Consider the following 67,709-nt stretch of genomic DNA (forward strand, 5'->3'; position numbering starts at 1 on the left):
ATTAGCCAAAGATATAACTTTTTTGACAACATGATAACTTATTTTGTTCTTAACTTTTGTTTAGATAGCTTTGTTTTTACTACCTTGTGTAGTTGTATAGTAATTGTACTAACTTTATATTGTGTTATAGTTCTAATAAAGAGCTCAACTAGTAAGGAGCAAATAAATATTAATTAGACAATTTCAAATTGAGATTTTTATTCAACACGGTGTTTCATGCAAACGCAACGATCACGATAAAGTAAAATAGACAAAGCAATATATACTACTATTAGGTGCTACTCAACACTAATCAACACTAATTATATTCTTATTACAACTGATTAAATCAAATAAGCTTGCTAAATTGACAAAAATATTCCAAAATCTTTTTGTAATAAAAAACATTTTATAAAAAACAATAATTAAAAAACATTTTGGATTCTTTTTGTCAATTTAGCAAGCTCATTTAATTTAATCAGTTGTAATAAGAATATAGCTAGTGTTGATTAGTGTTTTTTAGTAGCACCTAATAGTAGTATATATTGCTTTGTCTATCTTACTTTATAGAGTTTTTAATCGTGATTATTGCGTTTGCATGAAACACCGTGTTGAATAAAACTCTCAATCTGAAATTGTCTAATTAGTGTAGTTGTATCAATTTAAGTTTTACATAATTTTAAAGAGTTTAACGTATCATTTTACGTTTGAAAAACTTTTTAGTAAAGTTTAAAAAGTTTAATGTGTTTATTAATTCAGTTAAAATTAAGAACACAGTTAATTTAACTTAACTAAATAAACATTAATTAATTTTTAGCAAAAATACTCTTATATTTTATTTTTTTATTTATATTTAAGGTCTATTTTTTTTTGATTTTTTAATTATATAAGTTTTACTGAATGCAGTTTACTACTATAGTAAGTAAAAACTTAAAAATAGATGTTTAATAAATTTTGTCAACAAGTTTGATGTACTACTTATTTACTTGAAAATGAAAATAGTATAATTCTTAATTTTGAGCTTTATAATTTTAGTTTCTCTAATAAAATTAAAACACTTATATTAAAAAAATAAAAACAATACGATTAACAGCACCTAGTTTAAATCGAAATAATGGCGTACTTAAATTACAATTTGCTTCAACTGTAATAAAAACAAGAAAGTAAGTTGTCGAGAACACTAAAGCTTAAATTAAAAATGTTATAATTTTAATAACATAATAGATCAAATATTTCACTTATACAAACTACCAACTTGGGTTCAAAGCTTTTGGAGAAGTTGCAGTTTCTGAAGAAGGATTTACTTTTAAAAAATTAAACATTTTAGATAGTGGTTTGTTAGATTTTATGAAGTTTTCAGTTTTTTGTTTAATTTCCTTGTGTAGTAACCGGTTGACCGTAAACAAAGAGTTTTCAGTATTTTTTTGAAGCTGTAGTAATTCAGAGTTTTTCATTTTTAAATATTTCTTATCCATTGAAGTAGAAGTTAAATCTTTTTGATTTAGCTCATTTACTAAAAAATATTTAATATCATTTAAGTATAAACTTATGAGAAAAGAGTTGTTAAGAAATTATTTTAATGAAAATAGAAAAACACTAATGGTTATAAAAGCTGTCTTAATCTTCTTATTTAACTTTAGTTTTATTAAAATTATACTTATTTGATATTTATTTTTTTTATACGACGTTGTATTCGTATGTGAAATAAAACTTTTGTAGTTGTATTTTACTTAGTATTATGACTTTTGACTTTAAAATTTAACTACAAGTTGTAATAGAGTTTAATTTAAAAAAATCTTTGATCAATAAGGACTGAATTAAAACTTTATAGTTCGAATTTTTAAAATGATCTTTTTACCTAGTTCGTTTTCTTTTTATTTTTAATTGTTATACATTTAAGTAGATCTTTTACTAGTTATAATATATATTTACTTTGCGTAATTCAATTAGTTTCATTTTGTAAAATAATTTGATTTTGTCTAATGGAAAAACTTAAACTAAAAGTATGTTCTTAGCTTTCAAAATTAAAAACTGAGTTTGAAAAATATATGTTAGCATATGGTACTTATATTTTAAAATATTCATAATAAAAACGTTTTTATCAATTAAAAAAAGTTTTTATTATAATTTACTTACCAGCAGATGCAAGCCCCAACAATTTTCTTTTATTCTCTTCGACAGAATTATAATCTTCAAGTAAAATTTTGTTAATCACTGACAGAGTTTTTTCTAATTCTTCTTTTTTTGCTATTAACTCATCTCTTTTTGTGATTGTCTGATCTCTCTTTGAAATGATTTCATCTCTTTTTGTGATTGTCTCATTTTTTTTTCTTAATTCCATTTGAAGATTTAAAAAATCTTTTTTTGTTTGTGCTAAACAAATTGTAATAAAATTACGTAAATGTTAATATTTGAATTTGAACTACTTTTCTACTAGAAAACTTTTAAATTTAAAATGCATAGTTGATATATAATGTCAACAGTGTAAAAACAAAATAAAAACGTGTTATAATCTTAAAAATATAACCAGAACTAAGAAACTGTATACTTTAATGTTTTTTAAATTATTCTATATTGTTTTATCAAACAAAGGTCTACATTATTTGCTTAAGTTAACTTAAGTTGGGTAAAACACAACTTGACTACAAAAAATGATGGAATAGTTAAATTAAAATAATCCTTTTTTATTTGTGTTATAATAAAATAAAACAAAGACTTAAGGTTAAATTTCAAAGCTGCATGTAGTCATAGTCAAAAACTAAATACTTATTTGAAAAGTACATATATAAATAAAAAATAATATGTGACCATAAAAACCTTTAATTTACTCTACCTTATATCATAACTTTTCGCTAACCTAAAAGTTTTAACCTTAAGTTCTTTATAAAAACTAACTTTATAAGTAATATAGAACTTGTTTTTAGTTGGCTATTAGTTCAAAACTAGTAAAACATTTTTGTCGATTATCAACAAAATTTTATTAATATCAGGGTTTCCCAAATTTATTTTCTCGATCGCCACCTAGTATAGTTAAACAAATAACCCCCTTTTTATTACACATCGCCTCTCTATTGTGTAAAATAATCTCCTATTTACTTAGTTGCCCCCTTACTAATTGTTGATCTTTGATACCCAAAATGGCCCGCAAAGTAGTACTTTTGGGAAACCCTAGTTTAGATGAAAGCTATTTAAATACAAGTGAAACTAACATCTACTAATTCATTTTATTAACATTTACTTAAATAGTCATATTAACTATTTAAGTAAACGTTATTTAAACTTTAGTTTTGTTTTATCATACAACAACAGGTTATACTTCAACTTTTTAGAATAAATTTTAATCTGAATACAAATCAAACTAACAGTTACTAGTTCCCGCTTCGTTATTCATGTTCAAAGTAGAAATGGAAGCATGATCTGTAGCTACAACAGAACCAGTTATTAAATTGAACTCTTTTCTAACATTTTTCTTCTTAATCACAACAACTCTGAAATAGTTTTTAATTTATTTTTAGGCAAGGCTGCTTGTTTAGTTTTTTATGATCTCACCTATCAAAACTTTGAAAATAGTTTGATAATTAAATATTCAATTTGAAACATATGTATAACAGTGTTCGTTACAATGCACTAAATTGCACATGCACTTATTAAAAAAAAGATAAATTAAATGTTTTCCGATGTTTTAAATTTACTTAAAACAATAATTGGTTTTTATAATAATAAAAACAAACAAAATTGCTACAATTATACAATAAAACATTTAGGGTTGCCTTAGTTCAGAACTTCTCATGTGTTTACAACTATGACAAGTCCATACTTGGGGCCACTATGGCAGCTATATAGAGTATAGAAGAGAAGATAAATAGTTTATATTTAGAACGGGGACAGTTCAAATATTTATGAGATTCATTTATGCACGAAGACAGTTTTGCGCGAAGAAAATTATGCACGAAGGGTCATTTTCGAAAAAGGGTAAGAAATAGATTAATAGATTGAAAAGTATATACTAATAAACAAAAAAAATACCGACCAAAGTTAAGGGTTAGGGGTAACAGTTATAACAAAAAAAAATCATAATATATAAGAAAAATTAAATATATATAATAATATAAAAAGCCGACTAACAGTGAGCATTAGGAATAACAGGAAAGTAAAAAAATATATATGCATGAATAAATTAAAAAATAAAATAAAAATAAAATAAAAAAGTTACCGACCAAGGGAACATAAGAGTATCAGTGATAATTGAAAAATAGGAAAAAGAAAAATTATTAAAAAAAGTAAAAAAATACTAAGGAAAAAAAGAAAAATTTTATTGAATAAGGTTTTGAAATACCAGTGATAGTAAAAATAAAAAAAAGTTAAGTAAATTAATAAAAACAGTTTTATAAAAACTTCAACCCGTGCAAAAATGACATCACGTGAAAAAGTGACCTTTCATGCAAAATTTTCATCTCGTGCATTTTTGACCAATTTAAAACACAAGATTACCCATTTTTCATGCAATGTTTTAAACTGAACCGCAGTAACAACAATGCATTAAAACTAAATGTGTGTATTTCTAATTTCTAACACATTTTAACTAAGACTCACTGCGCATAGTAATGTATAAAAGCTACGTAATTTTATAGCTTCTTACTTATGTTGGTATCACTTTAAATTAATTTTAATTTCAAAAAATGGTTTGTAAACTATTGTATAATTCAAAAACTTTTAAACAAGTTAAAAAAAATTTTTTTGTAATAAAGTATTCTTAGTTAGTTAAACGTGATAAACTATGTTGTACTAAGTATAAATTATACCTTATAAACCGTGATAGTTTGTTTATAAATATACTTAATGTACAATAATAATACGATTTTTCTTTAAAATACTTTGATACTTTAAATTAAGACGTAGTACAGCTACTTATACGAAGTAATTTTTTTTTTGTCAATAAAGTTTTACGTAGAAAATCAAGTCTTATTTTGTAAACTGTTAAGTTTTGTTTGTTAAGTTTTATAAATAGATTTTCAATAACGGTTAATTACAAAGGAAATAAAAATCTTATGAAAATAATTAATATTGATACAAAATTGATAAAACTAAACACTTATCTAATAGCAAACCAATAAAAATTATTCGTGTTTGCGGCTTTAATTTGACTTGTTCTTAAATTAAAGGTTGTTTGATGATTTTAAATGTTTTGATGGAAAATTTTTAAAGTATTTTGTTTGAATTTAAAACAAAACCCACTCTGCTTAGTTTAGACAGTACACCGTAAAATGTATGTATTTTACATTAACAATAATTATAAACTTAAATATAGTGTTATATTTTCCGATACTTAAGCAGAAAAGAAACTGCTATAATTGAATATAAAATATTAACATTGTTTCTCCGATTGTTTTAGATTTTGTAAACAAAAGAAAAACAAACTTCAGAAATAAAAAAATTTTGTAAACAAAAATTTAAATGAGTTTAATGAATTGGAAAAAAATAGTTTATTAAGAAATATAAAATGTATTTTTATTTTGTTATTACTTAAAGCTTATTATTACGCTTTGTTTAAATTGTAAAACTGAACTATTTACTAAGACTTTTTGTAGTCGTAAAAAAATTAAGAGTTATAATAACTAAGAAGTTAGCAAAAATAAGTTTTTAAAATATTCATACAAAAAAATCAAAACCTTAATTATAAACTAGTAGAAATTTTGTAACATAAATATACTTTATGCATTAATTTAAGGTTGTTTGAATTCTGTAATAATATTGTAATACTTTAACACACTTTGTTGGTATATATCTTTTTTTTAACTATCATTTAACATAAGACATAACATAAGTAAGAAATATCATTTAAATAAAAGACTGTAAAGTTTTTCGTTGAAACTCAATTTTACAAATAACTGATAGCAAAAAACTTATAACAAAATATTTACTTGTTATCATTTGAAGTTTGTTGAGTTTCAGAAATTTCAGTAACTTCATTTTCAGATTCACTGGATGTTGTATCTGAAGCTTCTAGTTTCTCGAATATTTTAAAATGATTACTGCTGGCCATTTTTATCAAATTTTCGACAACTTATAAAAGTTATTAAAGATCTAACAATATTACACAATAATTGATAATTTTATAACACTTTTTCAGCTTTTTAAACTTTACTTGACTTGAAGTTTTTATGTGTTAACATTTTGAAGAGAAAACCAACTAGTTTAATTTGAACCAGAGTTGATTTACAGTTTAATCGGCAAACAACTGTAATAATTAGATTGGTAAATATTTATATATTTTTTATTTTAATTTCGCTTGTAAGTAATTAAAATTTCATAGTTACGGATGACAAAACAAAATTATAAATACATAATTTATTTTAGTTTTTTTAAGTTAAATAAGAATATTCTAAAGTTTTATTTTCGTTCTTAACAAATAAAGCATTTTAGAAATTGACTGAGCCTATTCGTTTTTTAAAAAACAAAAACACTGAAACTTATGGTAATGAAAAAACTTAACATTATAAATTCTGCAAATGAAAAGTAAAAACAAAGCTGCCTAAAACCAACTAAAGAACAAAAGAAAATCTATATTGAAAGGTAAGTTGTAAAGTTTAATATTTAACTTTTATATTAAGCGGTCGTAACTTATAACAATTGTTCAATAGATAATAAAATGTTTTTTATGTGATTGTTTTCTATAGATTTTTGTTTGCTGTTAAATTCTAATCGTTTTTAGGGAAACATTAAGATTTGTACTGGTACAGATTGTTGAACACAAATTTAAACTTTTATATTTATTCTTCAAATTTATTTTTTTTCATTTTTTTTATTTATGCAATAAAAATGAAACTTTAAACTTAAAAAAGTTGTTTGTAAGAACATGATATAATAAAATACTTTACTTATAATAGTAAGTTTATACTTTTTACATACACATCAATGTTACGTCTACTTGTCAGCTACCAAGTTTGTAATTTATCTATGTTTGGCTGAATACCTTGAGATCCAGATACTTGAAACTCTTTAAATAAAAAAACTAAATACATTTTTGTTTACAACTCATTGTTAAGCGATACTTTGTAAATATAAACCCTAAATTATTAAATATTGTTACCCTCAAACTAACAGAGTTATTTTTAAACTACTAACTACCAAAAAGTATTAAAAACAATCCTTAACTATAACCCCTGAAAAAATTGTACTTTAAATTCATAAGTTAATTCATAAAAAAACGGTTCAAAACTATATAACATTTAAACTATAAAAAAATTCCAAACAACCGAGCTTTAATTCGAAAGATATCTAGATACTTGTTTTTATTTATTGTAAAATATTTAATGATATGTGTAATAATTCTGAACTTTAAAATTTGTTCAACTTACTTATATATGTTTTTACAATCATACAATTTTTTTACTATTATCAATATACAACCAAACTGAGGTTATAGCTTGTTTAAAGTAAACAATTACATTATATTATTATAATTACATATAATAGTTTTATTTTCTACATCGTTTTCTACAAACCTAAATATGAAATTATTGATATTAATTTTTTTTGTGGCAAAACGGTTTAATACATTAAAAGTTTAAAGATTTAGTCGAAATATTTTATGTATTTTTTTAACAATAAATAAAAAATAAATATGATAACCAAAAAATAGTAGTTAGGTTTTTTTTTTACAAGTCTGAGTAACAGTCAGAAAATATTAAACTTTTAGTCTTAAAAACATCTTAAATAATTTATCTTGAATTTTGTTTATGGTTTTACATTTACCAAATTAAGTTACAACAAAGGTATTTTCTAACATTGATAAACTTTTACAACAAGAAATTATTGATTTGAGGCATAACTTTTTTTTTCAAATAATAAATAAATAACTTTATACTTTTTACTTATCTAGTCAAGGCCGCATTTCTAAATGTGGAAAAAGAAATAAATTAAAAACAAAATCAAAAACAAACCCATGTCAACTGAGCCGTCACACAAGCAATCATTCAAAATAAGCTTGTTAATTAATTTATTCGCTAGTTGGCGCTTAGTTAGATTTCTAAGTACATTTTTTATATTTCATTATACTCAAAGTTTTTAAGAGGAACATAAAATAAACTTGTTGTATTCATAGATTTAGCTGGTCCGTGATATCTACTATGATAAAGTAGCTTGTTTTTGTTTACTACGCTTTCTACATACTAAGTTAAAAGGATGCAACCATTTGTACATTCAAATCGCAAAACAGTCTTTTTGCTAACTCTTGAATTGTTAACTCTTTAAAACTCTTGATTGCTTATCTTAATATAATCTTTCAACCTCTGTTAACTTAATTAGTCTAACAATTCTGTTGTTAAACATAAAAAAAAATATAGGACACTTAAAGTTAGAAAAAGTTTTTTCCTTACTTTGATTTCTGTAGATCCCGTTCAAAATATACAAATCATAACAATAAAATATATGCTTTTGATATAGTTGTTTTATTGTTCTCATAAGTTTTTTGTGCCTGTTCTATTTCGTTTTATCTTTTTTAGAATTTTTTTCTGTTTGCATATTTTGTATCAACTAATAAATTGCGAGCATTTCGATTATTTTTAATGAGTTAATTAGTTTTAAATAAAAACATTGTAGTTAAGAACAACAAAGTTTTTTATCATAAAACCTAAATTTTAATCAATATTCAGTAGAATTGTAATTGATGAAAAACGCTATCCTCATTTGAGCAAAGGAAAAAACAAATTTGCCCACTACTTTTTAATTTTATCATACTAATGTAAGATTAAGTTGATATCATGCATTTAAAAAATTAATACTTTTTGTAGTTTTAAAAAAAATTTAAGTTACAAAAAATACTGTTTGTTATTAAAAAAAAAACTGTTCAAAATTAAACTTAGTCTGTTGTATAATTAAATTAAGTTTATTTAATTATGCAAATCAGTGTATTTCAATTTTGCACATATTTTTTTAATTGTGCTGTTAATATATCTTTAGTTTTACAAATTAAAAATGTAATAGATATAACTATTTTTTCATAATACTAACAAATATAATCAATTTAGATACAATAAGATTGTTACTATTAAAAGAATTATATTAAAACTCATCTAGTGTGCACAAAACTTAATTGACTTACTGTGCACAGATTTTAATGTTTTAAAAAACTACTTCTAATTAAACCCATTGATATCTGTCTTTTTTCTAAACATTTTTGATTTGACAATTTTTTTATTAGATTACATTGTTATGGTATAAACCTGTAACTTTTTCCCTATATTGTGTAAAGAATTAGTATTATAAGCCAAAATAGCATATATAATGCTTATACTAAACAGTCAAAAGTTTTTGGTAAAGACAATTAATATAAAACTTATTATTTAGCAACTAAACTATTTTTTTTATTTTAAACATAAAATTTGCAAATATATATAAAAAACAGCAAGTTTTAAAAAAGTAAATTTTGTTTATTTACCTAAAATGAAAAAGCTGTTACGTCTATTTACTACAAAGTGTTAGAAGATACGAACAAAACATGTTTAAATACTTTTGATTAAAAAAAATTACCACCTAAATTTCCATGAATTTATTTATAGTTCAAAACCTGATATTACTATAGCAGCACTAAAAAAAAGATGAAAAACATTTAAGATAAATTTAACTTTTTTGTTTTTATTCAATTACTCCTCAATTTAAATGTAAAGAAAAAATTGTCACCCGCGAAAAACGAAAAGGACGAAAAAATATATTATTATTATTGCAAAAAAGTTAATAAGAAAAAAAAGGTTTTTCTATACAAAAAACGAGAAAAAGTTAATTATTCTGGTTATTTTGAACAAAAAACAACTCTGATAAAAACACCAAAAATGCAATAAAAACACAATGTCTAAAGTAAAAATAAAGCGTAAAAAATTAATAGAAAAAATAAACTTTTCACCGAGAAAACGAACTTGTTAATAAATAAAACGTTTGATAGATATAAAGTATATAAAATAACCCTGAAAAAGATATATCAAAAAAAAAAGGTATAAAGCTTTTGACTAAAGCATACTTAAAAGGAATGAGCTTACTATATAAATATACATTAAAATTATACTAACACATACTTCTATATTTAACAAACAAAAAAAGTTTTAATAATAATAATAATATATATATATATATATAGAATTAACTAAAAGGTTTTAAAAGTTTTGATGATTTTTTGAGAAACAATAAAAGGTTTTTGGGATGACATCTAAAAGACATTGAAATGATTTTAGAAATAAAAAAGATATATAAATATATCTCTTTGAAAAACTTTTCTTTCAAAAAGTCATAAAAAAGTTACGAATTTATACAAAATTTAGAAAATAGTTTTAAACATTTTTTTATATAAAAACGTTTAAGTTTTTACTTTGATAAATGAATTTTTACACTAAATAAAATATTTTTTAATTTTTTTGGATTAAAAACACAATAACTTAGTTCACTTTAGAGCCTGTTAAATTCATTTATCAAAAATAGAGACAAAATAGTTAATAATTCTTATACACTTTTCGCTTTAATAAAAACATATCAACAAAAATAAAATTCAAAAAACAAAAGTGTTCTACCTTTAAAGCAGTAAAAAGCTAACAAATTCATTAAGACACATTTAAAAGATTTAATATTTACAAGAAAATTTTTCAAACAAAAGTTAATTTAGCTTTTACTTTAAAGGCACTCAACTAGAATGTATATACAAGATTACTTTTACAAATTATTTTAATCTTTTCAAAACTTAGATTAAAATAATAAATTAGTGTTTATTCCTCTTTAAAAGTTTTTTTCATGCAAAAATATCATTCGAAATGTCAATTTTTACAAAAGCGTATTTTCATGAAATTATTTAAAACTTGTTATTTTTACATCGATGTATTTAACATCAAATTCCAGCAAATTTATTTCAAATTAAATTTTCTCACATTCTTGGTCAGTGGAATCAAAACTTCCAATCTTTTGCCCTGATTGTCGTGAAAAGTACGTCTGTAAAAAATATATTTATTAAACTATATAAAAAATAAAATAAATATATAACAAATAAATGTAAAAATTTTGTAATAATATATAAATTTTAAAATAAAAAATACATTATCTAAATATATCAATATGTTTCCTTAGTCTTGAAAAAAAATAACTAAAATTTGTAGACAAATTTGTAGTAAATTGTTTCGATTTATGTTTTATTTGATTAAGTGAAATTGAAACTGGTCAACTTTTAGAGGTGAACAACTATTTAACAAAAAAACTGAAATACATTCTGGCAAACAAATTTACTTGTGGAGATACATAAAAGTTTTTTTGATATAAATAACCCTACTCCATAAAATAGTTAAAATAAAGAAATCAAAATAATTAAAATACACTTACCTAGCAGCGTTGATTATTTTCTTCTTCCCTCCCCCCTCGACATTTATGATGGTTACCGCTTGCTGCTGCCCTCCAGTGACGTTGATGTTTGAAACAAGATTGCTCTTCTTCAGATCCGCCTGCACCATTTGAGGGGATTCCCTCTTGGTGACCAGCTGCTTGGCAACCAACTGTTGCTTGGCAACAACCGGAAGCTTCGTCCCGCCAAAGTTTCCCACCCCAACCTTCTTCTGCTTGATAACGCGACCTAGTGGATAAAAAAATATTAAAAAATATATATTTTTACTTGCTCAAATCAAAGCCAAAATAATTTACATTTCAAAAGTTTAAAGTTTTATCAAGTTTACCATAAAAATTATCAAACTATTTTTCTTAAAAACTAAAGAAACTAACTATTATTTATGAAAACTGATCAGGAAAAATATTTTTTTTTTAAATAATACAAAAATAAAAACCTTTATAATCATTATTGAAAAACTTGTCCACATCGCAAATCATGGGAGAACCTCCCTCCTGAATCATTTCCTCCTTGACGTCTTCCTGATAAGGAAGAATGACTCCACCTTGGTTCGGATCCTCCTGATTTTCCTGAATAAAGTTCTGATTCGCTGAACTGTTGTCCAGTATTGGAAGCCACCCGGAAACGAAAAACACAAAACTCAAGCACAGCATCTGTAAAGACAAAAAGTAAAAATAGTTAATTTTGTTGTTATGAGCAGAATAAATTAGATTAATAATAGGATAAGTACACATTGCATTATTTATTTTCTATTAGGTGCAATACCTGCAATTATAACGAAAACAATTACAAAATATTGAAGATATAAAACTTCAAACAGGCCATCAAAAAATCTTTTGCTAATTATGACAAAACTATGCCACTGAAAAATTTCGTGTATGACTTCTTAAAAATTAATCTTTATAGGGTAAAAGAACAAACTTTAATTATTATTCAACAAATACTGACCATCATACAGCTAGAAGTTTGTGTGTGCTGACTGTTAACAGACGATTTTGTTGTCAGGAGCTGCTGAAGATTCCTGACTTGCTGCATCAATGACGAGTTGGCTTCTTCGAGATCTTTCACTTTCCTCTTCATGCAGTTCGCTTCTTCTTCCTTTCTGTCCATTCTGTTGATTGTTTTATAAATTATTAACATTTTTAGTTAGACTTTATTATTATTTCTTAGATAAACTTGTTAAACTTGTTTATAAGTAGCTTTTCTACATTGAAATAAATATAATAAATATGTTTTTCGATACATCAAAAAAACTGTATTGATATTCGGCATTTTACTATTATACTACAAAGAGGATAATTATCAGTGTTTCTTATCAGCTTTTTAAAAGTTTTTATTTTCTTGTATAGTTCAGCAAAAACCTTCTTATTTTTTAAAATAAAATCATGTTATGTTTGGAATTGATTTAAGAAAACTAACAAGTGATCATCACAACAAATTCTTAAGTATTAAATATACATCAACAGGATATTAAACTTTAATTGACCTTTAACAAAATATTTAGTTAATATCAAAACTTGAAATTCAATAGGTTTAATTTGAAAGAATATATTTCATTAAACAAATGAATTTGAAATTAGAATAAGATGTGAGAAATATTCTACAAAACTTGTTTTTAAAAACTGTATCAGGTCGTAGTTCACGATTGTAACATTAAAGAAATATTTTGAAAGTCGTTTTGTATAATCGAATTATAATGGAAATCAATGATACAAGTTTTTAAATTAGGTCATACTTTATTACAATGACGTCACATAGTGATAAAATGTTGTAATTTCATACTGTCTGCCATATATAACCTCATATACAGACTTTTATTTTAAATTGTATGTGGGGTAAAGGTTATAAATTAAAGTATGCAATGTGATATTTATTTAGTTTGAAATGTTTATTTTTTATATCTTTATCCAATAGTATAACTTTGATCATGTTTTTAACTAATTTTGTTTGAAATACAAAGAAACTACAAAAAGTGACACTTTTGTAACAAAAGCAAACAAACACTAGAACAATACAACAAAAAAGATGTGTAATTTAATGAAATAAAGAAGTAAGAAACAGTAAACTGAAGTTAAAAACATGAATATTTAATTAGATAAGTAAGCATGATTAATCGATTAAAGAAATTCTTTAGTAAACAACTGGAATATTTTGGAAACATTTCAAAATAAACAATTTTATCAAATTCCTTGACTTAATTATAGTTTACTTCATTTTTAAATTTATTTTAATAATTTTATTATATATAAAAGTTGTCAAGTTTAAATTTCTAATTCACTAGAAAAAAAGTGTAAAAAGTTTTATAAAATATAAAGCTAATATATAAATTAAAAACATATTTATAAAAAATTTACTATTTCTACAAAACATTGTTCTAGAAATTTTTGCCAACTCATATACCACGAACGAGTTCAAGTTATTCAAAATTTATTTATAAACATGGCATATAATTTATTATATTCATCATTGTAGTTCTGAACAAGTGCGAAAAATAATTTCAATAAAAACAAGTCGTGCAAAGAGTAATTTATTTCACGTCAAATTATATTACCAGGTCTAGCATGACTGAAGTTTAATAATAACTCACTTATTTGGTATTTTTAGATAAACTTGGATTTTTTTCTTAATCTCTTATAAGTGCGTCAATGCGAAGTTATTTATAGATTTAAAGATTTTGTTGTGATAGCTTGATTGAACAAAATAACAACTTTTTGTTTTTGTTTTTTAAATTGTTGTGTTTTTGTTTTTATCGAAAACTCTTAATTAATAAGCATAGGAATAAAACAAACTTATTTTTTTAAAGTAATTATTACAAAGTTTCTATAAAAGATTAAGTACTTATTTTATAATTTACACTATTTTTTTAGATTATTTTTTATGTTTACTGCAATAATAATTTCATTCTTTGAAAACAAGTTGGGTATGCTAATTATTAAATTTATATTATTTCAAAGCTAAATTATTTCGTGAAAAACTGTTTGAAACAAACATATTTGTGTTATTCACAAACAACCTACTGTTAATTTTCTCATATATCTAAAATGTGACTTAATCTTCAAGTTGAATGGAGTTTAAATAATAACCAGGCAAACAAAAAAGTTAAACTCCTTAAGAGTAATCCAAAAGCTTGTATAACAAACAATAATGAAAAGTTCGCATAACAAACAATAGTGTTTAACAACTTGTTTAACAATAATGAAAATAAATGATTGATTAGAAGCTTTTTGGAACAACTGACTTGGAACAAAGTGTGATATTTTGGGTGAGAAAAATTGATATTTTCAATTGTAAATTCTGATTTTTATGGTTGATTTAAATCCAATAAATTTTGAACTTTGTTTGGTGTAAAATGGTTGTATAACTTTATTTGTTTTATTTGTTAGCAAGTATACTAGATTAGTATTGATTTATACTTTGGTTGAAACTTTGGTTTTTATTCATCGCTTTTAAAATTAATTCCCGAAATTTTCTTATACTACTTTTTGAAGTATATTTCCTACTTGTTACCCACAAATATTTTGTAATCTGCATAAACCAACATTAAATACAAGTTTGATTTTTAAATTCCAAATAAATTTATCTGTTTCAAGTAAATGTTGCAATGGCTAAAATTCATACATATATAAAAATTTATGCTTAAATAGTTTAAAATGAGTTTAAAATTGAAATTAGTCCTAAAAATTATTTATAGCTTGAAATAAATAATTTTAGTTCGAAGATTATTGTTATTTAATTAGTTTGTATTCAGCTATTTTATTTAAAGAATTAATAGACTTAATAAACGCAGCCGTAGAAAATTATAATTAGGTTGCCTTATTAATAGAATAAAAATAAATTTTGCGTTGGTTGACTTAAATACAGGAAATAATTTAATAAAATATTTTGCTAAGTTAAATAAAAATTAGAGAGTAAAAAAATTATAAATTATTTTTAAAGTACTAAAAGTACCAAATTAGATAAAAATTAAATTTAAAACTTATCAACACTTATTTAACATGACATTTATAAGGAAGAAGTTTTTATAAAATAAGAATAAACTTCCTGAATATATGAGAAATTATTTATTATGTTTCATCAATAAAAACAACTTTAAACAATTCATGATTAATGATATAGAAAAAAGATATGGAAAAAAATCTAATTCAATTTACATTTTTAATGAAGATAAATAAGCAAATATATTGTGCTAAAGTAAAGTCTGCGGCTCGATAATGCAAACAAATAATTAATTTGTAGATTAAAATAAATAATACAAGAAACAACATATTTTCTATGTTACTTATATCTACTGCAGTTTCCCTGCATATTATATAACAAAAGTAAAAGAAGAAAAGATAAGATTTAAAAACTATTAAAAAGATAAAAACTAAAAGTATGCAAATCATATTTAAAAAGCAGAAAGGTATTATTCAAACTCGCTAGAATACTTCTAGATTGAACATGATTAAAATGAGGAGTAAAGTTATTAATCAACATAACAAAATCAGAAAGAAGTTAAACAAAAGTAACAGACTGTTCATAAAAACCAATCAAGAAATCAACAAAAACAATGAGCAGCAGTTTAAAGTCTGGAAGATAACACAAACAAGCTGAACAGAGTAAACAGAATGAATAGAAAACACTAGATGCACAAAATGCATGTACAAACAATTAACACATTTTGTTTGATTAAAATGCAATGTACCAAGCCGGTACTTGAGTTATTGATTGACTAATATTTCCAGAATGTTCCATTTGTTTGCAACATTTTGTGCTTGAAATTCGTTTGGTATTTTTAGAACAAACTTTTAATGTTATACAAACCATTCTAAGTTTTTTTCTATTTATAAAATTCTGTAGATAAATTTACAAACCTCTTAAACAACTCTTAAGAAATTCATAAATTTTTAAAATTAAAATGAGGTCATTAAAGAATTTCTAATATGGCAAAACTCGTCTGGTTTTTGATGTCTATAGTTTTTTTGGTTTTAAAAATTATTTTTAATTAGTTAAGTTGTTTGAGATTTCATTATTTTTTTAGTTTGTGACACTAAAGAGAATACAAAAATATTTAATTAAACTTCAATGTTGCTTTCCAAACAGCTGCATTGTTTACTTATATGTAAAATATTTGGTTAATTTATTTGTTTATTTTCACTAGTGATGTTTAACTTTTAATATTATATTGAGAAAACAGTGTTAATTCTTTTTTAATTTTTATATCTATAGATTTATTTTCAATAAAACTGCGTATAAAACTTTATAAATAATTATATTTTTTTATAAGAAAACATGACTTATTGTAAAAACTTTTAAACTGTAAAGTTTTTACCCTAATATAGCAATGCTGAGTCTTTAAACTACTTAAATTTATTGTAAAGTAAATAAATTAAGCAAATAGCCTATTGTTCATACAATTACAAAGCTACTTGAGAATATCTTGAACTTTTTAAGTGTTATATTAAAGTAAACATAAATGTCTGCAAAGCATCATTCTTACATAATGTATTGAAAAGTTATTATGTATTTGTTTTGGTGTTTAGCTTTGTAAATGAATGTAAAGTCTTATTTTTATGCAATAAAAACATTGAATAAAATATTAACAATACTTAAATATTAAGTTTTAGTATAAACTATTTTTTTCTTTAAGTTAAAGTAAGGCTAAATTTATTAAATTATTTTTTTAATCAATCTTCAAATTGGATATTTATCCTTAACAAAACTTGTGTATAATCAATTATTATAAGTTATATAAACAATTAAAATGTGCTTGAGTAATTTTCTCTTTTACTAAATGCTAAACAGCTGTTCTTGTAAAACTTTCTAATTGACTTCCTTTGATTATTATTTTTTCTTTTACTCTGCTTAAATGGTTGTATTTTTCGTGTGTTTACAATAAAAAGAGTTTATATAAAATACACATTTAGTAAGGTTAAATGGAGGTAATATACAAAATAATAAAATTAGTATTTCTTAACTATTTATATAGAAATTATTAAAAAGCTTTAAAGATTAACAGCTCTGAATAAAAGTTTTTTTAAATTAGTTAAAATAAACTTTTAAGCTCTATAATCTTAATACTACAACAATAAATCATTTTTGATCAAATTTCAATTTTAAATATTAACTAACTGTTTTTCTAGAGCTTCCAAATATTCTTTTTTCTTTCTTCTACTTTCTTGAGCAGATATTTTGTTCTTTATTTTGCGGCGAACCTAGGAAATTTAAAGTTTTGTTGATAAAGTTTTAACAAATAATTATTATTTAAAAACTACAAAATAAAAAAGTTTTTCGGTGAAATTTAGATGAAGAAACTCTGTATTCAAATTGGAACTAAAATATAAATAAACAATTATAAAAAATATATTTTTATGTGTCCTGTTTAAGTTGCTCAGGTTTTGACGCCTGAGTCCAACATTGCACAATAAACAATATAATAATAATAATACAAAACTATATATAGTCAGAAAAACAGTAATCCCTTGAAATAACTAAAACTTTTATGAAAGATCTAACAATCTAATAATCCATTTATAAAAATACTTCTAAGCAGAACAAACCAAATATTTACACAAAAATTAATCTTTGAAGATATGAGGTTATAATATCATACATATATATTTACAAATCTGTCATTCAGTAAAATACCAAATTATTTTAAGCATTAAAACGCGGTTTTGGATGCTTCTGTGCAACGGGATTAAAGTATTTAAAATTTAATTTATCTTGTTAATGCGCAAGTATTTATGTTTTAACTTGAGTTCCTTTGTTTAAATTTATACTTATTTTCTGAGGTTTAAAACTAATCCGGCACACCTTAAACTTAATTACTTGTGGGTAATATTAATTATTTGTGGGTTATTTTAAGTCTAAACATTGGTGAAAGTTTTTATTTGAACTAAATTCAAATAAACTTCTTAATTACTAACGGTAGATTAATTACTTTTTTATAAAACAATATAAAAAATATATATTTCAATTGATTCGCTAACATTTAAGGCAACATAAATCAATGTATAACAATAAGCAGAGCAAACCACTAATTTAGTGTATAATTAATTTTCTTAATATATATTTGATACGTACTAGCTTAAAATAAACCTTTATTTGAAAATAAAACAAAGATTTTATCAAGATTTTCTTTTGTTAGCAGAAAATATTTTAGGATATCATAATTCATAATATGTTGGGATATATATACATAATTCAAGCTTAGTAATCTTTTTAAGATTTCTATGAAAGATGATTTTTTTAAGATTTAGATGAAAGTAGATTTCTTTCATTAACTTTGGATAGCGAAAAAGAAGTTATAGCAAAACAAATAGAAACAATTATCTTTACCTTTTTAAGATTTCTTTCATCAACTTTGGACAGCGGAAATGAAGTTGGGATGTCGTACCCTTCAGCTTGCAGAGTCTTTTTCTCCTCCTCTGTTAAATCGAGAGGACCGCTTGATTGGTTCAATCTCTGTTAGAAGATAAATTAAATAAATATTTAATTTAAAGTTCTATACAAAAGTTTAAATTATGTACTACTTGGCTGGTAAACTAATATAATAAAAGATAACAAAACTTTAACTATTTTTCAACTTCTGAACATTATTTAATTAAAATTAACAAGTGATGCTTATTCTTCTTTTTAAGAACAATAAAAAAAGAAACTGTACTATAAAATATACAATGTTGTTAATGAAAAACAACGTTTCTAATTAGTTTATCTACTACTGTCATATTTTTAGCTCAAGTTAGAACTTGACCTTTTAAATTAACCAAAACTGATCAATTTGTAAACTTGTATTTTTTCATTGATTTATTAATTTCAAGTGTAATCAGATAATTGTTAATTGTATACAAAATTTAAATTTAAACAAAAAACTCCAAACACCGCAAAGTGCCGATTTAAAAGCACAAATACCAATCGAATTCAAACTGTATTATCAATTTAAAAATTATAAATAAATTATAAATATAAATTTAAATAAAAAGTAAACTCAATTCAAAATACAACGATTTTATTGTTATAAGAACTATTTTTGTAAAGCTTTATTCTTAAAAGTCAAAATACATCTTAATCCCAAAATTAGCTATGTTGAATTTTGTATCTTAAAATTATGTCCGATTTAAGAATGGCTTTAAATAAAATTCGATTTAAACTGTTTATTTGTTTGTGTTTGCAAATAAACAGTTTGTGCACTTTTTAATTTATTGAACTTATTTATTTACATAAAACTGAAAGCTACGGGTAACTCAATATAAAGTTGTATAATATTGTTGTTGTGTCTAAATAAACAAAATTGGTCTTCAGGTGTTGCAATTTTGAGTTTTGTAGAGGAAAATATTACAAAACATTGAGGAAAATTTTATAAAATTGATTATTTAAAGTAAATTCAGTCAAGTAAATTATAGTAGATGTTTAATGAAATTTATAAAACTTATCGTAAATTACTATTATATTATCAAATGATTAATACTTTTTTGTGTATAAAGGTAATATAGCATACTCATTTGTATATTTTAAACAATTACTTAATTATAAAAGTTTGTTTACTTTTTTCAACTAAATAATATCGTATTTTCACAGTAACGAAGTTATCAGTAAATACAAACATCAATTTAATGTGCAGATAAAAACCTTGTAAATATAATTGCAGCAAGCATACATCACCCCAGGCAAAATATACAAACTGGTTTTACAGGTTGAAATATTTGTTTAATAAATTTCACTGTTTATTATCACTTGATATTAAATTACCTATTTTTATTGCTAATTTCGCTGGTAACTTGAGATTTTTTCAACAGATAAAGTCACTTGTTTATATAGCTTGATATTTTTTGTTGATAATTTTTCGACTATTAGTGATTGATAAATAATATCTGATATTAATATTCACATGACTTTTTTTTCCTAAGTTTTTACTTAAACTTACGAGTTTAGACTCAATTGATAAAAACAAACTTATCACATTTATATTTAGCTTTAAAACATACAACTAAAGTCATATTTAAATAAAAAAAATACGATGCAAAAACAATTGTGTAACTTTTAAAAAAATAATAAACCAGCAAAAATGCATCATTTTCATTAACCCAATATTTTTGCAAACTTTTGCAGGATTAATTACTTAAGTTTTCATGCATGAATTGAACCAAATCAACTTCAAAATCAAGTTGAAAGTTTCAAAAAGTCACTGGAGCATGACGGAAAAGACTTCAAACGTGAAGTTGGTTCAAACTTCAGATAAAAACTTTGCAAGACAAACAAGGTGCACTCATGCGCGACCAAAATTAATACCTCACGCCAAAATAATGCTTTTCTGTAAAACAATTTCAGAAACCGCTGTTGAGGTGAAAGGAGACTTGTAACCATAATGCATTAGCATGTAGAAGGAATGCTCTTGAAATTAATAGAAAATTTTGCACCTAAGTGAAGAAGCTGTGACATGTTTAAAGGTTGAAAGATATATTCGAGCAGCAGAAATAGTCGCAAATGGGTGATTTTATTCCCATTTGACAGAGAAGTGTAAGAAAATATTTTTGACGTAAACATAGTCTGGTTTTTAATTTTTTAATGCTTGTTAGTTCTAGCTATACTGTTTTGATATACTTTGTACATTTTATGCTTTTTCAAAGAGACCATACGATTTTAAGAGTGCACATTTTATTTTAAGATTAATCCTGTAAAAAGCATGTAATGAACTGAAAAACTATCTGTATCTGTATTTATTACAGCAACTTCATACAAAACACTTTTATCAGCTTTTTTAAACTCAAAATGTTTGTACTTTTTCGTTTTCACCAGCCATACTGTAAATAGATGCAATCATTTACAGATCAGACAAAAACATCTGTTTGCATGAATCTGCACGAAAATCGTCAATAACCTTCAAATACCTTCCAAGTTGCAACAAAACCCACCCATGCGTGAACGGAGACCGGCATGAAAACCAGAAATTACCGGAAAAACCTGCATAAAACTTCACGCATGGAGGAACCCAAGTGCAAATTGCAGTATGCACGCTTGGCGGGGTAACAACAACAAAATGTTCGCATTTATCCACCCGTGAATAATAGAGGTACGCCCTGAGTAGCAGAGAGAGGAAACTAATGTGCAGCTGAGAGGGCGAAGATACCGACAGATGCAGCAAAAATTATTGAGTTTGAATATTTGAATATAATTTATCAGGAAACTCGAGTATCTATTAAAATTATTAAACTTATAATAAACAAAAAAAGTCTGTAATAAACAGAGCATAAGTATAAGAAGAGGTGAGCAGTGGAAGAAATTTATTAACAGACAAATTTATTTGCAGACAAAGTTAACAAATGCAACAGTGGAAAGTAAAATGTTTGAATATTTTACTGGTATGTAGTTAGAGAAAAATTATATAAAAAAAATTTAAGGCATGTCTGTAACAAACATACAGTAAACGGAACAAACGAGAAATTAATTAAAGTAATATGTATTAATGTGAAAGTTTTTTAGATGGACTAAGTAATGACACAAGGTATACAATAGAAATATTATAGATCGATTATTATGCTGTTAACACAAGACAGACCTAAGAAGCAAAACAAGAGAAAAAATAAGAAATTAATTTAATACCAGCGGATCGGAATCGGCAAAACAAGAAGATATTATCAACAATGCAGATGGGATGGGCAACTAGTATTTGTTTTAAAATGACTCATCTCAATTTTATCTGAACATTTTCGAGGTGCGCCCACGATTCTTTATCGGTCTGCAAACTAATCTTAATAAATGAACTTATTGTTTTAATTTCCTTTTTTTTTTTCATTACGTTTGTTTTTTTAGTAAATATTGTAATTTGTTTGTGCGTAAACTTCGAGGCGTGATATCTTATTGTTTTTAATTTATTTTAATGTTTTCAAATTTTTATAAAATGTTTTAATTGATTATCCTTTTTATTTAGTACTTATGCGTGGTTTTGTAAACAGGAAAGAATTAACTTGATTTATTGTTAAACTCTAAAGTGAAAACACTTAGACTATTGGCAAACTTTTCAGTTCGTTTTTTAGATGGTGTTCAATGTTTTTAATTTCATGTAAATTTATTAGACCTATTAAGGTACTGAGCATTTTAACATGATTATTAGATTAATAAAAGAGTCAACTTTACAAAACCTAAACCATTTTTAATTATACTGAAATAATACTTTGAAGAATTTTAAAACTTATGATTTTTTATTAAAGCTCTTCAACAAAATATGAACTTCAAAGAAATAAAAACTATTAGTCATTATCAAATAAGTAAAATAGTTTTAGACCCTAAAACCAACTATCCATATTTAAAATTCCACGAACCATAAAAACCTAAACACACAAAACAGACTCCGAAAAATCATTGAAACAAATCAGAGACTTCATAGAAGGTTAAACGTTTTCAAACCTAAACAAATTGCTATTTAAAGGTGAGATACAATCTGGTAGATTTATAATCTCTTTAACCAAATCTGCCCTTGACTTCTACAATCATAAATCGACCCCTCCGGTCAAATTTATAATTGAAAAGTTTGAAAAATAAAGGATTACGATTGTTGTGTTACACACACGGGTTGATCGATAATTGATAATCAACTTTTTTTGTGTAATCTGCTGAATGCAAATTAAGCTCGAATTAAATATACATCTGTTGCAACTGTAAAGTTGATTTGAGTGCAAGTTTGTTTCTATTGGTTTTATTTTGAAAACAAAGTAATTTGTTGCAATTAAAAGTGATATAAGTTGATAAAAGCAGATCAAAGTTAATTAATTTAACTGATTTTTTTATAATTTAAGAAAAACTAAAACAAGGCCTAATATTTTTGAATACAATAATATTTTGTTATAATAAACACAATCAACTTTCATCAAATTATCTTAAAAAAAATTCTAAATAAGACAATTAATTTTAAGAAAATTCTAGAATCTACAGAAAAAACGCGGGTACAAATGATAAGTATATTAGAGAGAAGAGTACTTTAAAGCTGTTTCCTTCCTTATGCTGTGAAGTGAATCATTTCAAGAAGCATTTCAATTCTAAAATCATTAAATTCAACTATCAACAATTTGAAACGATTATATGCATTTAAACTGTTGAATCAGAATTTCATTTGTGTTTATTGTGTTTCACACTTTTAATAACTACTTACAGCTTTATTTAGCACTTTTATGTGTTGATATTTGCACTGTTGCATTATAGAAGCTTAACAGTATTAAGTGAAAGTTCAAAATCTACATAGGGAAGTTATAGTAGTACTTCACACTTATAAATGCTACTAAAAGATAAGTTGCATTACTCTAAATTTAATTTATTTTTTTTTTAGTTGTAAATATGTCCTTCTTTCATAAAGTATGAATTCGCGAAAGATTGTATAACTTTCATATTACTCATAAAATTCGAATGCAGAATTATTTTACTACAAACATGCTTACTCAACAGAGTTATAAAACAACAATGTATACAGAATTACTCATAACAATTTACATGTTATAAAAAATCAGAACCCACTATATACTATACTGCAAGTATCATTTAGTTTTCTAAAACTTCTATCCTGGTTTAGTGTCACTGCAGAAAAACTATATAGAGTTTTCGTAATTACTATTTTTAATCAAAAGGCAATAACTACAATGTTCAAGTTGCAAAAAGAACTTCTATTTTTCGTAATTACTATTTTTTATCAAAAGACAATAACTACAATGTTCAACTTGCAAAAAGAACTTCTATTTTTCGTAATTACTATTTTTTATCAGAAGACAATAACTACGATGTTCAAGTTGCAAAAAGAAATTCTATTTTTCGTAATTACTATTTTCTTATCAAAAGACAATAACTAAAATGTTCAATTTGCTAAGAGAACTTCCATTAACTCTTAGATACGGAAGCGTTTCACACCAACTCTTTACCACAAGTTGCATTACTCACAAGTTTGTTATAAAACTACACTTGTAAAAAGGTGTTATAACATTACTCATACAACTAGTATGTAGTATCATTCATACTTTTTTTAATTAAGTTGTTCTTTTAAAATGCTTTTATATGACCAGAGTTTTTGGATTTTATACTTTATTAAGTTATTAAATAAGCAAACCAAATGAAAAAAGTAAAATTAAGGTATCGAATAGTTTAAGCAGACAATACACAAGTGCAGAGTTTTTATTTCATTTTAAATATGTTACATAAGTTTCATATGAGACTGTTTAAGAACTACATAGGTAAAAAACGGAGATACTGTTTACTTTGAGTCTGAAATTTTAGTATGACAAACTTGCATTAATCATCAGTTAAAAATTATTATTAAATTGCAGTTGAAAAATTTTGGTAAACTTTTTAAGGAGGAAATTTTATATCAGTTTTTACCTTTTAAAACTTAATTTTAAAATTATAAAACTATATACACAGTAGTTTTAAATTGGAAATGGAAAATAAAGGATAATACATCTGGTAAAACAATATTTATAAACAAAATAATTAATAACATTTTAAAGTTTCATTCTCACAACTGGTACAGAAAGATTAAATGTAATGCATCAAACGAGAACATTTTGTTAACTTTTAAATTAAATATACCAAACAAGTATACTGGTTGGAATATATAAAAATATATAAATATATTAATAAAGCGTACTGGCTTGAGCATACTGGTTGAATGTAACCACACATTTTAGTAGCTACATTGCCATTTAACCGCCAACTTTTTAAAAAGAGGAAGTAAAAACTTATATGTACTTTGGCTCTTATACTAAAACTTAATATTACAAGTTAGTGTTATAAAGGAACTTTTATATTACTGCCTAGTATGCTTTTATACTAGAACTTTTATACTGTTGGCTAAAATTTAAATTATTTTCTATTATTATACAACTTATTCTACAGCAATAAGCAATTTTTTTTACAATAGTATATCTTAGTTAAAACTAATACATAACTAATTTCGAGTACATGATAAAAATTAATAATCAAGTCCCCGCTAAACCTTGTTGGTCAACAGATTTTCAAATTAATCAAATGATTAATCGCCTCGTTCATCAAAAATGTTTATTTCAACCTGTTCTTATTTGATGCATTACAATCTTTCTGTGCCAGTTGTGAAATTAAAACTTTAAAATTATTTTTTTTTGTTTATAAACATTGTTTTACCAGATTATTAGACTTTATTTTCCATTTAAAACTACTGTGTAGGGGTATTTAGTGTAATAAGTATATATAAATTAATTTGTAATTATACAAGCAATAGTTTAAATCGCAAGCCAACAAATAAAAAACAACAAAATCAAAACTTTTTTAATGAAAAACAAATAAGCCAAGTACGAACACCAAACGAGGCCAATTGAGTGGAAAAACCAGAAAAACAAAAAAAAACATATTAATTGAGGTTAAAAAATAATCGAAAAATGGAGATAAAAATCGTGATACTCGAGCGTGCCTGGCGAAAGTGCTTGGAACAGGAAACTGAAGAACTTGCACAATTTTCTCGAATGCAGCTAGTCACGAAGCTTGTGAAAATATTAAGTTCACTAGTGAGCTTCTAATGTAGTAATATTTTGCAACTTGAGATATTTTGATCATCCTATTCATAAGTTTTGATTGTGAAAAAGTTGTAGAAAATATACTACTGTTTTGTAACTTGAAACTTTTTGTAAATAAAAACACACATAGTATTTTCTATTTATTTTGTAATTTGATATATTATCAATCAAGCTACAATTTAAGCTACAAATGTGTGTGAGTGAGACTTGTATTTCCTATATTTTTTGTTATTAAGAGTATTTCTATGAAATGTTTATGTTTACTGGGTAAATATTATGTGAAATACTACTGCTGTTTAATAGATTTAATATTTTTCATGTATTATGTTGAGTTCATTCATAAAGTTGAAAATTTCACTCTTTTTAATTTATAAATATTCGATTCTTTTTGACTGTTAGTTTTTGTAATATCATTATTTTACAAGGTATTTCAATAATTTCATTTTCCGGTTCTTATTCCAAAGTCAAAAACAGAATATAACTATTTATGATGTTTTTACTTATGAAACTTAAACAAGTTAAAATAAATTAAAATTATATCAAACGTAATATAATATTTTAATTAGCTTAAATTTTCTCTAGTAATAAAGATTCTTTCAACCATATCAATCTAAATGGTTTTATTATATTTTTAAATAATTAGTTGAGGTCATTTTAAAAAACCAATTAATCATAATAACCCGCAACAATCTTAATACAAAAAAATTATTCTTTTTCTTTTAACTAATTGCTTGAGTTAAGTGTAACATGAGAAAACCATTTTTGCTGACTTTGCTAAATTGCTTTACTAAATAATAGAAAAAATAGTTTTATTAATAACCAGTAATCTTTTTTTTCTATTTTTTTTATTAAAATAGATGATGTTTTTTCAGAAAATAAGTTTACAAACTTGATTAATTTGAAGTTCTTGTTAAAAGATAGCATTAGTTTGTCTTTTACTGTAACTTACAATTGAAATTTGTATTTGGTAAAATTTTATTAGCTTTGGAAACGAACTGAAACATCAAGTTAAAATATTTTTGCAGAAATAATAATAAATAAAAAAAATAGTAATTAATTGCATTTTTTTGAAATGATTTTCATCACGAACTCTGAATTTACTAGGAATTCAACTAGACAAAAAAAACACAAAAAATCGAATTTAAAAACAATCATGTTGAAATTAAAGTTCCGTTTACAATAACAATTTTCAAGTATAATGTTACAAAATACTGTGAGCACAGTATACATTTTTCTAAAGATCAAAAGAAAACTGTGCGTTTTGTTAAAATCACAAAGCACTTTAATTTACCCCCAAAAAGTTGTTTATGTTTTTGTAGTTGCACAAACAACTTGAAACACAAAATAAGAATATTGTGACGAAAAACTTTGTTTTGTAAGGGCTTATGGGAAATACTAAAACAACTTTGAAAGAGTTTAAAATGTTGTGAATTACAAAACTTTTTAAGTATTTTGGAAACCTGCTTGAACAAACTTATTAGTTCAAACCTGTGTAACCCTGGTTATTTTTGACCTATTTCAATAAACTGCTGAACAAACTTCCCGAATAAACAATCGTTGTGGTTATAATTGCATTCGATTGCTATTATGAACTAGTTATTAAAAAATATTATAACCAACAGTAAAATAGAAGTGTAAGAACCGATTTTTTTTTAATTTTATAATTCAAAGTTTTAAAATTTTAAGGTGAAACTTTTAAAAATAATTTATGCAGCTATAGTTGAAATATTAAAATTTATAAGAACTTTTCAAAGTAAGCTTAATAATTTTGAACAAGCTAATACCGAAAAAAGTTTCCACAGAGAAAAATCCGCTACTGGAAAAAACCAGTAAAAATTTTTCGAAAAGTTTCGAAGATTAAAGTCTACATTCTCACATAAGAGACAGTATGTAGCCTGGGGGCCCAATGCAGACTGGTGAGATACATCTTGTTAAAACTTGACTGGTTTTTAATGAACGCATCTATTTTTAACTGAAGACAGTGAATATTTTATTTGTACTGATAACACTGATAAGTCCAGATTGTGTATTCTGTCTGATGAATGCTATTTTTAGCTTTCAAGAGTTTGTTTTGCAAGAACCTTGTGAGCAAGAAAAAACATCTTCTGAAGATAAATACTAATAATAAGTAAAAATATACATAAGTTAAACAATCTTATATATTAATACAGTGACAACTATAATTATAGTTTCTACTAAACATTTTTCAGTCAATATAGACATTAGCTACTTACAGTTTACTTCAAATTGTAATCAGACTTGTTTTAGTAGTGTGAACTATTTTTCTTTTAACTTCTTGACAATATTAAAAACTAACTTAAATAAATAAAAGTAAGCCTTAACGGATCTCTGTATTAAGTATTTAACTAAATGTGTATTTTCTTATTTTGGTTAAGTTTTTCACGGTGTCATTTTAAAAACACTTACAATAAAAAGTTTTATTAAATTTCCTTTTATAATGATACTTGGTTTTGCCATACAAAATATGTCCTACATAAAAATGAAATCCTACTGATGAGTTACTAGTTCATACCTAAGTGATCATAAGATAACATGATATAACATTATTAAGTAGGTTTTTTAATATTTTCTGCTTTGTTTTTCTTCAAAGTTCACTTAGATTTTACAAAAAAAATCTTAATAAAAAATTCTTATTCAAAACTAGTTAACGTTAAAAGTTATCAGAAAAAAATAGTTATTAAATCAAGTTTTTGTATCTTAGTGAGAGAAAATACAATTTTGAAAATATCTTTAGAAACTATCGCATAAGTAAAAAGAACAACATTTGAACAAGCAGAATAAAACAGGATGAATTCAATTTTGTAAGACAAAACATCCCCTAAGGGCATTTTAGAGACTTTACTGAAAATATATTTCTAATAAAAATGAAAAGATATTTCTATCCGAACAGCTAATACGGTTGCCTTGGGCCAGAATTAGCTGTTGTAAAAATATTTTATATTTCGAAATATTTTTTTTACTTAGACTTTGAGAGAGGATTATTTTTTATCGTGACGGGGTTCTTTATTATATATCAAACAAGAGATTATTTTTTGTTTGTTATCATTCTCGCTCAGAATTAATTTAAACTGAAGAAAATTATTTTAAATATGGGCTTGTTTATAATTGATTGGTAGAAATAAAAAGCGGACGTTTTGAAAATAAACAGCAATTTGAACTTTCGGTTTTGAAAGCTTAATGTCAAAAAAAAACATGTGAAATTATTTTTTATTAGATTTTTAACCAGACAAGTTCAAAACAAAACCTTTCATAACATAAATTTGCCTAAGATAACTTTACTATATTTTAAAACATATTTTATTATCACTAGTAATGTAATTAAGTATTATATCTAATACAATTTAGAATTATGTTTTAAAATGTTCAATATTATTTTTTTATCATACTGTCGAAGTTCTTATATTATATTATTAAAATTTTATAAAACCTAAACTAATAAGTATTAGTGTTGGCCGCATAAGTTAAATAATTAATGCTAATAAGATTACTGTCAAATATTTTACTAGTTTTGGTAAAATATAATTTTAAAATTGTTAAAGCGTTTATTTTTAATATTAAAATTACTAGTCTTAAAAGTTTTATCATTACAAGCTTATGAATTTTGTTTCGATTTTGACTTAACTATCATATAAATAAGTTTCAGTACAAAAACTTTTCTCGTTTAATAAACTAAACAAGATAATATACTTGATATTTAAACTTTATTAATTATTTTAACAACTTGATCGGTTGAATTTTAAAAAGATACTAAACTAAAAAAGGGCTTTAATTAAATCTTAAAAGACTAAACAGAAAAGTTCACAAAATATGTCAACACAAAATTATTTCGAAAATATTTAACAAAAGATAAAGGGAGCAATTAACTGCACATTAAACAGATCAAAATGTTTGTATTGTATCGAACGCCAGCCTAAAACAAACATTTGAACGGCAAACAACGCTCTCCATAATAATTATCGATTTTTTTTGAAATTTTTTGAAAAGTTTTTATTAAAAATTTCCAATTGGCTGTTTAAGTTATAACAGTGTTAAAGTGTTTATTGATTTTCGTTTTAAATTCTTTTTGATTTTTGATTAAGCTCTTTTTTAACTGTAAACCATAACTTTATGCTTCATTTGGCTTACTTGTTCTTTGAAGTTGATATTACATTAATTAAATTTAATTAAGCTGGCATAACTGAAATGGTTATTAGAAAGTTTAAAACCAGAATTAAATACTATTTAAATTTCTTTATAAATTCTAACAAATTTTATATTACTCAATTCAAACCAGCGAAAAACCATTTAATTTTTCCAAGAAAAAAACTAAGTAGTTTAAGTTGGTTTTAATAATTTCCCAAACCTTATCAACTTTTATAACACTTACAGTTCTTAAAATGTGTCTCAAGTATTATATAAATTTAAGCAAATAATTATTTAGTCAAGATCTTTAAACTCTCACTACATTACTAACTTTTAAAAACCAGTGAAGGATCTTTGAAAGTTCTACAAAATGCTTATAATAGAAACTTAATTAATATAATTAACTATAATTAAGCTCTTTAAATAGTAACTAAACCTAAACTTAATTTAGTTAATTGCTTACAAAACAACCCTCTAATTTTCCATCAGTTCTTTACCAAAATTTAAAACAATTTTCAATTTACCTAATTAAATGCCATCTCAAATGTCATGCGGCAAACATTCTGTTAATTTCGGGCGAATTCGCGAAAATAGCCGAAGACGCACTTCAAAATCGATGAGTGTGACGTAATAAGACGCAAGAGAAATTACTTTCATCAAATTTGATTTATTATCTCGTGCGTTTTTACTGTAAAATATGACATGCTTTCAAAAGTTTCTCTCTGCCTTATTACTGTCTGTGATTATTTTTCATGTTAAAAGAACTTTTTTATTCAACTTGTTATTTAAAAAAAATACTGATATTTATCCTATAGTAACTTAGTCCTAAAATTTTAAAAAATCTTCTTATTCGTCCTAATATTGCCTTTGTATTCAACTTTTACTAAAAAATAATGTAAAAATTATATTATGTGCAAGACAGTACATTTAGCTATCATTCATTGTTATTCAAAAACAAAAGAGTAAGCTTTTGTGAAATAATAAAAAACAAATAAAATCAAAAACAAGTTTAAAGCTTTAGTGAAGACAAAAACAAAAGCTTTAAACAAAAATTACACAACAACTAAAATGAATAAAACAAATATAAGTTTAGACAAGTTCTAGTCAAAACATTAAATCATTACAGATTTATTATACAAGCCTGTATAGCTTAAGAATTTCATACAATTTATCAAAAGCAAGTTAATCTAGTATTGTTTATACACATTTTTACGAGGCCAATAAAATATTAGACCATCAAGTTTTTCAACAATTACAATATTTTGAACATAAACAGTGATTTAGAAGCTTTCACAAACTTCAAAAAATTCAACAAGTTCTTAAATCATGTCAAGTTTGCAATCAAAACAAAATTTTCACAGAGTTTGATTTTAAATAGAAAATTAATTGAAATTTCAGTAATTACATAAGCACAAAGAGCTTGCCTCAGGTAAAATCATTAAAAAGAATAAATTCCGCGAAATTAATCACTCGTTAAAAATTCGAAATTAGCGCTTCAAAGTTTTATTAACATTTGCTTTTTATGAATTTTATGCACATATAATGACTTAATCACTGTTTTGAAATCTTATTTTCATCCAGATATAGTGGTCATAAAAGTATTGCTTACAATTTAATTGTATATTAAGTAAAATAAAACATTTAATCTTCATCTAAATTGTTTTTTTTTTCAACTGTATGTTCATAATTCCTAAAAAAAATTTTTTTAATATTCATTTAATAATAAAATTTCAACTTGGATTTTTTTTTAAACTTTATATTACAAATATACGACAACCTAAATGAAACTTGAATAAACAAAAATTTATATCTACTATTTTTACACAAAAATGAGGCACTTATACAAAACAAATGCAAATTGTACAAACAATTGTGGTTCATATTATATTTCAATTGGAATTTATTACTTTTTTGTCTGGAAGGTTGGTCACGTAGTTTTTAAACACTCGAAAGCCAATATATCGACCATACTATAAAAACTCAATAAACAGAAAAAAATTGAACAACTTTACAGTTTGTTTTGAACCAGAATATACATAAGTATTTCCTTTAGTGAGCTTAAAACGAAAACCATTTTAAAGTATAATTTATTGGTAAAACACTCTTTTAAACTAATTACTGGTTGTATAATATTTTATTTAAGTTCATTTTTTAAGACCTAATTTCAAACTATTTTTATTGTCATTTGAATAGTTGTTCACTTAAAATAAAATTAGTTGCATTTTGTTCACCATTTATTATTTTTGTTTAAAACCTAATTATTGTTAGTAAGTCTTGACTAACCATTTAAAATCAAATTTATTAATTTAATAAAACAATAAAGCTAAATTTGCTTCAAAAAAGACCATTATTGAACGGCTTATAACAAAGTAATGTTTATTTTTAGTCTGTGTATTGTGTAGCTAATTATTTTTTGTTTATTATTTTTTCTTTATAATTTTTACATTATTGCTTAATTTGTGTACAGTGCTTACAAAATGAATTATACAAAATTATTTCTCAATATTACGCTATAAGGAAACATGTTTTTGTCTGGAAGTTTCTATTCACGCCTTTATAAAGCGAAAGTTGTATATTTGAATAAAAGCAAGTGTGAAATGGGAAAATTGTGTAATTTTTTTTACGTCTTTCAACATGTGACATTTGAACAGAAGGATATAAAATATCATTTCTTAATCCCTAGCCACTTTTATTAGTCTTAGCAAAAGTGTTTACTCAAACACACAAAAGCTGACTTTTTACATGCTTTTTTTATGTTGCATTAATTCATTTGAAAACTGTGAGCATTCCAAAAAAAGCAATAAACTTAAACCACAAGATATTATTTTATAACCAAGTTATAAAATATTTCTGAGTAAAAAAATAAAAGAAGAATAATTCTAACAAATGACTCTAAAGTTTAATTTTTTGAATGTGTGGGTTGAATATCAATACAGAGTGGGTGCCAGCTTCTACAAGTTGAATGGAGTTTCAGCGTTTATTTGTGAAAAACTCAAATAAATTCGTTTCCTCTCTCTTTGTTACATTTGTATTGTTTCAAAGATTTCCGGTTCTATTTTTTGCTGAAATGCTGCTAAAACTAATTGTTTTGTGGAAAATAATCAATAGTTTAAATTTGGAGCAAATTTGAATTTTGACATCAAATTTGATTGAAAACAAAAAACCTCAAGGTAGGTCTTTCCAAGAAAATTAAAATGAGTTTACTCTCTTGCAAAAAATTGAAACAAAGTTATTTTTTCATGTTAACAAACATTTTCACTTATCTAAACGTTATAGTAAGTTTCATTAAAACACATTTATAATATTTATAACAATCTGGTAAGAGCTTGTTATGCCCACTCATTACAACCACTTGATAATTTAAATGCTTTTATTAGCAGCACATTCTAAAACATTTTAAAGTTTTAGTTTTATGAAAGCCATTTTGAGAATTTATTAAGTTTTGTACAATAACTTCTTAAATTAATTGAAGCTTTGTTAGAGTGATATTGAAGAGCGATACCTTATAGACAATTAAAACAATATTAAAGTTTTAATATACTACCAAAACTTTAAGAAAGTAAAAAAAATCAAAGATTTATATTTGTCAAAACCCAGTAAGAGTGTGATAAGTTTAAAATGTTTTGTACAAAATACTCATTTCATCATAGCACTCTTTGAATTGTTATAACCACCGAAAATATTTTTATAAAACTCAAGTGCAAAGCCACTCATAAATCAGTTATGATAAACTGTTTGTAAAGCGGGATAAATGTTTCACACAAATAACTCCTAACAATTTCAGATTCTTCAACCTGTAAAGAAAGTATAGAAATAACATAGAACAAAAATTTTATAGATGTGAACATGGACTAAAACTCTGAAAAGTTTGTGAAACATTATGTTAATATCTAAAACAAACAATTGTAAAAAACTCCAAGCCACTCATATTTTTCAAAATCAAAGCCACTTGTATCATACTTGCATTATGACGTCACAGTCATCATGTTATATTATCGAAGCGCGTCAGATGTCAGTTTGCGTTTGGAGTGTCACTTTTGTTTTATGACGTCACATTCAGACGCTGACCAACAAACCCGCATGGACCCACAACTCGATGTGGAAACTTTGAAAAACAAATTTTTGCCGTTAAATTGCATTTTGGACAAATGAGTATGGAAAATTATTAAGTTTAAGTTAAATGAAGTTCAACTTGTCTATATGATGTGAGACCAAGAAAAATAAGACCATTACATCATTGTTTTAATTTGACCTAAGACATTCTAATACCTTAAAGATGAATACTATGTTTTTTGAGAAAGAGAAGACTTGTGTTAGAAAGTGTATGTACACTGAGTGAAAAGATGACAGAAAAGTTGTTACATATTAGAAAAAATATATATTCTGTAAAGAAATTTTTTCTACTCGCTAGCTTACTTACAACAGAAATATAATTTCTGCAAACTTTATTTTCAAACATTTAGTGTTGACATAAATAAAGCAGAACACTTCAGAACTAGAAAGAAAAAATTTTGAACTAACAGTTTTTTTTTTCATTGTGTGAATTTAACTTTGCTACCAACAGTATTACTTGAATAACTATTATTTGCATAAAAGTTTACTTTGTCTATAAAAGACAAGCTTAACTGAAACAATTACCAAAGCCGTAAAGAACTTCCTGAAAACAAAACCCTTTAAAAGTGCAAGCTTAAACTTGCTTATTCAAAAAAAAGTGTTGATTTAAAAAATCCAGAAGCACTCAGACCACTCAGACAGAAAATAAAATATTGTGGGAAATTGGAAGGGCAGTGCGAATTCGCACAAGAAGCACTTTGTAGCATAAACAATGAAGCAATGTGCAAACAGTATTTGACCATTTGAGTGTTTGGGTTTTGTTTACACTAATTATTCTTTATTGTCGCCAGTAAGTACTGCTTTTGGTAATACAAGCACAATAAGGGACAGGTTTAGGCAAGAAATTTAAAATAAATATTAAAAACTGTGATTATGTTTGTTAAGCAGTAAAAATCAAATTTAATAAAACGAGCTTTTAGTAATTTAAACTCATAAGTTTAAATGTCTGTTATTTTTTGTAATTTTCTTAAATATCACAGAAAGGTTAGACTTAAGCTGTGAGAGGTTTGAAAAAATTTAAGTAATAAATTTTATAAATTTACTTTTCAAACCACATGACTTAAACTCGCATTTGTAAAAATACTGTTAAAAAAACATAAATACCGATTATATTTTGTTTTGTAATTTCCAATTTTAAATCTTCACAATCAAAAATATGCTTACGTAAAACCTCACCCGCAAAGAAAAAACAGCTTTTTCAAACCCAACTTACAAGAAAAATTTAATTTTGTTTACATTAACGTCGAATGTAAAACAAGCTTGGGCAGTGTCGAGCCAGACATGCTGAAAATAGCTAAATGGCAGCAGATAGCATGCATGGCTGATTTAAAACAATCATTCCTGTGTGCAAGCCATTGCATGCATTCTGAATTGTAAATTTTTTTATTGTTTTCAAACATCGCTCAAAATTAAATTAAGGGGCTTGAATTTCGTTGTTTTTTTTTCTGAGGAGATTTCTGCCTCAATTGAAAATAGATAAGTATTTCTTCAACTTTGGCAATTGATGTTTTTTTTTTGTGGTTTATTACAAATTTTGCAAATTGAATTAGGGTTATGTTTAAAAGGTTTTTTAGTTAATATAATATATACTTTATAAAACTTATTTGCAGTTATTAAATATAATTAACAACTTTTTATTTTTCCTACTTGATAGAACTTTTCATACATTTCAAAACAAATCAAGCTCATGTTGTATTCAAATTTTGTTTGAAATTTCGAAATTTATTTGTTTAGTTTATTTGAACTGTGAACATTTAATCAAGTACATTGGACTTGCTATGCTGTTTGCAAACTTACTACAAATACATTTAATTACTTTTAAAAATTTTATGTAGTTGATGTAATGTTTTTGTATATTTTACATCCTTAATAAACTTAATGGTCAAAATTTATTTTTAAATAAACTTTTAATAGTATGAACTCAGTTTTAACTAGCTTTTGGATCAAAACTAAACAATCAAAGTTTTCAAGTAAAGAATCAACAATTCGTTCCTCAACAAAAATTGAAACTTACATAAGAAAAAAACTAAGTTTCACAAAGAACTTAAACAAATTAGTCATACTGAACACAAGATCCAACAATAGAAAATTTTTGTTAAAAATACAAGAAACTTAAACCGCAAGCTCAAAAGTAACATGATTTTTCAAAGTTTTTTTATAAACATTAATCTGCATTGACATTAAATTGTCACAGAAAAGTGTAATTTACTATATATCCGAAGATTAAAACGCTGCAGAAAAACTATATACATATATATCATCAGACATATGTACGTACATACATATATATATAAGTATATTGATCTATAGACAATTCCAAACCCAGTATTTTGTTATTTACGTGAAAAATACTCAACTTATGCTAGATGGGAAAAATATTTTGATACAAAGTAACATCGATGGAAATCATGCATAATTTAATGGAACAGCCATCAAGTACGTAGGGAAAATTTCAACATTGGAAAATGTTAATTATTTATTCATGATATGCATCCATGTCTCATACTTTGTAGCAAATTATTATTGATTTATTTTTCATATTTTCCTGCTCAAATCGGTTTGTTTATAAATAAGCGTAGTTGACAAAACATTTTAGGTTGTGTATCAAATTACACTAGCTTTAAACAAATACAATCTGGCTTAAGCTTGAATTTAGTTACTTTTGGAGGTCTTATAATCGAAAAGTTATATACAACGACCTAAGAAACAGACTTAAAACTGTTATTTGAATTCCCTACAAGTTTGGGCATCATAACTGTTTAAATAAGCTTAAAAGAGAAAATAAAATATTGTAAATCCACCTTATAAACAAATACAAACTTCAATTGACCAATACAAACTTTTACGATTATTATAAACTTTATATTTAAACAAAAAACCTTTACTTATGTAATTGTTCTTAATACTTCTTTTGTTTAGTGTTATGTTTCTGATCGTAATTTAAAAAATAATTTGTACCAAAAAAATTAATTAGTAAAATTATTTCTGTATTTGAATTTTAGAAACTACATTTGAGTATTTTTTTATTTTTTAATCAAACACATTATTTTTAAAATATTAAAAAATAAAGTTTAAGTTGAATAAGATATCTTAACTTTTAAAATACAAGCCAAACAAAATATCCCGGATTAAAAATATAAAAAGTTGAAGAGTTTTTATGCGGGCCTGTATATAGTAGTGGTGACTTACATAAGCATTTAAATTTTCCATAAAAACTGTTACCTAACACATACTTGTATTGAAATTCCGCTACTCTATAGTGCTTTTGGTTTTGCTTTCTATATGAATATATTTTTCAAGTTTTTTTATTTTTTTTTAAGAAAAAAGTTTAAAGTTTTATTAACTATTTAGACTTCTATACTGATTTATTTTTCAAATGTATTATATTTGTTTAATTCAACAGATAATTAATAATTTATACCGATGTCTATAGAACTGAATTATGTAAGCACCTTATTTTATGTTGAGAGTTATTACCTAACAATAATCTATAGTGGAAAGTATTTTGAGGTTTAAAAAGTTGTCAAGCACCATATTTTCAACGGAACTTTTAAATTAGATTTGGATGTAATCATGTTATTTTTGTAGATCATTTTGCAAAAGATTGCAGATTTAAAGTGCGTATAACAGAATAACATTATTGAAACTTAAAGCTAGTTCAAGCTTTTACGAAGATATTATAAACCAGAGAATTTATAAACCTTATTTAGTTGTTGTATAAATGATCAATAACTTGAAGTCAACAAACTATTTTTTAACTGTTAGTTAACAAAGGATATTAAATAAAACACTTTACGGCGCTGATTTATTTATTTTAATACTTTTATCCGTAATTAATAATAAGTATAATAATAAGTAATAATAATAATTACATGAGGTAAAATGTAATTAAATAAATTTCTTGTTTAAACTTGCAAGTATAAGCTTAAGCTTAATTTCACTTACAGCTTAGTTTATAAACAGCATATTTCATACTCAACTTGAGTTTATTTTACAAAATCAACTATATTAACATTTTCACCCAAATGGTAACCTGTATATAAATCCTCATAAAAACAAAATTCAACCAACTTGCAACCAACCTGGCGAGCCAACATAGCATGAGTACAAACAATTTACAAACCTGGTTGCTGGAGAGCATCTGGGAGGTTAGTGAAGCTTGCGAAATGGCGTTGGAGTGGATCCTTATCAAGCTCTTCCCGTTGCCCGCCTGGTACTGCTTGATGTTCAGCTGTTTGACCGCTCTCGGTGAAGAGTGTTCGCTGTCGCTTGATGAAGACGATGGCGGTGTTGGTGGTAACTTTAAATAACAAAAATTAGAATTCAAGTAAAGTGTATTTCAAGTATTTTTACTTGATTTAAAGTTTTCATATACTTTGTAAAGCTCAACGAGTTTTAGTTGAAGACATATGTTTACTGATTTAACATACCTGAGACTTTGACAATTTCTTTAAAAACACAACAAATAAGCATTGTTATAATTTATCATGAACGATTAAAAATAATTGTTTAACCCACTAAGACTATTTCAAGATCAAATAATTTTTAAAATAACTTATGTAATGACTACCTGTTGCTGCGGAGTAACTTTGAGGAACTGTGCAGAAGATCCCATGTCCAATCCTGGTTCAGTTTTTATTCTGATGTTTGGCAGAAGCTGGCCTCCCTTTTTAATTATCAATAAGTGCATCATTAATCAGGGAATATATAAATCAACAAAAAATGTCTTAAGAACATTAGTCAAGATGTTCTTGTTTAATAAACTGAAAACAAATAAATATATATATATATATATCATACCATAATCTAATTATTTACATAAACGCACATTTTTCAGTATACTAGTGAACGCGTTCTTGGGAACGTTGACGCAACTTGGGAAGGAAGTCGCTTTCAATTCGGGTCCCTCCACTAGATGTCCCACTCTCAGCCCAGACGTGGTCGTGACTTGCTTCAACGGTTGCGGTTTCGTGTCAAACCTCTTGATTGTTAGTTTTGGTCCTCCTATGAAACAAAATATTGATAAAAAGTTTTTTTTTGGTTTTAAGGCTACTCTAAAATAAACAACTTTGTTCTACTTTAAATTGCATTAATGGCTTTTAAACCATCTTTTAAATATTTTCACATCAATGTTATCTCAGCAGTTTTATAAACTATATTAAAGACTAGTTTCATGTTTAAAATTTGTGTGAAACTACCAAAAAGAAAGTATCAGGCCTAAAAATTAAACTTCAAAACTTATGAGTCTTAATTCTTTTCTACTTTTTTAACTTTGACTTGATTGTTTTTCTTATTTGTCTTAACACATTTAAACAAACCATTAGTGGTGGACATGTTGACAGCCGACGCCTTCATGGACGGTTCGCACAGAAACACCTGGGGAAGCTTTCTCTTGATTCCCTGCGTTTTGAACTCAATCAGGCTGGTCGGCTGTTTTGCTTGCAACACTGCTGGCGAATGGTTGTAACTGAAAGTATGAATTAATTGACTACATTTGAAGATGGTTATTTTTGATGTCAACAATTTGTTAATTGTATACAAACTAGGAAATAAGTTAAAGAGTATCTGAAAAGTACTAAAGTGAATTGTTTTTTTATTTATAATATTAAAATATTTCAAATAAGCTAACATAACTAAAAAAACAATTCTTAAAAGTTATATAAAATCATAAGCTCATCTATGCTAAAAAATAACTCCTCAAATTTATGCTAGTAGTAATATTAAAGGTACACATTTGTTTAAAGTAACAATGCTAAACAATTAGGATTGTTTTACATGATTTTACATTTATACTAACAGAAAAGTGTCATTGGTCTCTTCAACTTTAATATTGCTGGTAATTTCCTTTTCCTCCAGTTTGTTATCACTTATTTGGTACCATTTGGAAGCCTTGGTAGAATTTGTTGGAACCATCGTTGGTAGAATATCATCGTCCATATCACATTTCGTTTCTTGTTTTACATCTGTGAAAAATTATAGTATAACCATCTTATAAAACACAAGTAATATCCACCTATGCATTCAAGGCCATAGATAGTATTTAAAAAACTATACAAACTGACTTCATTTTAATAAAAACTTAACAGTCTTATTAAAAAATTGTATCCAAATACTTACCATTAACAGAGTTGAAATACATCTTTGTCTCGTTATCCAGTTGTTCATCCAGTCCATCAAACAGAGGGTAGCTTTGTGAGTTGTATTCTTGCAAAAAATCTAATAAAACAACTTGTTACAGTTTGAAAGTTTTTTTTGTACCATTATAAGTTTATATCACATAAAGAATGTTTTCAAAACTTAGACTATATTTCAAATATTTACCATTAGATGAGAGGTCGCCAATGTTGCAGACGGAATCAAGCGGGGTGTCTGGTCTGTCGGTCAACAGCGACATCTGGCGGTCAATATTCAACGGGGAGCCACCTTGGGAATTTGAGAGAGGTGAGAGAGACTCCGATGACATGTCCTCGTCATTGATTGTGACTTCACCAAACAATTGCAGTGATGGGTCATTCCAAGCGCTGTTTGACTGGAAAATATTATTAGTGAGTGGCATATTTTCAATTTTGTAGTAATTCATTTAATTTCTAATTTCAAATATTTAGGGGTCATTTCAAATTTTGTATGACTAAAAAAAATTAACAAAAAAAAACAATTTGGCTGACCAGAAAAATTTATTGTTTTAAAAATATCTATAATTCATTTATTTTTGTGCAAGTAAAATATTCATAATGAGGGTCCATCTTGTATTTTAGAAAATTATTTACAAAATTTAAGGAAACTTGTTGAAATATAATTGTACAATTGTTTAAACAAAAGCAGTATAAGAATAAATGTTTTATAGGAAAAAGTTTCCCATAACTTTAACAAATTTTTAACAACTAAATTGTAAAAGCTTGAACTAGACTGATAAAAACTGTAAAATCATTTTCAAAGAAACATTTCAGTTCTTGTTTAAACCTCTATTTTTTTTATTTTACACCTCAAAACCTATCTTAAATTTTATTTAACTTTAAAACTATTTTAACAACTTAGTTTTAAAAGTTATTAATGACAACTTTCTTAGAAATAATATGGACCCAGTAGCTTAAGTTTAGTAGGAAATCAAGTTTATATGTAAAACATTGTTAAATGTATTATTATATTAAACATTCAGACTTGTTAATTTAAAAAAAGTTAATGTTTTTTGTAAGGTTAGGTTACTACAAAATACAACTCAAGTTCAAAAGTATCTTATGTATAAGCAATAAGTATCTTATGTAGACAACTTGTTTTTAATAATAATATGAGGGGTTTGTAATAAAAGTTTTATTGATTTTTTTCATTTAAAAGGTGTTTGTACTAAAAGTTCTTAACGTGATGCAGGTTTCTTACTAATTTTCACAACTATAAAAAAACTCAAAATCAGTTTTGAAATGCAGCAGATCAAAGTTGAAGTGTTAATATAAACAAGGCAAACTAAAACTGATAAACATTTTTAAAAAATACATTTTCTACAGTTTTTGATCAGTCCTTTTCAAACATTTTTGTCTTACATTTATTGATTAATTAAACTTCTTTTATTATAAAAAATAATATACATGCATATTATTATAGGAATTTAATTTAGTTTAAGTAAAAAAATTTTTTTAGTTATAAAAAAACTCTAACTTATATTTTTCAGTCATGAAATGTAAAACATTTTTAAGAACTTTACAACAAAAACTTTTTAATAATGAAAGGAAATTTTAATAAAACTTTGAAGTCTTCAGGATGTAAAATCTATAAGACAGATTTCTAGTGATTTTTTACAAACCTAAAAGAGAGACAGTATTTTAAAAGTTTTTAATTATATGTAATATTTGAAAAAAATCTACAACACTGACTATATTTAAGAAGTTAATTATTTCTTATATACTAAAAAGAAAAGTATCTTATAGTCCACTATACTTAAAGCTTGAAAATATAAATCAATCCTTTTCCTTAAAAATATCTTTGATCTCCCTATGGCCTTGAGACATTTTGTAAAACAAACTAACTTTCTTTCAAAAAAATGTGTAAAAAAAAGTATACAAGAATAACACCATCTAAACAATATTTATTATTACTTTTAGTAAAACTTCTATGGTAGATCGTTACCATTGATTTTATCATAAAATATGATTAAGTATAAAGATATAAATAAATTACTATTAATTTGTTTAGTAAAACAGAACTAACGGTAAATTCATCAAAAGCAAATCCATTCATATCTATATCCATGTTCAATATAATCCGGTAATCAGAAATCAGTATGAAAACTTTAATTCTATTTTTGTACCATTAAAAGTATTCTGCCAGAAATATGATATATCATTAAATGATTAGTAAAACTAACTTTCACAAATAATAATATTGATGCAATGCAAGTTTAAGAAATTAAGTTCAATACTTTAATCTTAATATTGGCTTAAGTAGTTTTAATTTTAAGAAAATTTAATTATAACAAATTATTTAGTAAATATTGTAAAACTTTATTTTTATAAATAAAATAATATCCTTCATTGTAGAACTATTTTAAACAAAACTATATTAAATCAACAAGTTAATTTGTAAATATTCACACAAAACACAAAAATACTAAATTAAAGATTTTTTAATTGTATTAAACACTAAGTTAATTATATTTGACCAATCTAGTTGTAAATTGTGGGGGGTACATTTACTGTATCTTTACTTTGTAAAAAACTAGCAAGTTTAAATAAAAACATTAGTAGAAACCTATAACTTTTAAAATAAGATAATTCTCAACTATCTCTACAGACTACCAAATTATATAAGTAAACAAAATTGATAAGAAATCGTTATAAGATCTAAAATGTTTACTGAATGACTACAGTGAAGTTTATAACTCAATTTAAAGTAAAATTGTTTGAGAATATTACCAAATGCTTGCTGTTTAAGTAAACACTGTAGTCTGCTTTGTCAAGATAATAAACTCGTTATATATGTACAAAAAATTTAAACAAATTAGTTGTTCAGTTCGAATTTACATTAATTACTGCTAATTGCATTGTATGTGGTTTACTTAGTATAATAAAAATTTGTAAAACTTAAAGCTGATCTTATGTAAAATGGAAATATTATGTTTAATTAAAACAAGTAATTAGTTAATCTTTTACTAATTTAGCTGTCATTTAAACTTAATTTCAAATGAACATTCTTCAAGGTTTAAAACATTTTTCTTGAAGTTTAGCTTTTGAAGTTTATACAAATAAATAGTTAAAAAAAATACAAAACCACTAATGAAGATAAACTTGATGTTTTCAACATTAATTATTTTCTTTATTTATTTAAACTTCTTTGAATAAACTACAAATCGAAAAGTACTAATTTTTTTTTCATGTTTAAGAACTATAAAAAATAAAATACTCAATATAGACGGTTGCCACTCTTTTTTCAAAATTTTTCCAGGTTTTTAAAAGTACACATTTTTGGATCTATATTTAATTTAAAGTTAAATTTAAGGTAAGAAACTGTTTTAAATAGTATAAAAACATTAAAAAGATACTGTAAAGCTACTTTTTTTTTATAAAAAAACTATTTTTAATGATGATAATTTTTTTCTATTTATATGATAGACTTTTTGAGTCAAATCAAAATTTTACTACTGAACATGTGAAATGATAATTTCAGGTTTTTTAAGTGATTTTGTTCAAAATTCCAGGTTTTTCTAGGTTTTTTTCAAAATTTCCTAAATGCCAAGTTTTTCCATGTTTTTTTGCCTAAATTTTCAAATACCAGGTTTTTCCAGGACTCCAGGTAAAGTGGCAACACTGTATACTTAAAAATTAACAAATACCAGAGTTATTGATTTTTTTTTTAATTATTTGTTTAATAAACACAAAAAAACAACCTATCATAGCTTACTGCTTATAAATATGATCAATGCATTGCAATGGACCTTATGGATTTTTTCACATTTTCTTTTTTTTCATATTTGGTGAGATTGTTGTTTTTTTTATATAGATTATTTTAGAACTTAATGTAAACCAGAGTTCACTCAAAAACATGAGTTATTAGTGACAATGTTATTTAAAGATGTTAGACAAATAAAATTCTAAAATAGTAAATATCTTACATTATTTTCTTAAATTTCATGTTGAGAAAGGAACTTAAACTGTTTGACTTAAAATCAAAAATTCTAAATTATTTTTTCAGTCTAATGAAACTATAAGTATATAAATACTATCTTATACTTACTTTTTAATGGCTTTTATGACAAAAATTTATAATTTTTCAATATAAAAAATTTCACAAATGAAATTTCAAAGAACTTTGTATTGAGATTATTTTTCAAAAAATTTTTTTTATGGAAACAGCTAAACTAAACTTTTCAAAGTTTCAAGTTAAAGGTTTATACTAATATATGAATACCAGATGATTGATATTTGATATAATATTTCAACTTTGAACTTACCCACTGCTTTTGTATTTGAAACAACATAAAATTTTATAAAAAAAAAACAGTATTTTAAGCTTAATGAAAATAATTGCTAAAACTTAAAACAAATTTCAATAGGTATTGACAAAGTTTAAAAAATCAGTCTAACACTTTGAACAAATAATATCATGTACACAGACATATTACAGATATATATATATATACTGTAGAAAAAATATATTGACAGTAAAATTTAAATAGTGAAGTTTTAAATTTGTAAATTAAGTTATCACTTCAGCTCAAAACAAACTTTACTTGTGGCCTTATGGTGTAGGGGTTTAAAAAATCCCTTTGAGTTGAACTTGCAGGATTGAAATGTGGTCATACAAAACTTTTTTTTAATCAATACAAGGATTAAGGTCTTAATTTCAAATTTACAGTGCCATTTCAACTTTTCTATGAGTTTTGTTTATGGATGTAATGACCACTACTTTTCAATCTTGCATCAACTCAGAGAGTTTCTAAAACTGTCATTAGAACTCCCTACCTACATCATTAAGTTACATTAAAACATTTAAATATCACTACAGTAAAATTGTAATCAATAAAGATGTTAAATTAAATGATCAGTTTTAAGAAATTTTTAGAACTTAGCAGATTATTACAATTGAAACCTAAAAAACAATATTAAAGTATAAAGAACACACTTATAAAAAATTTAAAGTAATTTAGGTTGATTGATTCTATAGATAGTGAAAATTTTTGTGTTTAACAAAAATATTTCAATTTATAAAACACACCAAATAATTCAAAATTGTTGTAATACGTTTTTGAGTAATAAATAGACTTTAAAAACATTTTAGATTTAGTTGTATTTATATTTATGCATCTAACTTGCTTGTTTACTTATAAAACAAAAGGTAGATTCCCTTATCAAAAATCTTATTTGATTGACTTGTAATATTGTTTTAACCAGTCAATCAAATCGAATCTAAACTTACTTTTAATTTAATCAGTTAAACCTTTGTGTAGTAACATTAGTGTTATAGAACTCTTTTATACAGAGTTCCGAAAGATTAAACGATTAAAAATTGTTTAAAAATTTAAACTTAGGAAAAACTTAACTTATTTGAAAATAATCTAGTTGTAACAAATAATAATAGGTCTATAAACTTTTTTAGATAACACCATAAAAGTTTAAAGAATTCTAATTTACTTTAAAAAACATAACAAGTTTAACAAAACTTAACTAAGGTTAACATGCACAGCTTAATTAGATAAGCATACAATAAGCATCTTTTAAATTTAATAGCTTAGTAAACATAATTTTTAAGTTAATAGTTTTGGGAATTTTAGTTATAGGATTAAGTTCTAGAATGTTATATATTTTATACGACAACTTAAGGGTATTTGTTTCAAAATTAAGTTACAATAAAATAAGTAAACTGTAAGTAAATTAAACACTAGTAGTATATATCAATAAATAATTTTATAGACTATATTTGATCATTTATACTTAGTTAGAAACATAATTTAACAAAATAATTAAGAGAATTTCAAAATTTTTGTTTAAAAATTAGAAAAAGCCATTTATCTACTATATTAATATACTCTGTACTTCTACTGTACATAATCAAAACTACGTTTACTTATAATAAAAAAACTATTAGTTTTTGGCTGTACATAAAAAAATTAGTATAAGAAAATGAAATACTTTAATTAATAATCAACGAATCTAAACTAAACATTTAAAAAAATAAAACAAAATGAAACTTTGTTTAAAAGTACAAACTAACAGAGAGAGATGCATTGAGCAAAAGACAGAAGCACGCCCAATTCAAAAAGAAATCTCTCGAAGTTGAGCTTTGAAAAAGGCATATTGAAGCTCGATGCCGCCTCTAGTGACTAGAAGCTCATTAGCATTGCTGCTTCATACTTTTGTCTGAACGAAAAGTTTAATGCACATTTCTCGTTATTGAGAAAACGTTTTGTGCTCGTTTGGAAATATAGTTATTATTTGCTCTATCGATTACTGTATTTAAAAGTTAGGATATTAATACTTTTAATTGACCAAATTAATAATAAAAATTTCTAAATAACATTTGTGTATAAAATAAAGTTGTTTATTATTTTATGTTTAATTTTACATTATGGAGAAAACTTTTGAAAACTTTAAATAATATATAACTAGTTATTATGAATTTATTTATATTTCAAAGTTTGTATTAAATTTCATTTTTCAAACGATTTCGTGATCATTAAGTTAAATAAAACTTTTTGTGCTGACTTCATGTCTCATGTTACACGAACTACAAGTAATTTTTTAAACAAAATTATTATTTATGCTAGCAAACTACTTTAGAAATTTACTGTTGGGATTTTTCCATGCATAAGTCGACAGTTTTGCATGGAATCTTTTGTGCGAAAGAATGTTATCTGTTCTAGTTGATTTTTTAGACTCAGAGTCTTAAACCTGAACTAAATTATTGTTTAATTTTAATTTATATAAAATAATTTTATTTTCAAATTAGATCACTGTCTCCTTTTTTATATTTTTGAAATATATCATTGGTAGTTTTGCACAAAAGTTTAAAAATTCAACTGATATCTCCTCAATCGTTGATCTTTAGCAAACTGTATTTTACTAAGAGCTTTTAAACATAACTAGTAGACCTTTTACACTTGTTTTGTAAAACAAAAGTAACAAAAACACAATTGTGAGTTAACCAGTTGTAGTTTAAGCAACAACGTTAAATTTAGAATTAAAATGCTTTTTGACTTATTAAAAAAACTTAGGTTGTAAAATAAAACAAAATGTTTTTTATCCCTATAAAAAGTTAAACGGTCCTGTTAAACAAAAACTTTAGAATCTTATTTCTGGTATAGTAAAAAATATTAATCCTAGTTGTTTTATAAAAATTATTCATATTCTCAGTCCTTTTTTGTCTCAATGATATTTCTTGTACACTTGGGTTTTTTAATCGTACTTTTTAATAATATTTTACTTTTAATGGGTTAAGCAAGCTTGATACAAAATAAAATTTAGCTTATAATTGTTTTATTCTATTAACTTTTAAGAAAAACTTATTTCCAAATATTTAATTATTAATTAAATCCTGAAATAATTTATTACTGTTTACAGCAAAAAAAAATTACGTATTGGTAATTTCTACATCGAAATTTATTCAAACTAGATTATACTTTTTTCGTTTTATTACGTCAAAAACTTTAACGATTAGAAATTATTTATCTAAACTCTAATACTATATTGCTATCTTAAGCAACCTGAATCTTTGACCTTTAGCAAGATGTAACTTACTAATTAATTTCAAGTTCCTCTAACATATAGCTCGTAAATTTATTAATGAACAACTAGTTCATTAAATATACAGAAGAAAAAAGGATGATCACTGACCAGTTATAAATTGACCAAATTTAATATTTAAAGTTAACATTTATTTTACAAGTAACAGACTTTGTCAACTTGTTGACAATCTAAAATAAGATGCAAAGCATTGAAAAAAAATTCAACGATATACACTGCTTAAAAGTCTAATTTGTTCTTGTAACATTCTAAGGAAATTGTTGCCAAAAACTTTTTTATGCCTTCAACAGAATAAAAATTTTAAAGTTTTGCCTACGACATAACATACATTTCAACATATTATTTTAATCAAAAAAAATATTTTACTATAACAAAAAAAAATTTGATAATTACAAAAAAAGTTATAACTTTTTTCAGCATATATTAATATAATTGGTTTTATCACAAAAACAAAATTCGTAAAATTTATTTTTAGTGCAATACTTTATATGCTTGTATAATATTTGTGTAATTTAAAAAAAAACTTAAAATTTTTTTAAAGCTTTTAAATCTAGTAGAATATACATACATTTGAAAACATACATTTGAAACTATGTGTATTTAGGATAACTTAAAAAAAAATTACTTTAAATAAAAAACTTTTTACAAATGTGTTATACGTTTGCAATATAAAAGAAAATTTACTGTGTTAGTGACGTTTGGATTTCTCCTTTTATTTGAACGTAGCTCTTCATTATTCCAATAATAAGTTCGTATTATTATTTGGTAGTTTCTGCATAATGCTTATAACGAAAATTTTCAATTAATAAAATAATTTTAAAAAGTAATGTCGAAGTTTAAATTTGGCTGCAATTTTAAGTTTGACTTATATATATTGTGTTTTGAACAGCAAAAAAGCACTCAAAATATTTGGTCCTAGGACATAATTTTCGGTTATCGAGTCAAACACCACGGATTTCTTTTAACGTTTTGTCCAGGACAAGACGATAGTACTTCACTTAATAAAATCTATTTGGGTTAAAAAATTGTAAAAAATTAAAGATACTTACTTAGGTATAACTTTATTGACAAGAGAGATTAGTTTTTTTTTTAATGCAAAACACTAAATTGCTTATAGTTTTTTCTTCAGGTCAACATTCATGAACTTTAAATTTTCAAATCCAAAGAAAAGTTGTTTTTCTAAATATTTAAGAAGAAATTGTGACCGCTAAAAGTCGCTAGACATTTAAACTGTTCAAGTCATTAAAAAAACTTTCAAACTCATAATCTTGAAATTTTTGTAAAACTATTGGTAAACTAACAATCTTCCAATAAAACTAACATGTTTGAAAATATTTTTTTTTTCAATCTTGTAAAACTGTTACTGTAAAACTTTTTTTGATGATTGTTTACAAATATATTGAATCTATACACGAATTGATTTCTTTAATAAATAAACTCGAAATATAAAAACATTTAGTCTTATAAAATATATAATTAAAAAATTTCTTAAAAACAAATTTTGTTTTGATTGTACTAGTAACTTATTTATAAAATTTTGAAGTGAACAAAGATCGACAAAGTTTATTTAACATTGTTTACACTTAGTTCACAAGTTTTATCTTCTGGACAAACAAAACTAATTAGCGATTGCTTCACAGAGAAGTTAAATATTAAATCTTTTTTTTACATTGTATCTTCTAAAATATGTCAATTTCATTTAACTCTTTAGTTGTTTAAATCAGTTTTTTTTTTTTTAAGTTATTAAGTTTTATAGTTTTCTTTTTCCTATTAGAAAACACGTTTGTTTATTTTCAAAATGACTTTGTTTTATTTAGTAATATTATGTAAAGTTTTTAATTATGCAACCTTAGTTTAAGGTATTGTAGCAAAATATTAAGACTTTATTTTAGATCACTTATTTTAGATTGACTTATTTTAAATAATGTTACAATTAACAAACTTAATGATTGTAATAATATAAAGCAATTTGTATGCAATTGTATATATTAGATATCATTAAATACCATTATCTTAAAACTATAGTTACAGAGTAAAAGTTGTCAAAAATTAAATTGAAAATGGACAGTAACAATCATTCTGAAGCAACATCAAGTGAATCAAAAAACAAAGTTAATGAAGTTCAACAAACTTAAAATAATAAAAAGTAAGTAACTTATATAAAAATAACTAAAATACTTAAATATCATTAAAATTTACATTTGCCTATTTCTTAGTAATTCTTGTGTGTTTTTAAATGTACTAAAAAAGGCAAACAGTTTTTAACTAAGATAACATTTTAATTCTTTTTACAGCTGGTATTTACTAGCTCTTTTGAGTTAACTTTGTATTTTAAATAATTTAAAACGAGTTGAGCGTTTAAAAGTTCATTTTACATTGTCAAGTTACAAAACTAGGAAACTATAGTATATTTAATTAACTACATTGTGCATATTTTGTTTAAAATATGTATAGTAATGAGAAAACTGTAAAATTTAGAACTTTTAAGATGGTGTTGTTCCATAGATCATTAAAGTATATAGAAATCAATAGAGACCTTAAGACTGAGCCTTGTCGCAATTAAAGATAAATGTTTTTAAAAGTTTTTAAAAAGATCCTAAAAAAACTTTAGTTAAGTTTTGTAAAACTGTACATATTTTTCAACCCGTATAAAATAAGCATAGAACTCCTTAACATCATCAGAAAAAGCTAAAATGGTAGAATTTCAGAGAAAGCTAACACTAAACTGAAAGCTGTTGAAAATATTACATTTATAAAAAAAAATTATAAACGGATGTCTATAACTTTTTTAATACTTGAATCACATGAAAAAAAAATTAAATTAGTCTTAAGTTTCCTAAGTTTTATTTCAAACTGACTTGAATATCTGTAAAACTCTACTAATATTAAATAGAGTTTATTTCAAAAACTACTTTCATAATAGACTTGATTAATTAGTTCACTAACTGCCGAAAAATTTAACATATTTTATTTTTTCAATAGCTTTGACTGATATGCCATACTCAAAACTGGCATTGTTTTGTAATAGTAATTTGTGTCTCATCAAACCGAAAAATTTTGCTGTTTTGTAATTTAGCTAAATATACTTAAACTGCTATTTTTTCTACATTTCTTTTTTTCTAACTTAAGATAAAAATATGGACCCCTTCGAGGCATATTTTTGAAGTAAACGACTTACAGGAAACCTTCTCAGACTTACACACTAACCTTGAACTTAAAGTAAATTTTTCCAAAGAACGATATGAAAGATTTTGGACTCCACAAAAAAAAGGCAAAAGTATTCAATCATTTGAGAGGAATTTAGATTGTTGTTTATACTTTTTCCTTCTAGCTGTGTTGTTGAAAAAACTTTCAGTTCATTACCAACATCTTGAGCAAAAGATCTAATCTAAATATTTGTAAAGGAGGCTTTATTTTACTGATTAAGAATCAGATTAAAAAACTTGCAAGCAGTCTTGAACCTCATCCTTCACATTATATTAGACTTCAGTAGCAGACATTATTTTATGAATTTTTTTTATTTTATTTTATCTTTTAAAGTACTTCTTATTTAACCTGGTTTTTAATGTATTTAAAAAGTCTTTTTATAATAAAAAAATATTAAGTTATTTATTCTATAACAGGTTTGAATAATGCCTAATAAATATTAATTACGGTAGACTTCCTCTTGAGTTCGTCTTTTTTACCCAAAAAAAACTGCAAATTTATATTTTCTTAAATTTAACCTAAATAAAGTCTATTACTAACTAAGTATTAATAAAACAAAAAAATAGATAATATTTAATATCTTATATAGATTTTTTGTTTAGTGAATGTTCGTTTTATGTTTTTGTTAATTTCATGTTTATTCATAACGTTATTGCATATAACATATTTAAATTTATCATTTTGTAAAAACAAAATGGTAGTAATTTTTGAATTTGCACTTTTTTATTTTTTTTCAAAGTGCGATTTCAAGCGAAAGTCTACTGTATTTATTAGATGGTTTATATTTTAAATCTGTTAACAGTTTTATTTTGACCTGGTTAATTTTTTAGTTTATATTTGTCGTTTTATATTACACTAAAAGTTTTTATAGCGTAATGATAAATGTATTTGTTTAAAAGAAATCTATTTGACATATTTTTGTTATTACTTGTTTTTCCTGTATAAACAAAAAAAATCTTGATAACCATTAAAGTTTTCATTTAATTTTTTTTTTTTGGTTTTAAAAGAGTATAGAATTGAAGTCTCTATTTGAAAAGACTTCAAATTTTTCATTTAAAAGATTCTTAAACTCAATTTTATTTACTAACTTGATTTCTTATTGTTAAAAAATCTATATATTAAGGAATTTTAAACTATTAATACAGCTGTTTTTTGTTTTATCTTAATTTTTATTTTTTAAGAATTAGAATTTGTTGTTTATTTTAATAGTTCAACACTAGCTTTTAGTTTTCCACTACCTCTGGTAAATTATTATAGGCTAATAACTAACGGCTTATTAAGTTACTTAGTATTAACTTCTAAATGTCCGAAACTCGTTGTATGAGAGATTATTAAAATTTCAGGTTTCAGTTAAGATTTCAGATCGGTAACGTGCGGTTAAAACCCAGTCAAACTTCGACCCGCTAAATAAATTGAAAACTACTTGTGCAAAATAAAAAAAAAATAGTTTTTTTGATACTTAATATTTTGAAATACACTTTCAATTTGGTTTTCAGTTAACAATAGTATTTCTTAGATAACAATAATACTAAATAATTTTATTACAACTTTGATTGAGGTGTTTGATTTTCTTATATGTTATTTTATTAAATTATGCAGCCCGCAATTACATTTTTTCAACGAGTTGAAACTAGAAAATATTTTTTAGTAAATATGAATTGCTGGTTACAAAAGTTGTCCACCACTACCCTAAAAGTTTTATTAGTTTCAAAACAATTCATATATAAACAGGGTTGATTACAGATTACACAAGGCTTTTTAATAATCAAGTATTTCAATACACTTTACTGGGCGTATAAGAAAACAACTGTAACTTATTTTCTCAAGCCCTGTAAACTACTTTGAAAACAGCCACAAAAATGCGTGCATAAGAAATACCAGACTAAATTACATTTGAAATACAACTTTTGTGGCTCAAAAGTTTGTACTTGAAGAGAAAAACTTCTTTGTAAAATCGTGGGAGCGATTATTTTTCAAATTTCTGAAAAGGGAGCGACTTAGTAAATGAGTTTGGGAAACCCTGGTCTAAACACTTATTAAAAAATTTACGCCTTGTGTTTTGATGTTGTTTAGTTTTTTGTCCCAAGAATTAAAACTTTTGTAAAACAAATACACTTACTCATGTAAAAACAAATTTAAACCACTTTTAATATTTGAATGTTATATCCGATATTTAAAGATTGATCTACGCTAACATTGTAATTTATAGGTATACTATGTATACTTCATAAATATATTTTAAACTTTTATAACAATAAATTTGTTCTGGTTTCTTGTTATGTACAAAACTTAAATATATATAAGTTACAGTTTTTTTTTAATAACTTTATTTATTTATTTTAATCGCTTATGATACTTTTATATCACATTTAAAAAACTTTTTTTTTTCATATACGTACTTCAATGTTATTAGACATAGTTATTAAAAAAGTAACAATACTATTATTGTCCACTTTGAAACTAAAAGTGTAATATTAAATACTTGTTATCGATAATAATTGATTTTATCAAATTCCGCAAAACATATTTCATTTTGTTTTACACAACTACCTGTACTTTTAAACAGGTTTTAACATTTTATTTGTTGACATATATAAAATGTTATATTTAAGCAAGCTATGTTTAACATTTTTTTAATTATTCAGTTTTTCCTTTTTTAATTCTAAAACTAATAAAAATTATGTTTTAAGTATACAACTTAAATATTTCTAATTACTTTTAAACTAGCTTCAAAATGCATTTTAAAGTTTGAATAAAACATGCATTATATTTTACAGCTTTCTTTTGCACAGAAAATTATCAAAATTTATACTAAAAACAAAATGTTAATCAGTGTTTTACAATAAGCAAAATTCCAATATTTTACTGTAGAAAAGAAGCTTATATTTACAAGTTGTTTTTAAGCTTCTTGCAATATAATAACATACTAAAAACATTTTACTATTTAAAAAGTTTCAATTACAGTAACCTCTCGCATCTTTACGCACTCGTGACGTTACGCACTCTCGTTTAGTTACGCATTTTAGAATTCTAAATAATTCAAAAAATAAAAATGTTAATTTCAATTCCTAAAAATTCTTATGGCATGAAACTTCATTCCTACTCTAAAATCCATTAATATATATTTAATACAATGCAAGACAAGTTTATCCTTATGTGGGCGAATGTCAAATTAAAAAAAATGTTATAATAACATAAACAATTTTTACTAAACATTTTTCTTATATTTTATATATAATTTTTCGAAAGAAGAAATCCATTACAGCACTAAATGCATAATTTTGTAAAAGGCTATAGAAAAAAATTTTAAAATAGACAGCATACCATTTCTTAATTGTAAACAAATGCTTAACTATAAATTTAACTTGCTAAGTAGAATAGAATATAAATATTAAGTATCAAATAAGTCATATATAAATAAAGATAAAATCTACTTATTTTTAAAGTTAGTAAATTTTTTCTACAAGTATTATTATTTTATATAAATTTAAGTCCTCTTTTTTTATAGATATTTAGTTTTATCTTTTGTTTTCATATTTATAAACGAAGTAAACAAATTGTTAAAAGTGGGAAAGTCTCCAGTCTGCTTTTAACTAGAAGCAATATCTTAAACAGCCGTTATAGTAAGTATATTTGGTACCTCTCGTATCTTTACGATCTCTTGTATCTTTACGCATTTTTTCTGACAACACAATGTGCGTAAATAAGCGAGAGATTACTGTAATATAAGTTTCATTTTCAACTTTTTTTTAATCTAGAGTTATTCTTAGTTAATAGTTAATCTTAAGTAAAGAATAGTTTAGCTATGCACAAAAGTTTGCTGAATTTTATTTTAAAGCTTAACAACTAAATTAGAAAAAAAAAGGTACATAAGTAATTCTTTTCAAAATTACAATACTCTTTTCTTTTCAATTAGTGTTTACACAATTTTTGAACAAATAGTAACAGCTTTGGTAAAGTTTTGGATGTATTTAACTTACAATTGCTTGTTTGCTAAGTACTATGTAATGTTATAAGTTTATCAAAAAACATAAAAAGATTATTAAAATAAAATGCGTTTAAGAATAAGAAAGGTTAACAAATTTAACGCAGTTGTTTTTAAGTTGATATTTTTTTGCTTAAGAAATGTATTGATTAAATAGGGTTCATTAATAAAAAACTTAAAGAGAAGGAATGTTAGAAAAAATTAAGTATTTTTATAACTTATTTTAACAGTTTTGCACATATATTGATTATACTGCAGGCAGTTTTTGACAAAAACTGTTAAGCACTAGTTTTATAACATTTTGTTAAATATCAAAAGATAAAAGAGTATTTTTAAAATAGTTTTACTTGCTGCTTAGTTTACGGTTCACAGAATTTAATATTTTTTGTACAGTTCAGGACTATAAAAACTTTAAGTGAGTTGTTTAACTTTTGTTTCCAAAATATCTTTTATAGTTTACTTTACTATTATTTATAAGTTAAATTACAAAGTGCTTTACCGTTTATAACGTTACATTAGCTTACATTTAAAAAATGGTATTTGATGAATTTTACTTTGATACAGCTTGGTAAAAACTTTGAAAATATAGGCGTTTTTAAACTACTAAATTTTAATTTTAATTACTTTATATAAAATTATATGATACAGTATAAAACATTGAAACTTATACTTTTTGTATATATTTCTATAAACTATATACAAAATAAAATAATATAAAGTATAAAAAACATATATTCTAAAAACTTTTAACTAATTTAAATATTTTGCTAATACTGTTTGTTAATAGTTTAACTGTAGTTTTTATTTTAAAGTTTTTACTTTTATCTATGTAAGACACGAGTATTTCAATTTATAAATTTTAATACTTTATAAATCTACATATACAAGTTTGAAAAATAATACTTAATTGACGTTTCTTTAATGTATAAGTAAAACATTAAGAACATTTGAACATTAAAAAATATTCTAAAGTTAGAATCGATTATTTTATTACTGTAACCATGTACAAACAAAACTAACTACAAAAGAAAAAATTGTTCTATTCAAAAATATCTGTTTCAATTCAAGTGAAACGATAAAACTAGAAGAGTAGTTAAGCGCTTAATAACGGATAAAACATTTCGATAAAAAAAAAACTCTTTTTTAAATTAGGCTTACATTTGCAGATAAATGAATAAACTAAGCAGTCGTATTTAATATTTAAATGTCTGCAATTTTAATTTGTAATAGTTGATACAAGAATTTCATAAAAATTTTATTAAAGGGTTAAATCATTAGCGAATCAGTCTTAAGCTACACGCTAAAACAAAAGAATTTTAATTATATCTGGCAGTCATGACAATTTTATAAAAACTAAGACTAATTTAAACGTTTTGTATTTACTTTGTTTTCAATTAGAGCTGATAGAAACATTTAGCATTAATCGTAAATAGGTGTAAAAATAATTAAATGCTTTACAAACGTCTGTTAATAAAAAATAAATAAACAAGAAGGAATGCTTTTCAATCAATAACTTTAATACAACTTTAATTCTGAAAAGTTTATTTTTCAAAGCAAAGTATGGTTTTGTAATGTTTTGTGACCTATGAATTAAAAGCCCAGCTTACAAATTACTTTCTCCGCTAAATCTAGCCCGCTGACTAAAGCAGTTACTTTAATAAAATTCAAGCAAAATACAAAACTTAAAAGAAAAAACAACTCGTCGCTTTGACACTATAGCACTATATCAAAATTTAGCAATTTTTAACCGCTAACTCGAAATGTGACGTTTTACTTCATAATATACTGTAAATTTAAATTTATGTATCTTTTTCTTATTGTTTTTAGTTATTTTAGCAATTTTGACCGATAAATTTAGATAACTAACCAGTTATTTTTACAAAAATTATTGAATATTATGCTTTATTTTACATTGTATTTCTTTGATATTAATTATGGCAATTTTATTAGACTCTTAAGTTATTTAGGTCAGTTTTGTTTTGATTTTTTAAAAGTTTTTTTTTCTTATTAGAAAACACGTTTGTTTATAATAAAATGAATTAGTTTTATTTAATAAAATTATGTAAAGTTTTTAATTGTGCAACCTTAGTTTAGGTTCTAATTGTGCAATTATAGCAAAATATTAAGACTTTATTTTAGATTGACTTATTTTAAAAACATTTTTTTAACTAAATGATTGTAACAATATAAAGCAATTCGTATGCAATGTTTATATTAGATATTATTAAATACCATTATATTAGAACTATATTTACGGAGTAAAAGTTATCAAAAGTTAGATAGAAAATGGACAGTAACAATCATTCTGAAGCAACTTCTAGTAAATCAAAAAACAAAATTAATGAAACTCGACAAACTTTAAATAATAAAAAGTAAGTAATTTATACAAAAATAACGAATATAATTAAATATCATATTAATTTACATTTGACTATTTCTTAGTAAATGTTTTGTATTTATAAGTATACTAAAAAAGACAAATAGTTTCTAATTAAGATAACATTTAATTTTTTTACAGCTTATATTAATAGCTCTTTTAAATTAATTTTTGTATTTGAAATAAGTAAAAAAGGGTTGAGAGTCTAAAAGTTCATTTTAACAAAGTATTATACTATGAAATATATTTAAAAAAATTAACAATCAAACTACTTTATCCTAAAATTTATATTTAAACAACTTGTTAATGTTTTTGAAAAGTTCTAGGTTTAGTAAAAATAACATAGTAAGAAAACAAAGTCTGAACAAACAACATTAACACTTTATCTGATTTTAACTTTTGATTGAAACAATCTTAATAAACAACAAAAACTTACGAAACATTGTTTGGTTATTTATACAGTTTTAAAACTCTAAAGCAGCAATTCTAAAACTGGGGTAATTTTAACCCTTTGGTAAATTAGCTTGGGTAAATTTTCTTTATTACAAGTTATACAAATCAATGTATTTAGTTGTTATTTTAATTTATAAGTTAACATTTGACTGTTTTTTTTTAAAGTTAAATAAACTCTTAAAATTTTAGTTTTTTTAGTTTTAATAAGCTTAAAGTTCAGAACATATATTATTTATCCTAAAATTAAATACTATTTTGTAAATAAATTTGATAAATTGGGGGTAAATTTGGTAATAATCTTCAAAAAAGTGATAAAAACGAAAAAAAGATAAAGATTCGCTGCTCTTAAGCATTTGCATAAATAAAATATCAGGTATTAGCTGCCTGAAATAACGGAATTTTGAATTTTTTTTGACCCTTGATGTTACATTTCTTGATATTAAATTTGATACCCAAACATTTATAAACGTATATTTATAATTTCTGAACCTATCTCTATACTTAAAGTTATGTTTTTCCAACACTTGATTTTTTCTGAATGAAAAAGTATACGTCTTGTTTTTTCAATTTACACTTGTTTACAATAAGTTAGTCCAAAACTATGTCAAGTTTCAAAATAAGGAAACTATTATATATTTTATTAACTATATTCTGCATATTTTATCTAAAATATGTATAGTAGTGTGACAACTGTAAAATTTAGAACTTTAAATCTGGTGTTGTTCCGTAGATCATTAAAATATATAGAAATCATATAATATTAATAGAAGGACTATAAGACATAGCCTTGTCGCACTTAAACATAAATGTTTTTAAATATTTTTCAAAAAATTCTAAAAAGTCTTTAGTTAAGTTTTGTAAAACTTTACATATTTTTCAACCCGTATAAAATAAGCATAGAACTCCTTGACATCATCAGAAAAAGCTAAAATGATAGAATTTCTTTGAAAGCAAAACTTAAGTAAAAACTTTTTTAAATACTATATTTAGTAAAAAACATTACAAACGGATGTCTTTAACTTTTTTAATACTTTAACCACACAAGTAAAATTAAATTAGTCTAAAGTTTCCTAAATTTTAGTTTTACACTAACTTGAATATCTGAAAACTTATGCTAAAACTAAATAGAATTATTTTCAGAAGTTACCTTCATAATATACTTAATAAATTAGTTTACTAAAAATAATATTATTATACTTTTAAAGTTACTTATTTTTTCAATAGCTTTGACTGATATGCCATCCTCTAAACTGACATTGTTTTAGTCTAAGTTTTTTGAGATTGTACTAAACTTGTGTTTCATTAAACCGAAAAGATAGTGCTGCTTTTTAATTTTACTAGGTATACTGAAATTGTTTTTGTTTGTACAATTTGTTTTCTAATGAGTATTAAGTTTATTAACTTTATCAAAAAAGTTAATTATAACAATTTATATTTTTTTACAGTGTACATGGTAAGCTATTATTCTATTAAGCCTACTTGTTATATAGTTTTACTCTTCAATTTTATGTGTGTGTTTACTAGTGTTTTCCAATAAAATTTTTAGGTATATTTAGTCAAAATTGTTTCAAATTTTGTAAGTATATTTTTATACTTATGTAGTCTTGTCCCTTGGTTTAACTAATAATTATTTTGGCAAACATTTTGTAATATTATACCTAATTGAATACAATGTACCTTTACTTATTCATAGTCTAAACCAGCGATTCTTAAACTGGGGTAATTTACCCCTGGGGGTGAACTTTCTTGTATTAGTGGGTGAGTTTTATTTATTACAAGTTAAATAATTTAATTATTATCAATTATCTTTTTAATTTTTTACTTAGTAATTAACTGTAACTTTCTTTAATTTAATTAAGCTCTTCAAGTTTCACGATTTCTCATAAGCTTAAAGTTCATAAACTCTAGATTTTTTCCTCAAAATTAAAAACTTATTTCTATGTTTGGGGAAATTTTGGTAATAACCTTCAAAAAACATGAAAAAAAGGTGAAGAACCGCTGGTCTAGACATTAAATTTAATTTTGCTTTAAATAACTTTTGTTCGGAACAATGTTATCTGCATTTTTTTGTAATACAGTTAAACTTAAAATTATTAAACTTTTTCAGATTTAATGATTGATAGTCAGAGTATGTAAAATTAAGCGTTTACTAAACTAAGTAAATGTACTTTTGACATATATACATACCGGGTAGCTGTCAAATTTGCACGAGCGAACAAAATTGCACGAGTGCACAAAATTTCAAAAAAAGAAACTTTTGCTAGAAGACACTATTGCATAGAGACATTTTTGCACGGACTTAAGTTTTTTTTATGATTTTTTATTAATTTTAAGGTTTTTCATTCAACTTATTTATTTTTTACTATCACTGTTACCCCTAACCCTTACCCTCGATCAGCAACTTTTATTTATTTTTTTTTATTAATTTATCTTTTAGTGTTTTCTCCTGCTTATTTTTTTTTCTGTTTTTTACTCTCGTGCAAAAATGTCCTTCGTGCAAAATTGACCCTTGGTGCAAATTTGTCTTCAAGCAATTTTGTACCCTCGTCCAAACTTTTTCTTTGGTGGAAAAGTATCTTCGTGCGACTTTGTGCCCTCGTGCAAACTTGTCTCCGTGTCATTTAGTCCCCTCGTGCAATTTTGGACCGTTCCAATATATACCGCTAGCATTTGTCTTAGAATTTATAAAAGTATATCATATACTGTATATGTATGCTTTTAATTTTTTTTAATTCATGTCATGATTTTTGTTATTGTAGTTTCAAAAGCACTTATTTTATCATGAGTAAATCTGCATGATAACGTTATTTCTTCAATAAATGTTTTTTTTTTCATTTAGACTCTTAATACTAACACAGCTGATATAGTGTCGATACCAAAATAAATTAAAGTTAAATAAGAAGAAGCTGTGACAAACTCAAATTGTTCCTACAAAAGTATCCATTAATTAATCGGACAAAATATTTTTTGTTTTTATTGTGATACTTTAGAATTATAAATATAAGTTAAGAATCAGTAACTAAAACTTATGTTTCTTTGCAAATCGCCAAAATCACAAATAAAATTACACCTACAGATTTTTTATAATGATATTATTTTATCTTTTTAAATATTGAATAATTTAATAAAGTTGCATATAATAATGCCAACAAAAGTTCTTAAGCAGTTTCAATAAACTAAACTGTGTCTTGTTAACTATTTGAAAATTAGATTAAAATAATATTTATTTTACATGATACTATTTTTATTAATTCTTATATAACTTAACTTGATCATAAAATTATCTAAAGTATATTATAAATCAGTTTAAAATTATTTTAAAGAAAAAACGAGGTGATTGAAACAACAACTGAAAAACTAAAATCTAATTCTGAAGATATTCAAGAATCTTCAGAAAATGTTCAAAGATTTTCCAAAAATGTTCAAAAAACTTCTAATAATGTTCAAGGAACATCTAATGATATTCAAGGAACATCTAATAATATGCAAGGAACATCTAATAATATGAAAGGAACTTCTAATAATATGAAAGGAACTTCTAATAATATGAAAGGAACTTCTAATAGTATGAAAGGAACTTCTAATAATATGAAAGGAACTTCTAGTAATATGCAAGAAACTTCTAATAATATGAAAGGAACTTCTAATAATATGAAAGGAGCTTCTAATAATATGAAAGGAACTTCTAATAATATGAAAGGAACTTCTAATAATATGCAAGAAACTTCTAATGATATGCAAGAAACTTCTAATGATATGAAAGGAACATCTAATAATATGCAAGAAACTTCTAATAAAGTTCAAGAAACTTTTGAAAAGAGTCAAAACAATAATTCAGGAAGCTCATCAAGTTCTTCAAAAAACTTAGATGTTTCTCAAATTACTGAAGAAATAGATGATTCTGAAAATAGAGATGATGTTAAGAAAATACTTCATCAAAAAAAGTAATTTGTCTTGTATATGTTTAGTTAGTATAATTTTATATACCATATTTGTTTACAAACTATTTTTTTTTTTTTTTTCTAATTAATAAATATATTTTTAAACTTGTTCTTTGATGTTTTTAGGAAATCATATTTCTTTTAAAGCACCATTAGTACATGAAAATATTTAAACAATCAAATTTAAAATTACAAATTCGGAGAAAACTTTAAACGAGTTTCTTTATAGTTCTATACATATTTTAAAAACTATAAAGAAAGTATTGTGATCATTTTTTTTTTAAAGTGTTATTTTACGACTAAAATTTTTAAAACTCCTGTTTATTATTGGTTTTTTAGTAAAAATTTTAAAAATTTTTGTTAAAATGCTAAAAGTTACTATGGTAATTCAGCAATGAAGTGTTTTATTTTTGGTTTGTTTTAAGTTAGTAATTTCACGCTTGAGTAAACAAAGCAGAGCTTTTTAACATGTCTGGAGTTAATAATAGTCATTAGTTACAGGTAAGTATCAAAAAATAAATTTTTACGTTAATACTTTTTGCTGCGAAGCCAAGTAACTTAATAATCGCTAAACTAAATCATTATTTACCTAAAATAAAGTTTAACTTCATAAAAGACAAAGTTAATGATTAATTACTATTTTTAGATCTTATAAAATATTAAACATTTTTTACAACTGTGGACTACATTTTTAAAATGTGCAGAGCTAAAAATGTAGTTGTCAAAAAATTTTTTTTATTTTGATATCCAGCCTAAGTTAATTTTGTTTATTTTAGTTGTTTAAAACCAAAAAATAGTAAAGTTATAGTTAACCACAAGACTTTTAAGTACAATATCAATTTACAACATAAAAGCCAAGCCTTACAATTTACCGTTGTTTCACGCGAAAATCACCGTAAAATATTAAAAATACTAAAAAAAAAATTTACAGAAAAGTTGTAATCCAACACATTCAAAAATATACAAATGTACAAGGAAACTACAGCAAAGGATCAGTTATTGGCAAAGGTCACTCGACAATAACTTCTTGTAACACTTCTTATGGTGGTGGTGAGTTTTGATAAAAAGTTAAAAGCCTAATTTCTTTGGTTCGGCTAAGGTTATTCAGATATACAAAATACTTTTAACGTATTTTAAAATTTTATTTTGAAATTATTTGGAAAAACAGCATTCTAAACTAATAAAAAAAATTTTAAAGTTCAATTTTATCAAAAGTTTAATAATTATACTAGTTAAGGGATAAATTCATTTAGTGATTATAAGCTAAAAAAAACATGCTAACCTAGCCAACTAAAAAATATTCAAAAAGCTAAAAATCGAAAAAATATTACTATTATGAAACAAATATAAATTAAAAACCAACTCTACTGGTTTAGCTGTTTTTTTTTTTGAAATTTCAAACAGTGTTCTCAAATTTTAATTAAAACTTAAACTATAATGGTTTTTATTTTGAATTAATACAGCTCATAAACTTTTTAGTGTATAAAATTTGTATTGCTTGGCACTTTTTATAACTTTGTCATTTTAAAACTAATGTTTTTATGTAGGATACTTTTAGTTTATTAATACACATACACTAAAACTTTAAGAGATTTTTTCAAGTATAAAAAGCCTAGACTAAACCAGTAACCTTAAGCTGATAACTATCTAAATGTGTCATAATGATAAGTTTTCTTTTTTGTTGTTTAATTTTGAACCTTTCTCCTAAATCAAATTCAAACAACACCAAATAAAAATTAAGTTTATGTTTGGTATTATTTTAACTATTATTTTCATTTGTTGCTTAATTAAAATTTTAAGTGTGCATACATCTGTTTTAATAAAGTTTTTTTTTCCTACTTCAATTTCAATCCTTAGTTTTTTTTCTGTATATTGTTATAAAAGTAAACCATAAATATACTAATAAAACGATTTCTATAAAAAAAATTGCAAAAAGTACCTTACATGTAAAAAGTTATTCATAAAATGACCTTACTAAATACTTTACACCACGTGGAATAAAATTAAAAGTTTTATTTAAAGCTAATCATAAACAGGATTGTCCCCTCAGTATGTTTTTTTGGATAAGATTATGCCGTAGCTACGTAACCTTAAAAATAATCACAATAAAAAGACCGAACCAAGAAAAAATAGAGTAGTATGACGTAACAGCTTTTGATTCACGTTTTTAGAATTTAATTTTTCTTGTTCTTTTTATGTCATAATATCAATTGCTATCTGTTAAGTTAAATATGTATTTATATAGTTTCGTCTTTTGTGTTTGAAAATGTTTATTCGTAATTGCGATACCTTTCTTTATATTTGTACTTATTCAATCATTTTAAGACTATTTTAATTTTACCAGTTTTGTTATTGGCTGAATAGATAACTTTTGGGCAATTATTTCGTTATTTGCATATTCTTTAAACTCATATTTGTTGTTTTTGGTGTTATCTTTTATAAATTTTATTATTATGTGCGATTATCTATGAATGTAAACTTTTAGTTGCATGATATTTTTAATGTAAGAAATTTCAACTTGTTTTATATTGGTATTTGTTGTCATTAATAATTATTTCATAACTAAATATAGCTCAATATCTTTTAAAGAAAATATTTTTAATGGCCTGTTAAAATAATTTAGAAATTTTTTTTAATGCTATTGTTTTTAGATTTTTTTATTGAATATAAAATTAGTAATTTAGTTAATTAGATTTATCAAAAACATTATAAATTTTAAAAAATATAATTGTAATTTTATATTTTCACATTTGTTCAATTTTATTATAATTATTTTAGCACAAACACAACAAGAATTTCAAAAAGAACTAAAGTCAAAAGATGAAATAATTTCAAAAAGAGATGAGACAATTACAAAAAGAGATGAGTTAATAGCAAGAAAAGAAAAACTAGAACGAGAATTAATAGAAGTTAACAGGTTGTTGCAAGAAGAATATAATGCTGCAAAAGATGAGAAAAAAATGTTGGAAGCTAATTATATTAAAGGTATTTATGTAAACCTAAGGATATATTTTTTAATTAGTTGAAAAAACAATGCTATATGTGAGTTTTTAAACTTAAGATAAAAATTTCTATGTCTGTAAGTCTCATTTAGGATTTCAACTATAAAAATTTTAGTCATAAAATAATTGATTTGGAAACTTTTTTTAAACTCAACAGATTTATATATAAAAATAAAGAATTTTTTGAATTAAAATTATTAATATTATATATTTTGTTTATTCAAAACTACACTAAAAAAGTATTGATTTAATAAATTGTATATTTAAGATATTTTGATACTATTTTCTTTTTATAAGTAAAACATAATAACTTTTTATATAAGCTAAAAATTTTACCAATTTTTAATATAGACTATTTTTAATATTAATGATTGTTGAATGAAAACAATTTTTGTCTCACATAAAACAAGTATTAAAGAACCTTTCAAACTCCATAACTAAATTGTTTAGAAAATGCAAACACTTTGCAAAGTTCTTATTAAAATCTTGTTTTGTTTTGCTAATAGTAGTTATTATTTATGGTGTTGTGTTTATTTTCGTTCGGAAATCTTTTGTACTTATCTATATAAGTTTTTGGTATTGTGTCAATTTTATAGTAAATATATAAGTAAACTTAACTACATAAACAATTCACAAAAATGCAAACGATTGTGTATTTAAAAAGATTTCTAATTTTAAATTTATGTATCTTATTCTTTTTGTTTAAAGTTATTTGAAAGTTGTTAGTGCAGCTTACAAATAACTTTAAGTAACACTAAAAGTTGTTAGAGTTCAACTTATAGAAAGAATAAAAATTAAAAATTGAGTATAATCAATAGTTGATTAAACATATTAAAAAATATTTTCAAAATTGTATTAAGCTAAATAAATTAATATTTACCAATATCTACCTTTAAAAAACATATATTTATAAACTGAATTTTTAGTAAATCAGTTACTTCAAAAAGATTTGACTTCAACTTCAATGGAAAAGAGAGCTTTACGTAAGCAAAATTTTAACACTAAAAGTTCGTTGTAGTTTGCAAATAAACTTTTACATTATAAAATAAATAATAAGAAAAACATACCTCAAGAAGAACTAGTCTTTAACAATCAAAGTAAAACGTATTTTAAAACGTTTATGAATTAAGTTCTGGGTATTAAAAATTAAAAATACTTAAAAATTGCATCAGCTTTAAAGCAATTATAAAAGTTAACTTGATTATAAAACTGTTTTACAAAATTTTAAACTTTCTTTTTCTTAAATTATCTGTAAATTTAAACTAATGCATCTTTTCTTTTTGTTTTTACTTATTTAAGCAATTTTTACAAATAAAATTTTATACATAAAAAGTTTTTTTTTTCTTTTAAACTTTGGTGCTCATAGAAAAGCTTTAATTTTAAACTGTCTTTAACTAATAGTTGATTAAACATTTATAGAAAACGCTTTCTGAATTATATTAGACTAAAAAATGTGTTACGTTTAGTTTTATTTTTAGATATCTGTAGTAAAATGTAAATAACAATTTAGAAAAGCCGTTGTCTAAAAGATTTTCTAAAACTTTTACAAAGCCATTTAGTTTTCTGAAGTCGAAAAATTCTGAACGAGCATCACTTAAAGATTCTTCTGAGGCAACAACATCTAAAAATTTTAAAGTTACTTCAAAACCAAGTATGTTATAGAAAGCTTGTAACGCTTCTAAATCAAAACTGACAGTACTTTGTTTTGTTGGTAATTATATTAGAATTTTTTATAGAAGTTTGTGTAAAATTGGGGAGAATTAGTTTTTGAATGACAAAAATATGCCCTATAAATATCTTTTTTTTTATAAATAGTAAAACTACAACAAAATAAAGTTAAAGTTTTTATTATTTTTTAATTCATACAAAAATTATGCATCTCTTTTTAATAAATACAATTTTAATATAACATCTAAGCTATACAAACAAAAATCGTACAAACTTGTTATTTACAAGACTTTACTGTACACTTAGTTACATACATGTGAAAAATAAGCCATGTAGAACTAATGTTTCATGTAGAAATAAATACTATTAAATTAGTTTAATATTTTTTGAATATTAAACCTTCATATGTAATAATCTTCAAAGAGGCTACGAACATTATTTAATATTTTTATTATTATTTGTTAATTTACATAGTTGTGGGTTGTACTTAGTTAAAATAAGAAATTAGACAGACTTTTAACTAAGTTTAATATTTCTTAGCAATCCTTGTTACCGGTGGAAATTCAAACACAAATTCAGCTTACAAATATGAAGAAGGAAAATGGATAAAGCTGAGTGATCTTCCAAATGAACGATATTGGCACAAATCAATTGAAGTTGGTGGTCGGAGTTTCATCATTGGTGGTGATGATTGCAATAAAGTATCAGAATACAAGAACGGGGAATTTAAACAAGTTGCTGAAATGAAAACTAACCTTCGTAATTTTGCCGTCTGTAAATTCGATGAGCAGAACATAATGATAGCTGGAGGGTGGAACTTGAATATACATAAAACAATTAAAAAATGTAATCTTTTTAATATTAAAACTTTTAAATTTAGTTCAATAGCAGATATAAAACAACCAAGATGCGATTTCGCACTTGTTGAATGCAATCAAAAGTTTTATGCTGTCGGTGGAATTCGTGATGATTCAATAGAATGTTATGATAAACTAACTAATAGTTGGTCGCATGTATTTAATATGAAACATTCAAGATATTGTCACCAAGCAACAAGTTATGAAAATCTTATTTTTATTTTTGCAGGTTGCCGTGGTAACGATTATTATTCTAATAAAATTGACGTTTTTGATCCTATTACTAATAATATATATGAACTTGATAGTGAACTTAAAATTGGTCGTGATACTTTTGCATGCTGCCGATTAAATGATTGTGTTTGTTTGATCGGTG

At 24.2% G+C, this 67,709-nt stretch overlaps 1 protein-coding gene across 1 annotated transcript; it reads right to left on the bottom strand.

Moving 5' to 3' along the window:
• Nucleotides 1-10,200: 10,200 nt before the first annotated feature.
• Nucleotides 10,201-42,430, bottom strand: LOC145844085 (cyclic AMP-responsive element-binding protein 3-like protein 1). The gene is made up of 14 exons (XM_082951430.1): nucleotides 42,316-42,430; nucleotides 40,438-40,645; nucleotides 40,234-40,332; nucleotides 39,914-40,079; nucleotides 39,435-39,583; nucleotides 38,945-39,120; nucleotides 38,687-38,782; nucleotides 38,240-38,416; nucleotides 18,674-18,799; nucleotides 17,465-17,547; nucleotides 12,302-12,464; nucleotides 11,790-12,006; nucleotides 11,335-11,581; nucleotides 10,201-10,950 (listed from the first exon to the last, which is right to left on the bottom strand). Exons 1-14 carry the CDS (start codon nucleotides 42,355-42,357, stop codon nucleotides 10,866-10,868), a joined length of 2,034 nt encoding a protein of 677 aa, XP_082807556.1. The 5' UTR covers nucleotides 42,358-42,430; the 3' UTR covers nucleotides 10,201-10,865.
• Nucleotides 42,431-67,709: the final 25,279 nt, after the last annotated feature.

Source organism: Thalia democratica, chromosome 9 (assembly GCF_965202585.1).
Source record: "Thalia democratica chromosome 9, ktThaDemo2.hap1.1, whole genome shotgun sequence".
NCBI classification, from domain to species: domain Eukaryota; kingdom Metazoa; phylum Chordata; class Thaliacea; order Salpida; family Salpidae; genus Thalia; species Thalia democratica.

Bases quoted from the DNA above. Each gene is read 5' to 3' on its own strand.
- LOC145844085 (XM_082951430.1), bottom strand. From the start codon at position 42,357: ATGGATATAGATATGAATGGATTTGCTTTTGATGAATTTACC. The intron at 39,584-39,913 runs GTTAGTATAAAT...TCATACTTTCAG, and splicing joins GAGACCAATGACACTTTTCT to TTACAACCATTCGCCAGCAG. The intron at 12,007-12,301 runs GTCAGTATTTGT...TTGTCTTTACAG, and splicing joins AAACTTCTAGCTGTATGATG to ATGCTGTGCTTGAGTTTTGT.